A 70,871-nucleotide genomic window follows, 5' to 3' on the forward strand; every position below is an offset into this window, starting at 1 on the left:
CACAGAGCTCTTTCTTCTCACCCACTGACCCAGCCTGAAATGCCATTGTTCGGCAGAGGCCACAGGCGTATCACGAGCGTGTCTCTCTCACCATAGTGTGAATTTATGCATCAGATCAGGTGTGCTTGTCTAGCAGCTGCCTGGGATTGGGAAGCTGAAGGATGGACTCTCGCTGGGAAAGAAAAGCCTGGGTTTGGAGCTTGCGAGGCTGTGATGAAGGGAGCCCGGGTTTCTTCAGATCAGTGCGCAGGCCAGAGAGAGGTGTGAAACGAGAGGGAGTGGAAAGGGGAAGTCTCAGAAGACACAGTTCACATCAACTCGATTTGACCTACTTAACATTTCTGCTTGGGCGCCACCTAACTGGAAAAGAAAGGCTGATATTCCCTCAAATGATGAAGAGGTGAGGGCGACCAGAAGGCTCTGGAGGACAAAAGTGACCGACTTTTTTTTCTGCTAGAAATTCTGTGCACAGTCCATTCTGTAGAGTTCAAGGACCTCTGCTAACAAACAAGCGTTCTGTTCAGCATGCAAACTTGGACTTGCCGGGGGTGGGGGCCTCCCGTGCTCCCTCCCGAGGTCAAGATTTTTCTGTGCACTCGTCATTCCCAGCACACCCCTGGCACTTTCTCACCCCTGCGCCTTTGCTTTTGCTGTTCTTGTCCTAAGGACTGCCTTTCTCTGGCTTCTACCCATCCTTCGAGGCCTGCTCGATGGTGTCTTTTCTCTTTAGCTTTTCTTGAGACCATTCATTCATTCAGTCCTTCAGCAAATGTTTCCCGAGTGCGTACTATGCACAAGGCACTCTTGCAGCTGGTGAAGTCCAGCAGTAAACAAAACAGACTCAGCCCTTACCCTTATGGAGCTTGTATTCTGGTAGTCAGCACCCTTCTTCCCAAGACAAAAGTGATCACGCCACTCCCCAAGGTCACATGTCCGTGCTGCAGTGGTTATCCTATGGTCTTAGAAGGGGCTGGCAACTGGTCCTCCCAGTCTCCTCTGTGATGTACCCCATGCCAATTACCAGAAGCAGCCCTTGATTTCGTTATTTTTTTTAAAAGATTTTATTTATTTATTTGACAGAGAGAGAGATCACAAGTAAGCAGAGAGGCAGACAGAGGGGAAGGGGAAAGTAGGTCCCCTGCTGAGCAGAGAGCCAATGGGGCTGGATCCCAGGAATCATGACCTGAGCTGAAGGCAGAGGCTTAACCCACTGAGCCCCCCAGGCACCCCTTGATTTTGTTATACAAGGAATTAAGGAGAGCACATCTGGTAAGAAAGGGAGAGGTAAGGTTTTTTTTGTTTGTTTGTCTTTTATGATTTTATTTATTTATTTGTCAGAGAGAGAGAGAGAGAGACAGAGCAAAATCAGGGGGAGCAGCAGGCAGAAGCAGGCTTCCCACTGAGCAAGGAGCCCAGTGGGGGGCTCTATCCCAGGATCCCGGGATCATTATCTGAGCCAAAGACTTAACCCACGGAGCCACCCAGGCATCCCAGAGGCAAGGGGTCTTTTTTTTTTTTTTTTTAAGATTTTATTTTTTGACAGAGAGAGACACACAGAGAGAGAGAACACAAGTAGGGGGAGTGGGAGAGGGAGAAGCTGGCTTCCCACGGAGCAGAGAGACTTAGGCCGGGCTCGATCCCAGGACGTTGGGATCGTGACCTGAGCGGAAGGCAGATGCTTAATGACTGAACCACCCAGGCACCCAGAGATGAGAGATCTTACGTACAAACTCATATGCAAAACTTGTCCGCACAGCCTGTGTGCTATTTTTACTCAGCCTTAGTATTGTGTAAGGGATCCCTAAAGCAGTTTGGGGAATTTATCCTAAAGCTGTGTGTGTTGTCCCTGTAGACACAGGGTTATATCACTTGGGGTGTGTTTATTTGGGATGGCTTTGGGAGTGATGGATTTAGGAGAACTCAAGTTCCCATCAGGAGATTTCTTGGGAGCCACCCCAGTCGGGCCCATAGTAGCTGCCCAGGGCCTGGTGGGACTGTTGCTGAAAGGGCAGGAAAGTGTAATATGGACCCGGCCATCTGATCCCAGGGCTGGGCACCGTGTGGGTGTGAAGCACACTTGGGACTCCATCGAGCTGGCGTGAGCTCGGGTTACAGTTGGCAGAGGCTGTCTGAAGGAGCTGCTCCCCGGCTCCCTCCTCCTCCTCAGAGCCCTGGGGATGAAGCCAGGAGGGACGCAACTGCCCCTGGAGGAAGCAGGGCGACATCCTGTATACTTGAAAAGAAAACTGAAAGTGCCTTTCTTCACAAGAAATTATTGTGTTTTCCTCTTTTTTTTCATAACCCACAGGCATGACAGAGTTCCTCTGGTCCCGGGCTGTGGGTGAAATAGGGGCAGCGGCGGGGGGGGGGGGGGGGGGCAGAGAGGCATGAAGGGAATTTGGACTGTTCTGTGGTGCGTGTTCTTTGTCTAACTCAGGGAAGGTGTCAGCCGGCTGGAGCCCACCCCGAGGAGCCCCGTGCTATATGATACGGGTCCTGGTGATAGGAACCTCTCTTCTGGCTGTTAACGTGCATTCCTGTGTAGATGTGGAAAGAGAGAAAGCATGCTGGAGCCAGAGCTAGGATAGGAATGTGAGTATTTCCTTAATTGGACACGAGAGCCTTGAACTGGTTCCAGTTTGGGTGTTTTCTTTCAAGAGCCTGGACCCCAAAGATTCCATAGAGTTTTCTTTCTCTCAAAATCCCTTTGGTTCAAAGGCCCCTTGATAGAAATAAAGAAAAAGCCAGGGCTGAATCTCTTTGATATTTGGGAAGGCAAGAGTCTGTGGGCTGCCAGATCGCAGGCTTCTTTGGGGAGTGAGAAGGTTCTGGGTGGAAAGAAGGAGGCCCCTCCTAAGACAGCACAGGGCAAGAGTGCCCACGGGCTTTCTGCTGGGCCTCAGAACCTGGATGGGAGGATGCAAGGCACTTTCCCCTCGAGCATTGATAGAAGAAATTTCTCTTAGCCTTCTGAGTGTTCTGAGAACACTCAGATTCCTCTTACCTCCTTTATTGCTTTAGGAGTCTGCAGCACAGAGAAGCCACGCAACAGGCCTGAGAACTCACGGCAAAGTAAGTCAAAGGCTAGAGGATTTTTGTCTGTTAGGTTTGATGGTTTTATGTGAGGATTAGTCACCTGATGGCTGACGTGGGAAAGCAGCCCACAAATGGGCATTGGTCATGTGTCCAGAACCCAGGTGGACACTTGCTGTGAGGCACCAAAGACTTAGGGGGTGAGGGGTGATGTGGGGACACTGGGAGCACCCCCTGGGCAGAGCTCTGTTACTTGCCTCTCATGTCTGGCACTCCCCTCCCCCACCCAGCACTGGAAACTTCAGTCAAGGGACTCCAGGGGAAAATGGGGCGGTCCGTGTCTGAACTGAGTGAAAAACCAAAGCAGATACAATCAGCTCTGCTGAACCCCATCTTTTCCCCCAAAACACCTTAAAAACAAGCCCCGTGTCTGCTCAGTGCTTTCCAGCTTACCAAGTGTTTTCATAACACTCTCTCATTTCATCCTCACATCAACCCACACACATTCTTGCCTTTCAGATTTCTTATGTACTCAAATGAGTTTCCTTGAAAAAATTGGCTAGAAACTCCCCTTCTTCTACTCGTGTTTTTTTTTTTTTTTTTAAACCCCAAGACTTTTGACTGATATCTTTAAGAAACTCCCAGATTCCCAGGGTGGGAAATTTATTTCTTCTGCCAGCCCTACCCCACTGGGTGGACTCCAGTAGTTCTGGTCTTTGCTATTGGAACTAACATTTAAAACAAAACAAAACAAAATGCTTATTTATTTGAAAGAGAGAGAGTGAGCAGGGAGAGGGAGAGAAGCAGGCTCCCTGCTGAGCATGGACACTCCCCCCACGATGATGATGATGATGATGATAGTGATGATGGCGATGATGAGGGCGACAATGATGATGGCATGGGGGGGATGGGAAGGGACTCAATCTCACAACCCTGAGATCATGACCTGAGCCAAATCAAGAGTTGGATGCTTAACTGACAGAACCACCCAGGTGCCCCTGGAGCTAACATTTTATATTCAGCTTGTAGTTGATCTGTTAAAACAAATAAAGGCACAAGGGCTAGGATAAGCCTAGGACTGTGGGGAAAACAGAGACTTTAGAACAAAGACCCGGAGTCAAATTCTGGTTCAGCCATTTGAGAACTAAGTGGCCCTGGCCCAGTTACTCAACCTCTCAGAGCCTCTCTCTCTCCATCTGACAAATGGGACAATAGTGCCTATGTCTTAAAGTCATCATGGGGGTAAACATGCTAGCAGATGCCAGCACACCTTAGGCAACAGCTACTTTGTGAAGTCCCTTGGAGCTGAACACAGCACTGATGTCACCACTTCCAGGCAGGTTAAATTCCAGGCAGGTTAAAAGGAATGCTGTCTTTTTGCAAGGCAGGAGGGAGATAGAGCATGGAAATACACTGCAGAGGAATTTAGATGGAGACTTTTTTACTCAATGAATAATTAGCTACGTGGCCTGCATTCCTGCACAGGGATGCCACAGGTAACTGAGTGCCTTTATTCTTTTTTTAATTCTTATTTTAGATGCGAGAGAAAAGGAGCTGGGAAACTGGATTTAGGCGATGTTGGAAAGCAAGGCGGTTCTGATGACACTTGGATTTTTGTTGAAGCAGAATTGCAGTTCGACTCTTGAGTCCCTGAAGACAAAGGTGGCAGAGGGAGAGGGGCAGAGGGCTGTTTAGTTCACTGAGCAGCACACAGTAGGTGCTCAGGAAATCCCAGTGGTGGGCTGACAGGGTTCGGAGAGTCCAGATCTCGAGTTCGACTTTCGCTGCTGACTTCTTGGCAGAGGCGTAGCACTGTAGTGGAAAGAACATTTGACCAGCGGTCTGAAGGCCCGCGTTCAGGTTCCATCTACACCATTTAATAGCCTGGTGACCTTGGACGTGCCATTTAATCTCTTAGGTGTCTTCTCTCCTGTAAAATGAGGAGACTGGGCTCGGTGATTTGGAAAGTCTCTTTCAGCTCTAAGCTTCTGGGGCTCTATGTTCACTTCATTCAGTGGTGTTTCTGTTTCTTTATTTGAAAGCAATAGGGATAGAAACCTATCTCATAGGATATTTGGGAAGTCACGGTCAGTCTGCATGTTTGAATACCCTGTGTCCTTACAGGTGATCGGAGCCATGTAGCAGAGTAGCTGCATGATCTCCAGCAAGTGCCCTAATTTATTTCAGACTCTGTTTGCACACTCTGGGCCAGGGACCACATATTGTGCTATGGGACTCTTATTACATTCTTTTGAAAGCCGAGATCCTGAAAATGCTTTGAAAACGGCAAGGCACTACATCAAGTATTATGATTGAGAAATGGCATAGTTGTTATAGTGACATCAAAGTTTAGCCCCGTGCCTCCCCTATTTTCATATGAATGAATGTGTTGCCATGGTTTCAGGGGGGAAACAAAGTGTACATTTGAGGTTCTAACCCAAGGCTTGCTTTCCACTCCAACTTATTGACAAGAAGTAAATTTCAGTTAAAATGGGCATTAATATAAAGTTTCCTCAAGAGCAGGCATCGGGGGCACCTGGGTGGCTCAGTTGTTAAGCGTCTGCCTTCGGCTCAGGTCATGACCTCAGGGTCCATGGATGGAGTCCCGCATTGGGCTCCCTGCTCAGCGGACAGCCTGCTTCTCCCTCTCCCAGTCTCCCTGCTTGTATTCCCTCTCTTGCTGTCTCTGTCAAGTAAATATATAAAATCTTAAAAAAAAAAAAAAAAAAAAAAAGCAGGCATCAGGGAGTTACCCCAAGGTTCTCCAATGCAGGGGATTTTTCAGGAGCCCAGATATCTGCTGGTGGAGACCTTCTATCCCAACCTCTTCAAAATGAGGCCATTTTAAGGGGGTGTGTGTTGCAGGGTAGGGGATAGCTTTCTGAGTCTAGAAAGTTTCGCAAGCAGTAATCATCAATATGTAACTGTGGGGGGGGGGGGCTATTGGTATGTGAAAATGGTGAGTCAGTCTTTCATCCTAGGCCTTGCCAGGGATTGCTACTGGGGAGAAATGGCAGAGGACACGAGCCCTGCTCTCCCAGGGCCGACCTCAGCCCCTGGAAAGCCGCAGTGTGTAAACCAGCTCTCCGAGCACTGGCATCTCCTTTGACTCCCTAGATGACAACATGTCCCACTCAGCCTTTTGAGAACTTCTGCACCCTATGCAAAAGGCACAAACAGCCCTGTCAGCAGTAATCCTGTACTGGAACATCTCTCCTTAGCACGGGTCCACGGGAGCCTTGGTGCCCCCATCAGTTCGCCATCTCCCCGAGGAACACCATGGAGATGGCACTTGGAAGCACGAATCAATTTCTCATTTATGTTATGCGGTGGGGTGGGGGTGAGCAGAAGCTCCTGAATTTCTCTGGTTGGAAGAAACAACTTGGGGGGGGGGCAGGGAGTGAGGGGTTGTTTTAAAGCTGTGTTTTCATATGAAGTACACTGTTTATTACTCAGGCGGGACATATATGAATGACCAAAAATAGCAAGGTTTTTTTTATTTAATCCTCATCGTTATTTTTCTTTGGGTTAGCTTGGGAGGGCTCGTGAAAATTATGAGGGCCTCCTCATGGTCCTGCCCCTGTTCAACCAACGTCACCATGAATCCTATCACCCCTCACCCGAGTTCCGCTTATGTATTTCCACTTTTAAGCCTATATATGGATTCAAGACATTCACTACCTTTCAAAGAGCTGATTGACTTCAAAGCCCATTTAATTTTGCCAGGTTTTTGAAAGCTCCCCCTTCCTCTCCTGCACACACACACTTCCTCAATCCCCAGTACACACATAGATCAGGGTTATAAAGCCATTTTACAGGAGTTTTTGAAGCAGAGGTGTGAAGCAACACGCTCCCGCCACAGAGGGGCAGACTCCCAGCCTGGCTTTGGGGACTGCGAAGCCTGACCACCTGGACAGACCCTGGAGTTGTAATTCCTGGGCGGTGTGGGAGGGGTTTGGCGCAAGCTCTTTGTTTCTTCTCCTTGCAGCAGATCCTGAGTCAAGGCTGGTTGGGGTGCCCACCCGCACCCCCTGCCCCGTGCCGCCGTTGTGTAGGTGTCCAGTGGAAAAACCCTTCGACGATACTACATCCTTTCACACACAAATAAAACCCTCCACGGATCCGCGGGCTGCAGACCAGCCCCTTGCAAGCTAACGCGACCCCCACGGGTACTCGGTCTCCCCGGCTTCGCGCTCCCTCCCCTCTTTCCCACCGCCTCGTTTTTAGCGATGCTCCCATTCTCACGCAGCTTGCTGGAGATGGAAAACCTGGGGCCTGGTTTGGGGGATGAACTCTGAAGAGAGGTCCCGAGTTATGAGTCGGGGACCGCGAGAGGGTGCAAAGGAGGGCGCCGGCGTCTGGCATTCAGGGTCGAGGGATGGCGCCCTCCTACCGCGCAGCGCGGCCGCCGAGCTGTCACGTCCGGAGCGGGTCCAGTGCCCTCCTCAAGCCTATGATCCTCCGCCCCGGGTGCCCAGGGGGTGTGTGCAAGGAGGAGGCCACGGGCTCGGGAGGGTTTGTCGCCAGGAAGCGGCGTTGACATTGAACTGGTGCGTGCGTGTGTGTGCGCGCGCTCGCGTGTATCCACGCGCGTGTCTACGTGTGTGAGTCTTGGGGAGGGAGCCCGGTTGGAAGCAAACCACGGCCTTCGGGGAGCTGAGCCGAGCGCGCCCCCGAGCCGCCGCCCGCAGGAGCTGCGAGCGCTGAAGCCATTCATGATTTTGGTGACGTTATTCCAAGAGTGGGCGAGAGGGGGCGGGGCCTCCCGGGGCCGAGCCCCGCCCCCGCCCCTATAAATACAGCTTCCCGGGCTCTTTGTGGGGCCGCGAGCTCGGTGGAGAACCGAGAACTCCGTGTGCGCTGCAGACGCCCTGGCAGTGGGGTAGTCTCCGGAAGGCGGACCGGCGAACGCCTGGTGCCCGTACCCCGCCGCCTGCCGCGCCTGTCTGCGCCCCTGACATCCTTACTCGGGACGCGGTGACCGTTTTTAAATCACAAGGGCGTGGGTCAGCCTCCCCTAGGACTTCATGTCTGTATATTTTCCCATTCACTGGTGAGTACCCTGCGCCCTCGGCGGGCATCCGTCTCGCGGCCATGGCTGCGGGGCCCGGGCGCCCGCTCCTGCGGGCTCGGGTGCGAGGGCAGCAGGCGGCGCGGGCGCCGGCACTCACCCGCAGCCCAAGCCCGTGCGGGAGTCAACGTCAAGGTTGCAAAGGTGGGGGTGGGGGGAGGTGGTGCAGATAGCATGCAGACAAAGGGAGTGAACTCGAAGCCCTCACTTAAGTGACGGCTGGGAGGGTGTGTATGTGCTGGTGGTGAGGTGGGGAGGCGGGGGGAGAACCAGGGATCAAGCCTGAATCCCGCTAATAAAACCCCCAATGCGGAGGGCTGCAGGAGGCACGCGCCTCGGCTGGCGCAGGGGGCTCCAGCTCTCCCCCGGCCCCTCCCCTTTTTCTTTTTGTTTGCATGCAAGTCTCGGCGTCGAGGCCGGCGGCAGCGGGGCTGAGCTGGTGCAGCGGCGGCTTTTGCAGAGCGTCAAGGGGTGGGGAAAAACGCTCTCCCCACACGGAACCCGATTAAAGCCACAAGCAGCAGCAGAAGCACACGCCGCACCCTCTCGATTTCATTTCTCTTCAAAACCCTATGCGCCTTTGTGGGGGCCGGGTCTGGGGCCGGGGAACCGCCCTCGCCGGCCGGGGTGGAAGAATCCCGGCCCGGCCAGGAGCGGAGGAGGTTCGCGTGGACCCGGAATCCGGGCCGGGAGGGATGCGCCGCGGGCGCCGCGCTCGTTGCGGAGCGAGGCCCCGGGGCCACGCCTGCTGCCGCTTCCTTCCTGCGCCCGGGAAGAGGAGGTGCGGCCAGGGGGAGCACTGGCGGCGCCGGAGGGCGCCCTCAGGTGCTGGCGCGGCGGGCGGGACCCGCAGGTTCCAGCTCCGCGCTGTCCTGCTCAGCCCAGGAACCGGAAAGTTCATGCGTCTCGCTTCAACTTTTGGGGCCCGCGCCACAGCCCGGAGCGAGGAGCGAGCGCCCCTATACCAGGCGAAGAACCTGGCGAGAGCCCCTGGGCGCTCTTCTGGCCCGTTTCTTTGGGGGGTCGGCGGCAGCCTTTCCGTGACCCGGGATGAATCTGCCTTTGGAGTCCCCCTCCCACCGCCCCCCCTTCCTGACGCTAACCCTTGCCGGAAGCCCAGCATCTGTCTCTCCTCCCCCACCTTGGCTCTGTTTAGAGAAATGAACTCTCAGAACAAAGTAAAAATTCCCCGACCCGTGAGGCTTGCGCACCCCCTCCTTGGAGGCGCCCCTCCCCTCCCACCTCCCTGGCGTGTGAGCAGCCAGGTGCCATGTGGGGTAAGACTTGGAAGGCTACTGGAGGCTTTGTGCCTGTGGCCACCCCAGACTTGCCAAGGTGGGTGTTAGGGCCCATCAGAGTTACTATCCTTTGAGAAAGTAAGGGAAAGAAAATAATTGGGAATTATTATATAGTTGGTTAGCACTTAATAGCTTGCCATGGTTTTTCCACCCGCGATTAGCCATTTAGCATTAACTGATATATGCATTATTAGCGTTATGGTAAGCAACAGGGCACCTGTGGCTCAGAGAGGTTATATTACTTGTTCAAGATCACACAGCTCTTGAAAGGCAGAGCTTGCACCAGACCTAATGCTTCTGTTTCCAAATCCAGTGCTGTTTCTACTGTGTAGTAAGCATGAAATGAAGAATCCAAAGAAACCCCTGTTTCCTTAGATGCAGTCTGCCTAAAGCCTTGCCCACATTTTTCTTCTTTTTTTGTAACTATGTGTAAAGGCATGATGGTGAAAATATTGGGTGTAGTGTAGTGTAGGGAGTACACTGACTTTGGTATATACTATTTGGCATTATGCATTCGGGACCCTGTATGTGCCCGTGGTTTGTGTGAGGATAATGGAACATTTGTATCCTGCTTACAGAGTACAAAGCACTTTCACATGTCAGCCATTGGTGGGCCAGCTTGGCCCCTCTGGAAATTTCCTTTGCAATCAGAGTCTGGGCATCCTTAAGGCTTTTAATCCAGGGGATGTTTTTCAGGCTGCGAGCTTGCAGCTGCTGTGTCCAGCCTAGAGAAGGGGGTTGGATAGCAGATGTGAAGCTTGCAGAAAGCTGACCCCTTGGGGCTTTAAGTGGGACATTTTGCAAAAAAGGAACACCAGAGAGAGAGAGAAAGAGAGAGAGAGAGGAATTTGGGAAGGCGGCATTATTGGACTTGGTTTCCTTGAGACGGACTTGTTATCATTATGTAATAATAATATGCAGTTCCCCTAGAGACGGGTTGAATTGGTTTTAATATAGACAGATGGACTCAGCTACCTACTGTTTCGGTTTTTTCTAGTTCTGTCACTTAAAAGAAAATTCAGAGTCTCTCTGTGCCAGTGGGGACTTGCACAGGAGAGGAGGGAAGAGAGGTTTCCAAGCGGTTTCAGGGCTTTGTTGGGGGAGGCTGAGAGCCCTGATGCCCTGGCTTACAAGGCACTTCCTCAGGGTGTGAGCTTGTTTTTCTGTGAGTTCTGTTTTGAACACCTCTCATCCTGCCTCCAGACAGTCCCCTGATCTAACAGCAGAAAGCACCAAGGATAGGAATGTGAAAGCTCGTGTGTTTGTTGACTTTTGGTCTGGGTTTCTTGGCAGCCCCGACTATCTGAGATCTGCCGAGATGACTGAAGTGATGATGAACACCCCATCCATGGAGGAGATTGGCCTCAGCCCCCGAAAGGACGGCCTTTCCTATCAGGTGAGTTCATCCCGGGGTCCTTCTGGCCCTTCAGAGCCTGGTGACTTTTGCTGGGGCTGGAGCAGATGTGGTTCTGCATCCCAGTGCCATTTGGAACAGCTGTGCGACCTTGGGAAACTCCCCTCATGCCAGTGAGCCTCAGTTTCTTTGTCTGTAAAATGGGGCAACAATAGTCGTTACCTCAGAGGATGGTGGTAAAGATTAAACCTGAGGAGATGCTGTGTGGAAGGCATTCACGGTGCCTGGGACACAGTCAGGGTTCGGCAGGCGTGAGCCGATGTCACTCATTAGTCATCCTGGCTGCTGTGGCCTCTCACAGTGGCAGCAGCAAGGGGGGCAGATGTGATTTGAGCAGTCAGTCCAGACCAGCGCTTCCCTTCACAGCTGTGCCTTGGGCAGTAGAAACATCACCTCAAAGGGTAGCTTATGGGGAGAGGTGATTTGGTGGAGGGAAATGCTGGTTTCTTCCTCAGGTGATGGTTGACCCACTGAGGCCAACAGAGTTAATATTCAGAGTACGTAGAATTGAGGAGCCCTTTCCCCAGAGGCAAGCTGTGTCAGGGTTGTGATTTCTGGCGTCTAGGTTAGACGTCGTCCTACGTGATGGATCCAAAATACACAAGGACCTCAAAAAGTGCCCTCAGTGTGACCTTCAGACTCCTAACACAGTGCTCTTCCTCACCTGCGGTGTGCTTGCCTGCTGCCGCCAGCTAGCTACACGGCACCTTGCTGTCTCTGGGGACGTGAACTGCTCACATTTCCAAGGAGAGTCCCGAGGTGGTTACATGTGGGAGGGGAAGGAGTCTATTTTTAAGGGAAGACCTTGGAGCTAGGGAAATTGTGTGCAAACGGTACTTGGCTTGGGGAAGATGAATGGAGTGTCATGGGCCCATTCAGCAGATACTAACTGAATGTCTGCCGTGAGCCAGGCGCTTTACAGATGGTGCTCATTTACTCTCGACCAGAGCTCCGAGGTGGAAGTTCTTGCTCTGTTCAACAGACGAAGAAACAGGCTCAGACTGTTGTAGTCCCAAACTCCAAATCCTCGCTCTTCCGGTATGTCACGGGTCCGGACCTCGAGCTGGTTCTTGCTTAGAATCTAGACTGGCTCTGGCTAGTCGTTCTGTAGAACCATTGCAGGGCATTTATTTTGTAAAGGAAGAAACAAATAGAGAGCTGCGGGCCTGTGATGGGGGAGGGTTGATCAGAGAGCTGAGGTGAGAGCTGAGTGCGTGTGAGGTAACTTGGTAGGTGACAGCAGAGTCACCTCAGATGGGGAGGCTCAGGAAGGCCCCTCAGTTCAGTGTCCGGGTCTGGCCGAGCCCCTTTAGCTGGCTGGAAAGAAGTATTCGTGTGGCCTGAGGAGATGAGGGAAGTGGGGGGGGAATACCCTTTCCTGGTTGGTTTTCTACCCTCCGCCCCCAGAGTGGGTCTGAGAGAGACCATCGAAGGCCCCACAGCCTGTGGGAGGGGAGAAGTTTCCTGGCCCACCAGCGAGGGTGTTTTTGGATATCAGTTTCCAAGCCACTGAATCAGACCGAATCTCTTTGTGGTTACAGGTGAGGTTTTCTCTCAGTTCTGGGTTTTAGCGTTCCATCACAGAACGCTTCCAAACACAGTCGTCAGTATAGTTTGTGTGTGCTTTCTGTGTTCTCCTTTTGAACACTTCCCGGGATCAAGGTGCCACATCCGGCCGGGATGTTGTCTCCACCTTTGGGCCACCCTGCCCGAGTGAGGGCCAGGACAGGTGAAGGGGGCGGAACGGACTGCAGTTGGGGGAGGGGAGGCTGACTTGGTGTCACAGCAGCGACCATCAGATCGCCTCCGGGCTCCCAAGATGTCATGATGCCACCTGAGGAAAGGGCCCTAACTCTCTCCTAGTGGAGCTGGCCTAAGCGTCTGCATCCCATGGCCCCTCGGGAAATCCATTCCTGCTGTCCGGGTGAGGGCTACTGTCCACTTCCAAAATACCTTACCTGGAGCTTCAAAGCGCTCTTGTCACCAGATTTCAGGAAGGTCTTCTGGTTGCCTGCTGGAGAGAAAGGGGGGAGAGCATCATTTGTCCTGGGTACTTGCTGTCTGCACTGTGCTGCGGTGGGTGCTCGGCGGAGGGCCCAGGGCTCCCAGGGAGAGCAACATGGGCGTAATACCCAGAACACAGGCAGTCTGGGGCAGCAGCGCAAGCCCATGGTCAGTCCAGGTACGACGGCTGCGAGAAGGCTTGGCCGGTCAGACTGGGGCTGGGCCCTGAGAGAATATTAGGACCGGGAGAGAGCAACTCCATCTCTAATCTAATTTTCTTGCACACCCAGATACCCCTCTGGCTTGCCCCGGTTTATGCCAGCTGCCGGGCTCTGCAGCCAGCTGATCTGACAATTGTTATATGACCAATATCCGCTGGGCCCACTCAGAGCTAGTGTCGTGCAATTAAACACATTCCCGCCGGAGCTCTGGGGACTGGCCGGGACTGCGTGGGCCGAAGCCCATCCCCGGTGCATGCTCGGGCTGGGCTCAGATCTGGGGCGGGACATCTCAGAAGTCTGCTTTTGGCATCCTTCCCAAGAGTAATAATACTACATGGCTTTCACCAGGCCCTGCTTTTCCAAGGAACTGAAAGTGGGAAGGAGACATCAATCCCAACTTGGCAGATAAAAAAGAACTTCAGGCTTGTGATTTGACCTTGAGACAAGGTCGTAAAATAGATAGGCACGCTGGACATTGTCAGTCATTCCCCCACCTTCCAGATCTACCCAAGAAGGAAGCTTTCCTCATTTCTCTGCCCCAGATGTGACTTCTTTCTTCTTTTAACACCTGTGGCATTTGTGCTCTGAAATGATGTCACCCTGCCCTTTGCGGGTGCGGGTCCTGCCCAAGGCTCTGAGGGCAGGGGAGGCCTTCTTTCCTTCTTTGTGCCCATCAGCTTCCCCAGCCCAAGACGCCTGCTGGTTCCAGGCCTTTCCAGACAGGTACCAAGTGAACGGTGGTTGTTTTGGTGAGGTTGAGTCTGATGATCTGAAAGCTGGCCGTCTTCGCTTCTGGCTTTAGGGTTTTTAAAGGGTCTCCTCAGCTTAGGCTTACCAAGGCTTTATAAATATCTTTATCCTTTGGAAAATTCGGGTCAGCCCTACCTTTCATGCTTGGGAGTTAGTGTCATTTTGTGAGCATCTATAAAAGTCAACAGAGCCAGTACCTGGTTTCATCTTACATTTATTTGGAGAGTCAGCTCGGTATGGGAACCCACTGGGCATGAATTATGGCACCTTGCTGGGGGTGTGAGTAAACAGTTAGGTGAAAGTCTGAGTACATTCTGGGTGGGCTGTGGGGAGTTGCCGGGTCACTTGGACTGAGTGGGAGGGTCCCCATGAGGACATTTAGATCCCCGATGGTGGCAGCTCCTTCCCCGCACTACGTCCGTGGCCTCCCACGGTACCCTCACTCGTGGCACCAAAGCATCTCCTGCTGACACCTTCTTCCTCGGCCCCAACTCAAGGAAGCAGGTCAGCGGCTGCCTCGCGCGGCCCTCCATTGGCTCCAGAGGCTCTAAGAAGGTAGCATTTTGGAATGCTGCTCTGATGGGGTCTCCTTTCCTGCTGCAGCTGACCTGGCCTGGGTCCTGCGTGGGGAAGAGTCCTGAGCGTTTTTCTGTAGATGCCGGCACAGCCCGGACCCAAAGGCTCTCGGCAATCTGGCCTCGCTCCCTGACTTGCCCCTGGCACAGCACGCTGAGCCTTCTGCAGTCTTACCATTCTCACTAAGTTCTAGAGAGAGGTATGGCTCCTAGGTTTGCGTTTAAAATTGCCCCTTCTCTAGCACCTGGACCGAGATCTGATAGCTCTGTCCTTCTCTAGGCTCTTTAAATTCCTCTCTGATCAGCTGGCATGTCTCTGACTGGCTGTTCCTTGTATCCCCTCTGCTGTTCTTGGTCACGTACTCCTGCCCCCTGACATCCCTCCGGCAGTCTGACAGGCAGAGGGCTCTCCTCGGGGAAGGCAGGGAGGAGGCACCGGAGAAGGAGCTCACTCTTCTCACACCGCAGCCTTCCGTGTCCTGTGCTGTGCCTTTGATCCACAGAGCTCGGGACTTCCCTGCCTCCTCCCCTTCGCTTCCTAAGACCGGAGGGAGGGATAGGCTGGCTTTTGCACCAGAGGGAGGAGGGAGAGTGAGGGGGCCTGACCTCTTGCCACAGTTCTGTCCTTTGCTTCTTGCAGTCTGAGAGCCTGAGTCGGAGCTGGGTGTTCAGGATGGGGGTAGAGCACTAGGCCAGCTGAGAGGTGCCTCCTGGCCCCCGGAATGGGATCTCTCAGTCTCCTGTCTCCGCAAGGCCCGACAGCAGTGGGCTCCCCCGTCCCCCTCTGGCTGCCTCCCTTTATCAGAAGCGCAAGTCCTCTCTCAGTGAACAGGTTCGGGTTAATCTCTAAAATTAGGCCTCAGTTTAGAAACCCCCTCTGTGTAGAGCCTTCCTTTAGGAAGACCCCCGAGTCTGGCTCCCCCTGGGTGCTCCCACCTGTGCAAATGCACGTGTTGAAATACGTGACGGGTCGAGCTTCCTGCTGGGGTTCAGAGCTCAGAGAGGTTTGAGCTCCTCATCGTCCCTGCCTCCCTCCTGGACAAGCCCTGCTCAGGAGGCCATTCCCGGGGGAACCCATCCACCGCCTGGTGAGGTACCCCACATATTCTCAAATGCATGGCCTCACGGAAGTCCCACGGTCACTAGGAAATCTTCCACAACATCAGACTTGAAAAGCCTCCGTTGTCCCTGGAGGGAAATAAAGCTAAAATTGCCGAGCACTTGGCGGGACACGTCCAGCTGTGGCCACGACGTGCTACTGGAATCGCAGCAAGTTTTGTTTCTCCTCTCCCCACCCGCTCCGCGCCGCTCCCTCCCTGGTACAACTCATAACGAGGTGAGGCAAAACAGGCAGTTCGGGCCACCCAGGGCCAAAGACCAAGGAGCGCCTCGTTTCTGAGTGGGCATGTGTCTACACACACGGCCTCTAAGATCAGCTCTACTTTGTATGAGGGACCCGGTGCCTTCCTTCTTAGGCCCAAAGCCTTGACACGAACATCGTGTTCACTGTTTTGGAATGCCCCAGGGGGTGAGGGCCTGCAGGAGGCTGGAATCACCCTCCTTGGGGGGCCCCCCGGCCCCCCCAATAGCTCACACACTGTGGTCACAACAGTCTGTCGCACGGCCAGGGAGAGAACAAGCTTTCTTCACTTCCCCAGCCAACGTGTTGCACGCTAGAACCGACAGCCCAGCCTTCTCTCAAAGGGCCTGTGTTAGGCCTGACGCCTGTCCAGTGGTGGCGTGTTCCTCACTGCCCGGAGCCAGGGGCTGTGTCTGAGACTGCTCTGTCCCTGCGCCCGTGTCCTGAGCTCGCAGTGGTCCGGTGGACCCTTGCCCTGTCCGTTTCCCGCACTCAGAGCTATCCCTCTACTGCGGCCATCCCACAGCAGAGATTTTTAAAGCATCAGCATCTTCTTGACATCGGCCCAGACTTCGAAGTTGAATAGAAAGGAGGCTTGTACCACTGGGGAAAGGGATGAGTTTGGGTGGCGAATCTTGTGACCGGAGCCAAGAGCTATTCCTGGGTGTCTAGTGACTGTCCCGAAATGATCTTTCAGGTCCAAGTCCTGAAATAATCTTGGGAGGATATGAAGACAGGCCCTTGTTCACATGGGGCTCAGAGTTGTCAAGCCTTCACTTCTTTCCTGTTCAGAGACACTGGACCGCCTCTGCTGCCTGTGGCCTCCCGACACTTCCCTTGTTCCTGTGCCCACCCCAAGGGGATTCTTGATCAGCAAATCAGATCTCGTGTCTGCTGCTCCATTCCTTGGCTGGGGGAGGCCAGGCCCCTTACTGCACAGACCTGTCTTAGAAGAAAATTAATTTGCCAGAAGTTTCTCCAGACTATTGTTCAGCTAGTATTTTATATTTAAGGGAAGTTTGGGAGCTCCTTTGGCCCCCTGACTGCTAGAATTAGGTGCCTGCACTCTCAGAAGCTCCGTTTTTAGGCAAACTATAGAGAAGAGGCACACAAGCATTTAGCTGAAGCAGCACTGACTGCTTGCTTCTCAGCCACAAATATTATTGGAGCCAAGAGGAAGGAAGGCTCTGGATCTCTCACCCAAAGTGGAATTGGCCCGAGCGTGAAGGGCATTCACAAATCTGAGTTCAGAGGTGGTTGGCTTCTAGGTCTGCCCTTACCCTAACTTGAATCTGAAGGTGGTTCTCCGATGGAATTAATAATATACCTTGAACTTGGGTCCTGCCTTTACTTTGTAGAACACTGGTCCACCCTGGATTTCAGAAGCATCCTTGGCTTTCTAAATTCCCGAATGTTTTTTTCCAGACATAGCCCTATATACAAGCTCTGATATAGTAGGTCACTGTCAGCCCAAGCTGTGTGGGCAGCGCTGAGCTCAGCCACCGATGTCTGTGGACAGAGCCCCAGGTGCCTGCTGAAGACTCATACTCATACACACACACTTGTAGACACTCACACGAACACCCACACATGCACACACGTGCACACATGTACACACACACACTCACTTATGACCAAAGGGCCGCTGGTGGAATGTTAATAAGGGTTGTTTTATTTATTTATTTTATTTTTATTTTTTTTAATTTTTTTTTAATTTTTTAAAAATATTTTATTTATTTGACAGAGAGAAATCACAACTAGGCAGAGAGGCAGGCAGAGAGAGGAGGAAGCAGGCTCCCCGCGGACCAGAGAGCCTGATGCGGGGCTCGATCCCAGGACCCCGGGATCATGACCTGAGCCGAAGACAGAGGCTTTAACCCACTGAGCCACCCAGGCGCCAATAGGGGTTGTTTTAGATTGGAGTGCTGAGATGTTGGGAAAATTTTCTCTTCCTTTTCCCAGTAATTTCATATTTTCTCTGACAGAGTATGTATTTTATTGTTCTCCTGCTTACTTCTCAAACTATGAAGACACTGGCCATGTCTTCATAACCTCTGCCCTGGGTGGAATTTTAATTTTCTTTAACCTTTTTGTTTCCTCAATCACCGTGATCTCACTTTGCCCAGATCACAGCTGTTCACATTTTAGCATCTTTTCCCTTCTTTTCCAGCACCCTTATTTTCACATAGTCAAAATTGCAGAGCTGTGTTCTGCTTTTTTTTTTTTTACTTACCAGCGTGGAAGTCTTCAGCATCTCATGATTTCAACTTATCTTAAAAATGCTTCAAAGCCAGAATTTTTAATAAGTGTACAATATTAGATCCTCAAGTTAAAAAATGATTCTTTTCCCACTCTCCAGTTGTTGAAAATTTTTAGATTATCTCTATTTTTCCTCTTACAAATCATGTGATGATTTATATATAACTTTCTATATCAGTCTGTCCATAGCTGATACATTTTCCTCAGAGTAGAGTCTTAGGACAGTTTCTAAGTCAAAAGTTGTGTGTGTGAGTGGTGTGTGTTATAACTATAAAGATAATACTGATTTCTTTTAGAAATTTAGAAGAATTTAAAATACAAAAACCCACCCATATTTCTGTCACTGAAACATTTTGGTATGTTTACTCCTAGTACTTTTGGTGACATTTATGTTTATTTTTTTTTATTTTTATTTTTTTTTAGATTTTATTTATTTATTTGACAGAGAGAGATCACAAGCAGAAAGGAGGCAGGCAGAGAGAGAGAGAGAGGAGGAAGCAGGTTCCCCGCCGAGCAGAGAGCCCGATGCGGGACTCGATCCCAGGACCCTGAGATCATGACCCGAGCCGAAGGCAGCGGCTTAACCCACTGAGCCACCCAGGCGCCCCGGTGACATTTATGTTTAAAAAAATAAAATCGGGATAAATATGTGTATGCTCTAGGAAATTTTTTTTCAGTTACTATAATTTTGTGACTCTGTCCATTGGTTTTTCTTTGGAAAAAGGCATTTCATTTTGTTACATGCTACTTCTTACTGCCAACTCTTTTTAGGTTGTGGCATATTTTGTTCCTACAAGGAACACTGCTCTGAACATTATTTTACATGAATCTCTGCACAGACCTGATTTCTTTCCTTGGAATAAATTCTTGGAAGTACAATTACTAATTCGAAGAGATTCAACATCATTAAGCTTTTTGATTATATATTACTTTAAAGACAGAAAACAAATAGAAGGGTTTATCAGAAGAGAATCGTCTCGCCTGGAGAGCTCTAGCACCTAGAACTTCAAGGGTACAAAAGCTATAGAGATGAGATCATGAAAGCGCTCTGTGGTGAGAGTCAGAAAGGTGTTTGGTTTATTTCAGAGTGTTTAGGTGATGGTGTACATCTTCTTGTAGTTTGTTCCTTGTGTATTTTGAGCAGAGACGATAACAACTAATGATGTTTAGGCAGCACTTAGCCAGCCTTGCAAAATAGCTGGTGATCATGTTTTTGTCCCTTCCTGGGCATAATGACACACTCTGGATTACAGATGCATATGGGTGGGCGACTTCCCTCCTTGTCTCCTTTATTCTGTTAATGACATTGGAGCACCAAGTGACCTTGAGGAAGACCAGTGATATCATCTCTGCCTGGAGACCCATGAAGTTTGGACAGATGCAAATATGGTCCCCTAAGCCATCATACTCTCTTGGGGTGCCACGTGTGGCTCATGGAATGGTCATGGTTTAGAAATGGCTTCTCTGGAATCCAGGATGGACTGGGCTCTTAGAAGCAGATCTGAGCATTATAGAAGTTTTGGGCCCAGAACTCAGGCACCTTTTAGCTAATAACTGTGCAAACCTCAGGTTCTTTGCAACAAGTAAACAGCCCAAGCCACTGTTCCAGTAGGGTCTGCAGATTTCTGGTGGTTTACAAAGTGCGTTCCGGTGTTACCGCAAACTTTAGAAATGGCGGTATATTTTTATGGTTACTGCTTATGACAAGTAATACTAGTTTTCCATCTATGTAGTAATACAGAGTTTCATTTTTATATGTTTTAAACAAATGAGTAAGATAATTGAGCCATCCTGTGTATGTGGACATGTAGGCGTTAATTACCATGGTGTCCAACTTCAGGAGACTGGCATCACTATTGTTATTATGAAGGAATTTCTTTTCTTCGACTCTCATATCCTTTAGATGAAAGCATTCTTAAAGATCAGCTAACACTCAGTCATGATTCCTGTAATTCTTTGGTCATTTGCCCCTCGCATGTGGCAGTTGAAGCCTTAGGATCTTTCCTGGCTATTTTCCTTGGCAGTCTGAGATCAGAGGTTCTCAGGCCAAATTACTTGTTAATAATGCTCCATGTATATACTACTTGATGTTTTAACAAAGTGTTAAAACCAGAGGACAGCTGCCCCTGGGGTTCACGGAAATTTTCGAACGGATGTGACAGCAAAGAGCATTTTCGGGAAACCTAGTCCCACATCTTCAGCCTCCCTGTGTTGCTGTTCGAAAATCCCGTTTCCTGAAGCCGGGCTTCCCCAGGTTCTTTGCCTACTTTCTTGTCAAGCTTGCCCTCCCTCCCACCCCCCTTTATAAGAGAAGGACCTGCTTCTTGCCCTCCCGAGTCTTTTAAGGTGACTTTCCCAGGGTGTAGAAACCAGAAGGTCATCAGACAAATGGGCCATTCAGAATGCTACTGCCTGGGAAGTTCCATAAAATCCCACCTCTCTATCACATGAGGGAACCAACAAAAAAGATTACCTTTGTGTGGAACAATTACTTGTGGTATGTTTATTGATCAGTTACATAGCTGCCATGAGCCAATCTAGATTTGTTGTTGCTAACAGGCCTTAGGGTTATCTGACATAAAAATATTAACTGTCCGTTTATAGACGTGACTATCTATTGCAAAGAAGTATGAAAAAAGCGAATGACTAAAAACTTATATTAAAATTCCAATGAACAATAGGATGGAGATACAGTTTCAAGCAGAGGAAAGAATAAGATTTTAGAGCTTGTTTATGAGTTTATTTTTTATCGTTTTAAAGATTTTATTTATTTATTTATTTATTTATTTGAGAGAGAGTGCATGAGTTAGGGGGTATGGGGAGGGTAGGGCAGAGGCAGAGGGAAAAGCAGACTCCCTGTGGAGCAGGGAGACAGACATGGGGCTCCATCCCAGGACTCTGGGATCATGACCTGAAGTGATGGCAGATGCTTAAGCGACTGAGCCACCAGATGCCCTGTTCATGAGTTTTTTCATCGGTGATGGTTGATACCAAGTTACTTCAGAATTTATGAGACATTGGGTACATTTGAAAGAGTGATATAAAAATTCTATTTTAAAATGTTAATGTTTGTGGGCACCTGGGTGGCTCAGTGGGTTAAGCCTCTGCCTTCAGCTCGGGTCATGATCTCAGGGTCCTGGGATCAAGCCCTGCATCCGGCTCTCTGCTCAGCAGGAAGCCTGCTTCCTCCTCTCTCTCTGCCTGCCTCTCTGCCTACTTGTGATCTCTCTCTGTCAAATAAATAAATAAAATCTTTAAAAAATGAAAAAATAAAATAAAATGTCCATGTTTGTAATATATCAGGAGTTTTAGATGTCAATTTAAGAACATGTGGAAGGACACAGAATTCTTCCAAATTCTTTCAGAGAGTAGACAAGCAGGTGGACTTAAACTAGCACTAGAGCTGGTCAGATGTGGGAGTGCACGTGACAGCTCTGTGGTATTGGGTCACTTAGGTGTTCTTTGGACATAACCAGCGATGGCCTTTCAGAACATCTCAGCACAGGGGACGATGGGCTACAAATCTGGATAACTGGTCTCTAATCTTGGCCTTGCTCCTACAGAACTCTGTCACCTCAGGAAACTCACATCACTTCTTTTGGCCTTGATTTCCCCAACTCTATGGGAGAGTGGATTCTATCACTTTTGTTAGAATGTTGTGTAATGAGGTGAAATCCTCCGTCCTGATCCTAGCTCCACCCACTGGAGTTAAAAAAAAATCTGTTCTTTTCTTCATGTCAGCCTTCCAGCTGTTTGAAGGCAACTTTGTGTTCCCCTCCAATCTTCTCCAGTTTTAAAACATACCTTCCTTCAACCTTGACTTAATGTGGACATCCTCTAAGGGTGTTTTTTTCTCTAGGCCAGCAGTTCTCAAATGTTTTGATCTCAGCCCCTTTCACATTCTTAGAAATTATTTAGGACCTCCAGAGTTCTTTGTTTATGTGGGCTATGTCTTTTGATATTAAAACAGAATGTTTAAAATTTTCATGTTTTAATCCCTTTAAAATAGTAGTAAAACCATTACATGTTAATATAAATAACAGTATTTAATAAAGATAAATATGTTTTTAAAACCAAATCCAGACCAAAGTTTAGTGAGAAGAAAGGCATTGTTTCACATTTTTTTTTTTTTGCAAATCTGTTTAATATCTGGCTAAATAGAAAATGGCTAGATTCTCATACCTGCTTCTGCATTCAATTTGTTGCCATACGTGTTGGTTGAAGTAAATGAAGACAATCTGGGCCATGCAAGATCTGTTAGAAAAGTTAAGAAAAGGAAGAAATATCTTTATAGCCTTATTCAGGTATTTTTCTTTGCTGTTTCATGAAAATTCAACAAGTGGTGGTTTCTGAAAGGCTAGCAGCAACATGGAATCTGAAACCTTATCAGTGAGGTTTTTGTGCTCTTCCATTCAAATCCAGCAGTCTGTCTGACACTTCGAATGGGTCTTTCCCCCACTTTTGGTTTTGTAATGTGATGTGCTGATCATTTGGAAAATACATGTTCGATGAGTAAGACAGAGCTTCCAAATATGGACACACTGCATCCTAAAACATCAGAAAGTCACATTTATGCATGTCTTTACCAATCTCATCAGAAAACCTTCAGGTATTAGGGAGCAAACATGTTTACAGTAGCTGATACGATTTATGCTTGAAAGCTTGATTTTTTTTATCATTGGGAACAAATATTGTTAGTCATTTTCCACAAAGTGACGTGCTTGTTTTGCTCACTTTTGAGGACATGTCCCCTGAACACCCAAGTCAAAACAACCATGGTTTATTGGGCAGTCACGTTTTCAAGTGGACATGGTGTTCCATGGGGAAAAGTGGCTAGTTGAGCTGGTAACTGCATCACATGAGTGCTTTTTCTTGAGATGACCGTTGTACTTTGAGATGCAGCAGAGTGCTATCTGCTGGCTTTCCATTTCATCACATAAAATACTAAAACAACATGTACTTAAGAGGCATTTTTTTTTTAAGATTTATTTATTTGACAGAGAGAAATCACAAGAGAGGCAGGCAGAGAGAGAGGAAGGGAAGCAGGCTCTCCGCTGAGCAGAGAGCCCGATGTGGGACTCGATCCCAGGACCCCGAGATCATGACCTGAGCTGAAGGCAGCGGCTTAACCCACTGAGCCACCCAGGCGCCCCAAGAGGCATTATTTAATAAAAATTCATTTTGACTGCTTTATCAAGGATATTAGGCCTTTTTTTCTTTTCTTTTTTTTTCTTTCTTTTTTTTTTTATTGTGAGCGTGAGGTGGTAAAGAATATAATGACCACAGGTGCAGTTTGCTGCTGCTGCATTCATTAATTCTTGCCGAGGTATCAGCAATTTCACCCTCCCCCCCCACCCCCCAGTGCCACTAAGTGCCAGTGTCAACACAGGGAGAAAGGCAAATGACATCTTCATACTATTAAGAAAGTATTTTAACTCTGTGGACACTCCTTCCAGGAAAGGAGCTTGGGATCTGAGCTTTGAAAACCACTGCTCTAGCCCGAACAAAAAGAATAGGCCTGATCAGAAGACAACAGGGCCATTGCCTCCCTGCTAGTGTAGACAGCTTCTAGGAGTACAGCCTTGTTTGTTTCAGTGTTGTAGCATCAGTACTGCAGTTCTGACCAAGTAAAATCTCCAGACCTCTCTTATAGCGCCTACTACCAAGCAACTTCCTGTTTGGGAAGAAAAAAAGTTTTTAACTTAAAGGAAGATGGGTCTATTAGCTGATGACTCCACTTTGGGACAAGGTGAGTTGGAGATGATGGATGTCTTCTTCTTCTTCTTCTTCTTTTTTTTTTTTTTTGATGGATGTCTTCTAAGTGGAGATATTTCATGGAAGGTGGGAGGGGGGAAGTGCAGCTGTAGATTGGGAAATCCTCTGCCTGTGATGGACAGGTGAAGCCAGGAAGCAGAGTCTGAAGAGAGCCTAGGATGACACCTAGTCTAGGGAGGGCACAGGGAAGATGAAGGTAGATGAGCCAGGGCAGGGGCATAAGAATCAGGAGAGATCGTGAAGCCTGAAGCAGGCCAAATGGCTTGATGGGGTGCTGCAGAGGTGGTGGTGAGTGAAAGCCGAGCAAAGGCCATGGGGCAGGACTGTAAGGAAGTCCGCAGAGACTTGAAGGGATTGTTTCCATGCAGAGATGTGTTTGGAAGCCACAAGGTTAGGGGTCAGGAAGGGGACTCCAGACAATGATGGGAGGTCTGTGGGACTGGGCCAAACACTAAAGATTTTTGTCTCCAAAACCAAGAATGCGGGAATGGTTGGAAATTGTAGCTGTGCCATTTTGGGCTTTCTGAATGAGAGGAGGTTTGGCTTTGGGACATTTGGCCAGTATTAATGGAGGAGGATGGAGAAAGGGATCTGTCATCCCCAGGGGCCCAGAGGTGATTGGGAGGCATGTCTTCTTTCTAAAGGGCAATGATAATATAGTCAATAAGATGTGGGTATTTGAAATCATCTATGCCGGATAATGGCACTCTTTCTCTTGCTGCTCTGGGGAGCTTTGAGAAACGTTCTTTAACCTTCCAAAAGCCCCATCAGCTCACTGGGCCCGGAGTTATCAGTAGCAATTAGTGCTAATTAATTGGAATTTGGAACTCTTGACCTGCAGGATGGGTGTGTGTTTGAGAGATGTTTATGAAGGATGGTGTTTATCTAGAGGATTTCCTTTTCTTTTAAGTTTCAGGGCTGGAGGCTTAAGCATCTCTAATCCAAAGGAAGGAGATCCAACAGTTGTTACAAAGCCTTAAATCTCTCCTCAAGTCTCCTCATAGGATTAGAGACACCAGAGACACCCTACCAGAGAAGGGTAGGAGAGGGTACGGTGGATGTTCCAAAGCCCCAGGCCAGGGAGATTTGAGCAGAGTGAGAGCGTCAGGGATGGAAAAATGAGGTGACTTGCACCTGACTGGAGATGAGACTGTTCTTCCTCCCTGAACCTAGGAGCTCCTCTGCTGTTGCTCTGGTTCTTTCTGTTCTCACTAACCACATCACACTTTGAGAAGTCAGTAAAATGCAAATAGTGATGATGACGGTGATGATGGTAAAATAGCAGGAGGCAAGTATTTCGAAGAACATACCAATTCCTTGCCTTCACGTGTTGTTAGGGGACAAACAGCAGGGGGACTTTCGTTTGGATTCACTGCTCCCTTGGCAGAGCCAGATGCTGGTGGAGATCTGCCCATTGTTAGAAACCAGCCACTCCTAGGAAGGAATAAACACACACGGCCGATCCATTGTTGTTCTGCAGGAAAAATAAGAAACCCAGACTTTGGGAAGCTGAGGGGCAGGAGGGGTCTGATGGCCCGGGCAGCAGACTGCTGGAGTGGGCTGGAGGGTGGGAGGGGGAGGGTGTGGAGGTGCATAAGGGAAAGATTGCTAGCTGCAGGGGCTTCTACGGAAGACCAGGATCTGGACAAGACAGTGGTTTTTGTTCCGCTTGGCCTAACCCATGCCCTGGAAAAACAGAGACACCGGGAGAGAAGTGATGAAGTCAAACCCATTTCTCCAAAGAACCTGGTCTAGAATTGTTGACCGTAAGCCCAGGAGTGCTGCTTACTTGCTCCTGGCCCAAGCCATTGGGCCTATTGACTTTTTAGTCTCTCACTCTAACTCTCCTTGGGGACCCCAGTTTTACTTGATGAGAGCCATCAGTAGGAATTTAAAGTTTACAGAACATGTTCACACATACTTTTGTTGGCTCCTCTGCAAAGCCCTATGAGATGGGAATTAACATTAATCCCAATCTGTAGATGAAGACAGGAGGGAAATGGGTCACCGCAGCCTCGATCCTTTGGGTCCTATGCTCGGACTCAACATGCAGGAGCGTATAATCAATCCTATAAAGTAGAAATCCCTTCCTTGTTTCACTCGGGAGGCAACTGAAGCTCAGAGAAGTTAAAATGACTGGATTAAGGTCACAGAGATAGTAAGATAAGGGGACAAAGTAAAAGCCCAATCTTTCAGACTCCTGGTCTACCACCAGTGGGCGTGGCAAGTTTCCATCACAGGTTTGAGGTTGATTATTCCCCCTCTGGGATCAGAGAGGGGAGAAGCTCACTGCATGGTTTTGTGTGCAGAGGCAGGTCCCTCTCAGTGCCTTGGGGACTGCCTGGTTATTCACTTCAGGCCATCTGCCCTGTCTCCCCCTCTCTACCCCACCCCAGGACCCCTCATCCCTCTGTTGGAGCCCGGCAAAGAGGAGCGAGCTGCCCACGCTCCAGAGGTCTCAGCTTGCAGAGCTGGTAATGAGCCCTTTGTGTGTCCAGTTTGCCACCTTTCATCTCCTGCTCCCGCTGGTGTCCGCTTTCCCTATTAGCATCTCTCAGCTCTTTGCTGAGCCCTCCACCCAGTTTGTGGCCAGCTCGAGTTGTTTGTCAGGGATGATGGCTGAGGGATATGTGCACTCAGGGGAGGGCCGCTTCAACCAGAATTGCTCACATTTTCCATCCCAGGTGCCAGACATCTCTCTTCTCTCCCCACCGCAGAAGCAGTGAGGGTTAGGTCACCTGGCTTAGAGGCAGACAGTTGATAGCTAGGCCCCCAAATTTCAGGCCTTTGAAGATCTGCTATTACCTTTCAATTCCCCCTCCACGGGTGAAATGGGAGCTGACTGACCAGCAGCTCTTACACTTAAGCAAAAAGGTTTCTGACTAATTCCTCACCCCCACCCCCACCAGCTCGACTTATTTCTGCCATGAGGCTGCCCATGGGGGCCCATCGACCAAACCTCCTGACGGTTTTTCTGGACAACCCTCTTTTCATGGTCCTCATATTTAACAGTTTGTGTTTGCACTGCCCAATGCAGTGGCCACTAGTCACACGCAACTATTTACACTGAAATTTATTTTGTATTTACGTATATCAGAAAAATTTATATTAATAAAAGTTAGAGAAAAAAAATTAACAGTTTCCCTTGTTGTTTCCAGTGCTCCGTAGCCATCTGTGGCCACTGGCTACTGCTTGTGCAGCTAGAGAACATTTCCACTGTCATAGAAAGTTCTAGTGGACAGCTCTAATCCACACAGCCAGAAATGCCAGTATATTGGCAACCACAGTTCCATCTCACAGACCATCTCTCTCTCATGGAAGGTCCTAAAGCTCCCTTGACCTTTCAAGTGAACCCATGTGAGTTCCCAAAATGTCAGGGCCTGTTGGGGTTAGAGGCCCCCTGGCCAAGGATGCCTCCGAAGACGTGTCCTCTGTAAGCTTCACGAGCGCCATATTTGCATGCCTGCCATCCCCACACAGTGGGTCACACAGGATCCAGCCAGAACGGTGTGTGGGATCTTCGAGACTTCACTCCATTTGTAAAGGAAGGAACTGGGCGTCCGTGAGTTTCATCCAAGCCCTCAGCCCTGGCAGCCGCATGGGACAGCTGGGTGGCTGGATGTGGAATCCAGTGTTGGCAGAAGGAGGGCAGGGTAGGCCTGAGAAAACCACAGCTGGGGATGGATGCTTCTAGACCTGCCCTGCCCTCGGTGGGGGTTAGGGTGGAAAATTCTTCTCAGAGCCTCTCCACTTCCTTTCTGGACCTCTTGGAGGGGAGTCTTGGCTGCAGAGGGAAGAGAAAAGGATTCTTTTTTCTTTCTTCTTCTTCTTTTTTTGTTTTTGTTTTTGTTTTTGTTTTGTTTGCCCTTCCCCACTCCAGAGAGAAGGGGCACATTGGAGTAAGAGATTTAACCAGAAGCAGTTTCTCTTTGGACTGGGGGCAGTTCGTTACTCCCTGCCAGCTCCTTCAGGCAGAAAGCACGCCAGGCTGGCCTGCCGCCCCAGCCCTACCTGTCATGTGCTTGGCAAGTCCGACTTGAGTCCTTTTTTCCACTGCCTTCCCTACCCCGTCACACTGCAGTTGCAACCTCTCATTTTTCTGCTGCCTAGATGATTAAAAAGCATGACTTAGTGGAAAAATCTCAACCTCCTTAGGGTCAGCCTCTTAAGCAGCTGTTGGAGATAAGATTGTACCGGCAGAATACTCAGCCACACTTTGCAAGGCTTTCTGTCTGCACGGGAGGAAATGAGAAGCTGATCGGTTCCGGGTGCGTGTTATTTGTCTTGGGAGAGAGCTCCAGTTTTCAGAGGCATCAATTGGTATTATTGGATACAAAATTAAAATCCTTGATGGAAAGGTGAGAATATTAGAGTGCTTTTTTTAAAATTCAGGGAGCAGACTTTGTCAGGGAAAAAGGGTTTTTGTTTTGTTTTGTTTTTTATCGGCACCTGCTTTGAGCAATTCAGGGAGCAAAGTTCTCTGGCAACTGAGCAGTATCAGAAGTTCAATGCTCAGCCTTCCCCCCAAGGACTTAAGAGACTTAATTGTGCAGCTCCTGGTAGGAAAGGCATTGTTTGGAGTTATTTTAATTACCATGTGAGAATGGCCACCTCTTGCTTACGGAATGCATACTTACTGTCATCTTGTTGATACAGCTCCAAAGAGGACATTCCAATTTTAATTCAGCATATGTCCTCAAAGCATTTTCTCATCTTTGTGTCTGCCAAGAATTTGTACCCATCTGGTGAGACTCGAAGGGCACTTTGCTTTTCAAAAGGAGAAACTGAGTCACGGGCAGTTGAGAGGACTTGCCTGGGATTATGGAAGTGATGTCAAGGACACAGTGAGGACCTGGGGTCTGTGGCTCTACGCAGTGTGTTTTCCAGGGAGCACCTCATTTGAAGTCCTGCAGGTCTGAGTGCAGGTCCCCATTCAGCCACTTCCTAGCTGTGTGGCCTTGAATAAGTTGCTGGCTTTCTCTGTGCTTCAGTTTTCCCTTCTGTAGAATAGGGCTCATACCACTAAATACTTAATAGGATTATTGTGAAGGTTGAGCTTCTGCCCAACAAATGTGCCTGGCTTCTCTTCTATCACCACCATCATCTTTTTAACATCCTAACTGCCTAATTTTAGCTAAAGACCTATTCCTAGCCTGAAACAAAATTAGACGCTCTCCACTCCCACCATGCTTCTCCTCTTCCTACAGCTGGCCTCCCCGTGTCTTGTCCCTTTCGCTCTTCCTTGGCTCGGGCGATCATAATTAGAATCCGGTTGCTGGGACGTCACAGGTGGCTCAGAGGGTAGAGGCAGGGGGCAAGGTCTGTGCTGAGCCAGGTGTCCAACTCCTTTTGACATTTCATAGCTCTGTCGCAGGTCCGGAAGATTTAGAACAACTCTCTAGACCAGGAATCTTACCTTCTAGACCAGGAAGCTCATCTTCTAGGCTGAGCTGCCCAGAGGTCATCCTGGCACCTGAGCTGGATGGCAGTTGACGCCAAGTCTTGCCCACCCTCCCTGGTCAGTTTTCAATCTGTAAAATGGGCATCCATTCACTTTCCAAAAGGCTGAGGCCCTGAAAACAGCAGGTCTAGGTTTGAATCCTGGCCCTTCCATGTGTCCCTCAGAGCCCAGGATCTCACTGCTCCTCAGGCATGGTCAGGCCTATGTGAGGTGAGGTCTGAAAGAGCTTTGCAAACTGTAGTGTGCTTTCTTTCCCCTTGCTGGGTTTCCCCTTGCTCACTCCCAAAGCTCGTGCGTGGAGGGCACCTGTGTTTCTCCCCCCATGGAGGGGCTCCAGGTCCAGTGAGGAGCAGTGAGGACGGGCCCAATAGACGACCCGACCCTCTCCCTGCTCAGCACATCAGATATGTGTGCCCAGCATAGATCCAGGGCAGGACCACGAGGCCGGCTGCATCAGGAAGAGAAAGGCTGGAGTGGGGGTCTGCTCTCCCCATGCCTCCTTTCGCCCCAACTCATCTAGCCCCTTCTCCGCTTCATTTTCCTCCCGGCTGCCATTACCAACTTTTTATGAGCCTCTTAAGTCTTTAATGATGCCGGGCTGTGCAGCTGGCTTAAGGCTTAATCCCAGCAATAGGGCTTTATTGGATAAATGGTTAATAATCACTTGTCTACAGGGATTGGGGAGGGTTTGTTGAGGCCCGTGACTCCTGAAAGCCCCATGTGGCCTGTGACGTGGCCTGTGACGTGGTCTGTGGCTGAGCCAGCACTCCTCGGGGCTGGGGTGCAGGGAGATTGGGCACCACAGGAGCTGGGAAGGCCTGAGTTTGTAGGAAAGCATTTCTTCTCCCTCCTGAGAATACAGGACACTTGCCCATTGCTGGGGGCCTGTCTTGATCGGTGCCTGGTTCAGGCAATGCCCAGGCTCACTTGCAAATGTCTGTCTCCCTCCGCTCCCGATTTTGCTTTCCTTTCTCTTGCCATTAACAGGCTGTGTGACCTTGAGCAAGCTGCTTGTCCTCTCTGGCCATTGGCTTCCTCATCTACCAAATGGAGAGATTCGAAGAGATGGCCTTGAAGGCTCCACGTGGCTCTCACTGTGTGTCCTGTGAGCCTCAGTGTCCCAGACAGAGGCTTCTCTCTCCCGCTCTTGGGTCTGTCACCAAGGGCTGTGGATGGCAAGGGACCAGCAGCCCATCGGATTAAGTATTTAAGCTGCTGGGCCAAGAATTGGGTCAGCTGTAGTCACAGGGCAGTGTGTACACAGGGAATCCGCAGAGCCCCTCGTGGCCCTTGATTTTATGGCGTGGTGCAGGGTTTCCCCCAACGTGGGGCAGGACACACAGTAGGTGTTAAAAAAAAAAAAACAAACAGCCTCACTGACGGGACTGAAAAGACTTCCAGGGATAGAACCACCAAGGAGCCAAGAGCTGTTCACAGCTGAAAAATTCTGCTCATGGCTTCCCTTGTGACAGTGGCCACGCGAGCACATGTCCCCGATCAACCCTGATTTGGCCTTGACTTATGAGTCGCAGCGAGATCAGGACCCATCGATGTGAGGGGTGGGGTGTTACCGGGGCATGCGGACGGGCTCCAATGGACCTGGGTTTGGATCCCATTCCTCTACCACTCATTTCCAGGCTGTATGGTTTGGGCCACCTCCTTCTTCAAACCCGAGCGTCTTTAAGAGAGTATTAGCAACAGGTGTTTTCAGCACGACTATACTGGTTCAGAACGGTGTATGTAAAGCGCCTGGAAACTGGCTCCTCCTAGGCACTGATGGTCACCCCGGGGGGGGGGGGTAGTGGGGGGCAGCAGTGCTAAGGTACTTGCGGCCATGCTTTGGGCTGCCGGGGTCACGTGCTGACTGCAGGCAGGTGCGGCGTACTATGGATGACATGATTTTAAGTTCTTTTATCTGCAAGTAAAAGACAAGAGAAGCTACGAACAGAGCCACCCCACAGATTTGGGGGCACTGCCCTGGAAACTTGCAGCTTCAGGATTAAAGTCTGCTGGGGGCTGGTTTCCTGGGCCCCAGAATGTGTGTGTTCCCTAGCTCCTGCTCAGTCCACCCCGTGTGTGTGCAACAGAGGAACGGGATTTCTTTTTTCGGGGACGGTGGGTGACCAGGGCCTCGCTCTGCTTTTCTTTCAGATCTTCCCCGATCCGTCGGACTTTGACCGCTGCTGCAAGCTCAAGGACCGCCTGCCGTCCATCGTGGTGGAGCCCACGGAGGGCGAGGTGGAGAGCGGGGAGCTCCGGTGGCCTCCCGAGGAGTTCTTGGTCCAGGAGGATGAGCCGGACAACTGTGAAGAGACAGAGAAAGACAACAAGGAGCAATAGAGTCCCTGTCGACTCCCTCGGGGGCCACACCAGACGGCATCTGTCCCTGAACTGTGTTCTTTCCCATTGTGATGGAAGAAGGGAGTGAGCCACAGTTGTTCTGAAAATGTCAAATGATGGCTTCCGTTTTGCACCTGCAAATCACCGAGTTGGTTTTCTTTTCTTTTCTTTTCTTTTTTTGAAACGTGCTGGGCAGTGGAGCCCTCTGCGACCATTTGCAAGGCCTTCTGAGCCTTCTGAGAAAGGAAGCTGCTTAGAGCAGGGGTGGGGGGTGCGGGGAGGTGGTGCGTCTTCGAGATGGGTGAGATGGGGGTATCTGAACCGGCGCTGGCTAGAGGCAGTGGCGGGATTCCGGGGGGGCCCTGGGGGGCTGGGGAGGGGGGTAGGGAGTTGTGCATCGCATTGCGAGTAAGAAGCATTCAGGTTAAGAGAACCAACGGGAGATGGGAGACGGTAGAGAAAATATCCGTTTGAAAGGAAGCCTCGAGCGGAGGAGGGCCGCTGGGAAGTTGCCGCCAGTGGCTGCTGGGGCATCCAAAACAACGCGTTCCTCTCTCTCTCCAGCTCTGCCCACTACCAGCCCTTGCTTTTATGTCAGCTATGTTGGTCTGTTCACGGGAGGCTGGGAAAGAAGAGCAGCAGAAACCGGCGCCTGCAAAGCCGGCTGGAGGCAAGCGTGGGAAAGGAGGATTCCCTGCTCCTCCTCCAGCCTCTGCTCCAGCTGCAGCAGGTTCTGGAGGTTTCTTAAGAGGCAGCATTCTTGAGCTTCTCTCTCCCGATTGATCCTTTTGCCCTCCCCCAGCCCTTTAGGAGGAGCGGGAGCACTTCCCACTCTGGTGGGGGCACCGAGGTGGCCGCATGGACATGAAGACCCCTCCCCCCTGCTCCCCCAGGCTTGTTCTGTCCTGAGCAGAGGCACAGAGCTCTGGCTCTACCAGGCCAGCCCTCCTCCTCCTTAGCACCATCTCTGCAGCCCCTGGACCGAGCAGTCGGGCAGAGGTGACTCCCAGCCTGAACTGCAGTTGTACCCACTCCCACGTGGGCTCCCGGTCCCTTTTTCTGGTGGGAGCTGAGTGAAGAGAAAAGGAGACTCTTTCTGTTTCTTTTTGGGAAGGTGAGTTTTAAGGGAGGTCCTAGATCTGGGAATTATCTGATGGGGCTCTCATGCAGCAGCCTGGTGACCAAGTGTGAAACTGAAGGGGTCATGAGATCCCCCTGGCTTCTCCTTGTGCTCTGGACGTAGGTAGATGGACGGCATGGTGAGGGAGCACTGAGCATTGGTCCTCATCCCTCTCTGCCCCTCACTTGTCCCCTGCAAGGGCACAGTTGGCACGAGAAAGCTAGCCTTGGACTTAGAGCTTCTTATAGTTAAGAACCATCTGGAGCAGCTGGTTGCAGGACACACTCTTGGAACCTTCTCTAGCTTTCAGCACCAGTGTGCAGCCGAGAGCTGAGCTCCAGAGCCTTCCGGAGGCTGAACTGGGCCCACAGAGGCACGCTGGCAGCTCTCCCGTGGGTCTGGGTTGACCCCAGTTTGGGACTTGTGTATAGACCTGTATTTAATACCTCAAGGTTAGTGTGGTTCGGGGGATCTGGGGCAGGATGAGGGTGTGTGGTTGACATCTCGGCAGGATTTGGTTCCGGGAAGCTGACGCTTGCCCCTCCGCCCCCCCCCGCCGTGTTGTCTGCTTGTGTTACACACACCGATGGCAATAACTTCTTCCAGCTCCTTGGGGGTGGGAGAGGCCTGCAGCCTGCTCCGCCAGGGCGTCTCTCCCGTGCTCCCGCTGGTCCTGTTCTGGCTGCACAGACTCCTCCCTCCTTCCTCATGCCCTCGCAGCCGCATTTCTCCTCCTGCACCTGCCTCCCTTCGTGGATGGACTCTTGCCTTTTAAAATCCTGTGTTTCTGTGTCCCTCTCATCTGTCCTGGTCTTGCCGTGTGATGGGAACGTGCTTGTAAACCGCATAACAAATCTACTTCGTGTATATGTGTGTTTATGGGGGTGACTTGTTCTTTTGTCGGTCGCTAGACACCTTTGTATGACCCTTTGGAGTCCGAGCAGGCCGGGGGCTGACAGCTCGAGTCGGGACCTGCAGCAGTGAGCCTGTGGGAGGGACCCAGCCACTCCTGGACAAGTGGCTGAGCTCCTGTCTGGCCTCTTTTTTTTTTTTTTTTTAAGTAACTTGTGTGTATTTCTAACTGATCATATTAAAAAAAATTAGTATTTCAGTAAAAATGCCTGTTGTAAGATGAACCTCCTGTAACTTCTATCTGTTCTTTTTTGAGGCTCAGGGAGAAACTAGCATTTTTTTTTTTTTTTCCAAACTACTTTTTGTCACTGTGACAGTTGTAAATAAAGTTTGAAAATGCTTTCCACTCTGGTCTGGTTCCATTCTTTCTTCCACCTCTGCTGGACCTGGCAGAGCACAGCCCTGAGAGGCCACGTTCATGGGAGGCTGAGTCAGGAGGAGATCCAAGTGAGGTTCTGGATGTATCTTGCGTGTTGGCCCTTCTGGGGTGAGTCCTTCCACGGGTTTTAGTCACTTCGCTGAATGAAAGCAGCCTTCCCTTCTGTGCCAGCACTTCTCAACCCTAGATGTACATCGGAATCACCAGGAAAGCTTTTTAAAAGTACAGCTATCTGGATTCTACCCCTAGAGACTTGGATTTTAATGGGCTAGGATGCAGGCTGAGCACTAATTCTTTTTTTTTTTTTTTTCGAATCATGGGGAGCTTTCAACACCCAGCCACAGTTTTAAGCCAATTTTCTTAGGGAAGACAAACACCCATGATATCTTAAAAGGTCATTCACAAAGACTGTGGGGGAGGAGTGGATGGGCTTGTATAAGCTAACAAGAGCTCTCGTAGCCACTCAGAACATTTACTGAGTGCCTATGATTTGTCAGACATGGTTCACAGATTGAGATAAACACCATCAACCATGGTCCCAGCCCTCACTGCATTGCTTTAGTGTAAATTAAATGACAAGGATGGTAAGGGCCACACAGGAAAAAATAGAATGCCCTGAGAGTATCTGTTGGAAGGGCCAAGATGGACCTCCAAAGAAGGGGATGAGGTGCACAGAGAGAGCACTTAAAGCAGAGGGAAGGCTGGGAATGAGCTTAACTAGTAGGGATGGGGAAGGAGTGCCAGGAGGGCTGCTAATGTCTGGGTGAAGAGTTAGGATTTTATTCTATGTGCAGGGCATAGAATGGCATCATTTAAAATTTTTATGCCATCTGACTCTGGAGATGGGATTGGAGGGGACAAGATGGAAGGCCCAGAGTTCAAGAAGGAGGCCTCATGGAGGTGGGAGTGAAAGGTGGTGCTTTGTGGAAAGGGTTTTCTGACATTTTCCAACCTAAGGCTGGATATTTTTACCTTCACTTAGCCCATATCTGGGTTCAGAACTAGTGAATATAGATAATCAAGTGATCTGTGCTGAGGATGTCTCCCAGGATTAATAGAATATGAGTCCATTTTAACATTAGCCTAAATAAAGCCATCAGATTTATGGATCTGCTGCCCTGAGAATAACTTGCAGCCTTGTGTCATTCTCATCCTGGATTGTCCCTCTATTTCCTTCCAACAGCCTGAGGATGGAGTTTATTAGAACATAGTCTTTTTAGAGATAGCCCCTCATAAAATGGTCTTTATTCACAGATAACATCATCTATATAGGAAAATAAATGCACCAAAAAAACCCCACCAAAAATCCACCAAAATACCCTCCCCAAAACAAAAAAACAAAAAACCTACCAGAACTGACAAAACGAGTTCAGCATGGTTGCAGGATCTAAGATCAATATACAAAACTCAACTATATTCTATATACTAGCAATGGACAATTAGAAATTGAAATTTGAAATACCACTTACGTGAGCATAAAAAATATGAGGTATAGGGATAAATCTGACAAAAGATGTGCAAAATCTGTTCAATGAAAACTACAAAACACTGTTGAGAAAAATTAAACTTACATAAACAGGTATACCATGTTCATGGATCTGAAGATAAGCTGTTGTTAAGATGGCAGTTATCTCCAAATTGATCGCTAAATTCAACAGTCTAGCTTTTTTTTTTTTTTTTGCAGAAATTGAGAATCTGATTCCAAAATTCATATGGAAACACAAAAGACCTAGAATAGCCAAAACAACAACTTTGGAAAAGAACAAAGTTAGAGGACCCACATCTCATCGTCAAACCTATTACAAAGCTACAATAATCAAAACAGTTTGGTATTTGCATCAAGACAGACAAATTGATCCGTGGAACAGACCAGACAGTCCAGAAATAGACACAAATAGAGTCCACTGATTTTGACAAAAAGTGCCAAGGCAACTCAGTGGAGAAAGAAGTTTTTTCTACATGTGGTGCTAAAACAGTTGTGTATCATATGCAAATATCTCCTGGGGGTAGAAACAAAGTCTTCACTTCTGTTTCTCATTGTCTCTATGTGAGTTTCTAAATAGAATACTTACTCAGAGAAAAAAAAATTTCCTCCCCTATGGCCAATTGCCTCAATACTGTCCCTGCTTTATCCCAGTTCACCTCCTCTCTCCGTAAAGAGCAACCTTGCTGTGTTATTCAGGCTGACTTGGATTCAAGGCCTACTCAGTCCCTCCACATGTAATTTGGACCAATTTCTTAATGTCTAACAACCACAGCATTCTTTTCCTAGTACTAGGAAATTTTGAGCACTCAGTAGGTGCTCCATAAGTCAAGATTTTTTCTCTCTTCCCTTTAAAGATCTGGCAGTTAAGAAACTAGTCCCTGCCTTCTGTCCCCTGCTATTTGCTCAGGATCATCTGTACAGACACAGTCAAGGGAAACCTCAAGGTGAAGACCCCTCCTTTTCTGCAAATGCAACTCCATGTTCATCACCACGAGGGAGAGAAAGCATGAAAAAGAAGAGAATGTTAAAGTCTTGTCTTCTTTCCACCAAAATATTGGAGAGGGAAGAAGGAGACACCTCCCACCAAGATGGGTCTGTTGCCTGGTTCCTTTTTAAAGAGGTGAGTCTTGATCAGAGACCTATTTGAAGTGATGGTTGAGTTTTGTGTATACTGGGGAGAGATTCCAGGTGGGGGTGATAGTGAGTGCAAAGGTCCTGTGGTAGAAATTGACTTGATTTTTTGAGGGATGTCTGTGAAGCTAGCATGGCTAGAGTAGAGGGAAAGAGAAGTAGCTGAGGCCAGATACCACAGAGCAGAGTTGAGAATCACTATTGCCGATTGTGAGAAGCCCACTGGGGAAGGAAGCAGACTTACAGGACATCCTAGCTCCTGGAAATCCACTGGTCAACCCATCCAATGTTGTCGGATCAGTAGCAAATTACAGTCATTATTAATTGACCTGAGGCACTGTCATATCCTGTAGGGGTTTCTAGATCATCAAGTGAGGATTAAGCTAAGTAGAATTTTATTTGTACATCTATCCTTTGGTTACTAAAATGTGATTATGGCTTCAGAGAAAGGGCTTGGAGATTGGATTCCTGAATCAGTAGCTCAGCCCTGCCTCTTACTAGCTGTGTGACCTTGGGCAATTTGCTTTTCCTCTCTGGGCCTCACTTTCCCCCTCTATGAAATCGATTCCTATTTCACAGAGCTGTGGTGAAATTTAAACACATCTTTATAAGTAACATGTTTAGAACTATACCAGGTACATAGGAAGCACTCAAAATGTTAACCATTGTGGTAGGCAGAATAAAGATGCCCACATCCTAATCTCAGGAACCTGCGAATGTGCTGTTTCACAGTAAAAGTGGCAATTAAGGTTGCAGGTGGAATTAAGGCTGCTAATCAGCTGACTGGCTTGGGAGACCCTGGATTATCCAGGTGAGCCCAATCGAATCGCAACGGTCCTTATCACAAAACGGGGAAGCAGAAGCATGAGTGCCCGAGCCAGAGAGAGGTTCCTCCGTGAAATGCTGCTGGCTTTGAGGATGGAGGAAGGTCAACTAACCACGAAATGTGGGTGCCCCTGGAAAATGGGAAAGACCAGGAAAAGATTCTCCCTGAAGCTTCCAGAAAGCACACAGCCCTGCCAACACCTTGATTTTAGCCGAGCAACACCCATTCCGGACTTCTGACTTCTGATGATTCTGATGAGGATACAGACTCCTGTGTGGCCTCAGAGAGCAGGGTGGCCACGAACGGGAAAAGATTCCAGTCAGACTGTACTCCGGGGGTCACCAGGTGGAGGAATCCGTCAGACGGGGAGGGAGGCAACCACTGCACTGGACTGGATAAATTTGAAGCTGTAAAGCCCTTTTCCTAGAATTTTGAAAATTAGTGATTAATGTAATATATTTGTCGGTATAGTCTAGGAATCAGAATATTTATCAAAATACTCCCTTCTCTTCTCTGTCTGCATGGACAGTCCTGCTTTGAAACGCAATCCATTTGCATTACTTTCTTTGCTATTTCCAATTAGAAACACACGAATTCCCTCTTTCGTTCACACCACTCATAGCTGGGCTATAGGTTGCCCTTCTTCTAATTCTCAACAGTTTTGCAAAGTGGTTTTTGTTTTTTGTATTTGTTTTTTTGTTTTTTTTTTTCCTCCCTGTACAAACTCCATTTAGCAGTGATGGAAATAACACAAGATAGTGGAGTTTGGGACCTCATTTCAAATCCCATCACAGAGGCAAATAATTATTTGCATTTTTGTTTCCTTCCAGTCATTGTCCCTCTTACCAGACTGTCCTCAGTGAATAGAATTTTTCCCATGAAGTGGGCATTTTTTAATGTTATTTACAGATGAGGAAGCTGAGGTCAGAAGGCTCCAAGATATACTGACTGTGGAACCAGAAAGAGCAGGGTGTGAAGCACCAGTGCACCAGTAAGCGTGTTAAGGGCTGGCTTTCCAAGGGCGGGGGCGGGGGGGCCCTGACTTGCAGCATGTGCCGTCTTCCATGCTGTAAATGTCCCCCCGGGGGCTGACTCACGGTCAAGCCACTCAGGCTTGGGGAGCCTCAGCTTCCTTTTCTGCAAAATGAGTAACTCCAAACCAGGGCAGTGCCTGGTTCAGAGGACCTCCAGAACCCCCAGCGCCCTTCATTCAGAAAAGAGAACCAGCTCCAGAAAGAGGTATCTGGTACCATATTTTTCAAACTGAATCACGAATCCTTTACTGGGTTGTGAAATTGATTTAGTTGGGTTGCAACCAGAATCTTCAAACAGGAAAAACTAGAATAGAACGGCGGGGGGGGGGGGGGGGGGGGGGGGGCGGGGATCAGAGTTGTTGTTGTTGTTTTTTTTTTCCCAGACATGGGAAGATCGTTCTTCCTTGAAACCTTTCATTCCTACCGAGGTATGATGTGTGTCCCAGGTTAGGATAAACAAAGACCTTTTTCTGGCTGCCAGTCACAGTCTAAACAGTGGGAGAGTCACTGGCTTGGTGTAGCTGGCTTGCTAGAAAGCAGTGCTTTTATCTCCTAGAGCCTTGGGGTGTGAGAGAGGCACCTAGAAGCTCTGCCCCCACTCTCTGCACAGGGAGAGGGGCTGGGGTACTCTCCTGGTAGGGAGGAGAGGGGACAAGCCAGGGAAGGCCCGTGGCTGCCTCCAAGGCCAGGGCCAGGCTCCAGGAGACCTTGGGGGTGGCCTGCCTGTGAGCCCTGGTGGAGGGAGGGAACCTGACGAGAGGAAGCGGCGCAGGAAACCGTCCCTGCGAGCTCACGGCTGCTGGAACCCACCGCAGCAGCTACTCAACGACCAACAATAGCACCATCAGATAAAAATAACCCGTGGGGTCTGCAGCCCTGCTGTGCAGTGCAGGGCAGGGCATGCTGTCTAGAGGGTGGAGATGTCACCAGGCTACGGCTGGGGTCACGCTGCTTGGCGCCATGCGAGGCCTTGATTTCCTGATTGCTAATTAGAAGGCAGTTTTCCAGCTGGAGGTCACTTGGGCTGGGCCAGCAAACCCCTCTTCCCCCAAGGTCTCTGGTCCCCTGAACTCGTGCACAGGGTGAGATATATAAAAAATAATCACTCCTGCTAAGACCTGGAGGGAGTCTCTCTTAGGAGGGCTTCCCTGAAGCTGGTTTCCATGGGGGCTCTTCAGGGAGGCCTCAGGGACAAGGCTGCCCAGCAGCCCTCAAAGCCTCTCCCTTGGCCAGGAGGTGGGCTGACCCCAAGGCACCTCCCCCTGGTCCCCAAAGAACTCTCTCCAGGCTGCAGAGCCCCGGTTCCCTGGCTGCCCTCTGGCCGCACTTTGCCGGCCGTCTGTCCTCCCACACACGGCAATGGAGGGAGGAGGCCAGGGTCATGCCAAATGTTATTTTTATTACCATGAAGCCTATTATGGAGAACCGGCAACCAGCTCTGAGATACAGAGACTGGGCTCCCCTGTTTGCTTCTGGCCTCAAGGTTTGCCGGCTAATAATCCGTTTTGAGCCTGCTTCTCAGCCTCCCGTGCCCATCCCAGAAGCACCCACGTCCCTCAAGGGCTCACAGCACTCCCGGGGCCCTGCACTCTACAGTTTGCATCTGCCTTTCCTTCACTCACACAGTGCTCTTTCACCTCAAGTGCATGGGTAGAATTCAGGGATATGGGTGACCTTGGATGGGCCAGAAATTACCCCTATATTTTCATGAACTACTAAGTGGAACTTAGCATTCCCTGCTGGTGGGAGTGGGGGCTGCCCGCCACAGCAAGCTCGGCGGCACCTGGGACGGCCACCAGCGGACATCGCAGGCAGCCCCTTTCCCGCTGTGCGGTCGCTGTGGGGATCACAAACGGCCATTTGTCGTCCTGAGCACTCTGGCACCCCACACGCTGCTGGGTTCCAGTAGGTAAAGCATTTGTGGAGAAGGACGTTTGCGACTCGATCGCAAATGCGCGAACAAAAATCTTTTGCCATCCTTCTCTCCGCATAATAGATGTTCTGTGTGACCCTCCCCATCTGATCCTGTGCATGGAAAGCATTCTTCTGAGGCGTCTTCAGGCTGCCGGGAGGCTCTGTGGCACAAAAAGATCAAGAAGCCCCTCCCCCCCACCTCACCCCCTCCACCCCCGGCTCTGGTGCAGGGGCGCTGAGCAGAGCTAGAATAGTGTGCAAAGGCAAGGAAGCCTCGCCCATACCCCCCAGGGGCTCAGAGCCAAGAAAATACCAATAAGCAAATCAACAACTGTGCACTAACCTGAGGGGCGCTGTGAAGGTGGAGACTGGACAGAAGGCGGTTGGAGAAACGGGAGGGTCTCCAAGGTGGTGGCTATTACCTCCTGGGTCCACTCCACTCCATTCCCCCCCGCCCAGTGCCAGGCCTTGGGAGCAGAGAGCTGAGCTGTCCCCACTGCCTTCGCCCAAGACATTTCCCAGAATACAGAACCTTCGGTGCCCAAAGCAAGAGTCCTGGGCAAACTGGTTGCCCTACTTGGAAGCTGAACCCCACCCTTTCCTCCTAGGACTAATTCAACTGCCTGGAATTCGGGTCGACTTCTTCCCGTCAACACCTTCTCTGTCCACCTTGATCTGCGTGTGTCTGTCTGGGTCTCTGGCTCTCCTTCTCTCCCCCTCCAACCCATTTCTCCTTTAGCACCCTCCGTGGTCCCCCAGCTCCTGCTGGTCAATGATTTGAACGTCTCATTCCCCCTGGGGCCTGCTTCGAGGCCACTGGTTCTTTGTTTTTAATTGGGGTATAATTTACATAAAGTGCTCAATTCCCAGGTGAATAGCTCAGTGAGGTATACACCCGTAAAACCAGCCGCCAGGTCTAGATCTAGAGTGCTAGGACGCCCCGGAAGGCTTCTGAGTGTCCCTTTGCTGCGCCTTACTCCAAAGGGTAACCGTTGTTCTGACCCCTGCCACCTTCACATCAAGGGAATCTTGCACTCTGTACACGTTAGGGACACACCTGCCCTATTGAAACTACTCAGGGGACCAGTGCTAGGAGAGCCCCCCTCCAGAAGGACCACGAAGCAGGGGGTGGGGCGGTAGAGAGCATGTAGGGAAAATACCAGGCCTTATGGCTAGAGGGAATAAGTAACCTTGTTTTCCAGTAGGGACACAGGAATGGGAGAGGGATGGTTCACTTAGCCCTTCACTTGACGGGCAGGGACTGGGTTCAGGAGCACAGCCCGTGGAGGGAAGGCAGAACTAGGGTAAGAACCCAGGATCTGAGGGCAACTTCCTTCCTGTAAGCCCGGTGGCTGCCTTTGGGAAAAAGCCAGGACTGGCTCCCCCTGGCTGAGCTTGCCTCCTCTGTTTCTTCTGTTTCTCCCCCTGCCCAGACACCCGTCCCACCTGACTGCCTCCGTGCTCGCTGCATGTTAGGATCTCCAGGGGAGCTTAAAACAAAACAAAACAAAACAAACACCCTCTGGATGCCCAGGCTTCACCCCAGACCCATGAACCCAGTGTCGCTGGGAATGCACACCCAGGTGCCAGTATTTTTAGAAATTCCTCAGGCAATGCTAATAGTCTCAGGCAGATTTATGAGGAAGAAGCTCTTCTCAGACTTTTCAGTGTGTATGAATTTTCTGGAGCTCTTGTTAAAATGCAGATTTTAATTTAAGAGGGCTGGGTGCCCTAAGCCTCTGCATTTCTTTCTTTTTTTTTTTTTTTAAGATTTTATTTATTATTTATTTGACAGACAGAGATCACAAGTAGGCAGAGAGGCAGCCAGAGAGAGAGGAAGGGAAGCAGGCTCACTGCCGAGCAGAGAGCTGATGCGGGGCTCAATCCCAGGACCCTGAGACCATGACCCGAGCCGAAGGCAGAGGCTTTAACCCACTGAGCCACCCAGGCGCCCCAGCCTGTGTATCTAACAAGCTGCTGAGTAGGACCAGGGCTACCAGTCCAGAAAAAAGGCCTTGAGTAGCAAAGACAAAGAGGGCCATTCTGCATCCCAGTTCTTCTGAGTATAAATCTATTTTGTAGCAATGCATTTTTCAGTTCGTCTTTTAAATAGAAGACTTACTCCCCTATCCCCCAGCAGGGTAACTATGTTTACCTACCTTTACCAGAAAAGGGTGCAATGATTTCTCATGTGCCAAACATCATCCTTAAGAACTTTGGGGATACACAGGTGAAAAATATGAAAACACCCAGTAGAGACAGAGCAGAGATGAATATCTGGTACGCATTCAGTTGGGGCTTCGGAAGCAGATGGGGAAAAAATGAGAGGGGTACAATAGTCAACAAAGAAATGGATGAGAATTTGTCATTAGAGATTAGCTACAACATCCCATGGATTTGAGAAGGTCACGGAAATGCCCCCCTCAAAAGATGGAGATACACAGCTAAATGCAACAAATTAACATCTAGAACAACTGAGACAAGAAGGAAATCCTAAAAGCAGCCAGAAAGAAAAAGATGATTAACTTCAGGGGATTTAATATTAAAGGGGCTCCAAACTCCCTCCCCGTACTCAAAACAAAATCAGCTCCGAAGAGAGATAGCCCCCACCTTAAGGAAAGAGTAGCTCCAAGTCCCATAGTCTTAGTGGCTGTTTTAATTCCGAGACACCAAGGCTCTTTGGGGTAAGGCATCCATCCCTCTCTCACCATTTCCTTTAAAAATTGTGACTACCAAGCTTTTGGGTCTGAAGAAAACTGATCTTGGGGGTTGCAAACCTCACCCAGTGTCTAGTACAAACTGAACTAGAGAAAGTTCCATTTTGAAAATCTCACTTCCTATCTCTTATTCACATCCGAGTCCTTGGATTCTGCCCTGCCCCGTCAGACCTTCACCAGAACTTCCTTCCCAAACACGCCTTCCCTCTCTCACCTCTGTCACTACCCCACCCTGGCCCAGCCCCACCGCCATGGCCCCGCACTATGGGGGGGGCTTTTCCCTAAACATGAGAGGTGCAGCCTGGCTAGAATGTCCTTAAGCAGCCCGCAAAAGAACCACTCATTCCTGCTGTGTTTCTCTGTCCTTTACCCAAAGCCACTAGCTAGGTTTAGGCTCCAGGGTCCTGGGCAGTGGGTTGGGGGGAGGTCCCCCAACAGTCCTGCCACGAAAGAGAGTCTCCCCACAGAGGTGAGTGCTATGCCATAGTGCAATGCCGATTGAAGGGTCTGTCCTCCTGTCCCCTTGCCTGGAGGAAGGCAGATTTTACAGCGGACAGCAATGACACCCAGCAGGACCCCCGGCCCAGCTCTCCTGGTCCACTGTCCTTCCCTGGTGTGTCTGTTAGTGAGGAACGAGCTGATGCACAGAGCAGTTCTCTTTGGGTGCTTGTATCTCTATGGCTGGCGAGCCTGTGAAATCCGTGGAAAGCTCAACTCCGTGGCCCCAGTGGGGGCCTGCACGGACAGCTCTCCGATGGGAGGCAGCCTTGTGTGGCGGTGACAGATGGAATTTCAAAGTGACACCGGGTTCAATACCCCTATCCTCCCACCACTCTGTAGCTGACCATGGGACTGAAATAGAACTTCGGTTTTCTCCTCGGTGAACTGGAAGGAGACCATAATGAACCAGAATGATTGCCCTAACGATGGGGTACGTGTCATCGCTGACACTGAGTACGCATTCAGGCTCAAACAGTCCTTACTGTTATGAGGGCGACATGAAATGTTACCCATGGAAAGAAGGGTGCAGTTAGCTCAGCTCCTGGCCCGGAGACGGTGCTCACCCCATGTTATGGATCTTTCCCGTTCTCGATGAGCATCTCTCTGATGTACAATGAGCCGTTTCTCTGCTCTTCCTTCATGCCAGGGAATGGAGGAGTTGGGGGAGGGATGGGCCGTGGTCGGCCTGAGCTCATGGGCTTCCCACCCCTCCATGGGACCCCCTTCCTGGACAACCTCCTGGGACCATTTGCACCTGTTCCTTTGCTTCGATTCCTGGGACCGAGAAACCTCTGCCCTTGGCCTTGGGGTGGTTATCTCAGGTGTTGGGGTGGGAGAGAGAAAAACGTTGGCATCTGGAGTTGTTCCCGATGGCCCTCGCTTGCAAGCTGACACAGACAATCACCATTTATCAACTCTTTGGAAAAAATGACTACAATTACATTTCACACATCAACAAAAAGGAAAAAGAAAAGCCCCATTGGAATGTCTGAGTCACTCCTCAGAGCCTTTAAATTACCCATGCGTTATGACCCTTCTCCTTACTGTCCTCCGTGCAGGGAAGCACGGGGCCAGGCCAGCTGGCCCAAAGTCCCTGCAGATTGTCTAGGGCTCTGTTCGGGGCTTAAAACAGACTGGGATCAGTCAGGCTTGTGGGGGTCATTCTTCTACCGGCTCGGCGCTCTGGGCTCACTCGTGACTTGGGCAGGTCATTGAAGCCGGGAGGGAGGGGGAGGGGCCACAGTCCACAGGCTGATGTGCTGTCACCTGGTGCCAGCCTTCGTGTCCAGATGTAAAGCTTGCATGTTTAGAAAACCAACTGCTTCACTTGAGAAGGTAGGAGGATTGTACCGTGTCCCTTCCCAAAGCATCGTCTCTCTCCGGCCAGATGCGTGCAGCCCAACACACAGGTGGAAGCCATCTGCATGCTTGCTGGAAACTGGGTGTAGGTCAAATTCTGGTCCCTAAATTCACAGGAACCGTGGTTTTAAAAGCATTTTGGGGGCTCATGCACTTCTTTGGAAATCTGATGGGACCTATAAGCCTTTTCCCCACAAACATCAGCATACTGCTTGCCAATTCCAGGGAATTCACAGGCTTCCCTAAGAGGCAGGGTGTCCTGGGAACCAAAATTGTACAGGATAGGATAGACTTAGGTTTTTGTGGGGGTTTTTTTGGGTTTTAAGATTTATTTATTTATGTGGGAGGGAGAGAGAGAACACAAGCAGGGGGAATAGGAGAGGGAGTGGGAGAAAACGGCTTCCCACTGAGCAGGGAGCCCCATGCAGGTCCTGATCCCAGGACCCCGGGATCGTGACCTGAGCTGAAGGAAGGCAGATGCTTAACCAACTGAACCACGCAGCTGCCCCTGGATAGACTTGTTATCTGAAGAAACTGTGTGGGGAATCTCTGTGCAAAGTGTCCTCCTGTCCTCGAACTCCCTCATCCCACCTCAAACTCTTTTGTGTGTTTTGGAAGATTCATCTTGGCAAATAGGGTTTGCTCATGGAAGGAGAAGTAGCTCCCACACTGAGGCCCATGGGCACCCTCCCCCCCCCGCCCCCGCAGGTTCTGGAGAAGTTCTGGAATGCCCCCAGAGCTCTCCTTTCATCTCAGATACCAAGACCTTCTTTCCAAATGAGGAGACAGGGTCAGGCCAAGCTCAGCACAAAGTGCCCACCATCCGGGCCCTGTGGGTAACCTGACCTCCCGTGGGGTCACTCCTCACACCACCAACACCAAGACTGTCTTCGAACTCTTAGCCAAGCCCATGTCCCCCGACCCCCCAAGGGAAATGTTATTGGAAGGCAGGGAATGGTGAGTCTCAAGAGTGAAAGTGTACACTCTGCTATACCCAAGGCTTCTAGAATGTTGGCTACCATCCATGCATTCTTCGACTTGGGCATTAAATCTGTGGCTACAGTGGGCGGTAAGCAACAGGTCTGGGCTGGAGAAGGTTGTGTTTACAAAGCAGTTTTATGTCTGCCTGTCTGTCTGTGAACTTTGGAACACTCCTCTACTACGGTGCTGTAGTAATTATCAATAACAATAATATAATGATGTCTTACTTTTGTGTGACATTTTTTACCCTGTGTGAAGCACTTGGGTATATATTCTTTTAGTGTGGTAAAATAGACATAAAATGTGCCATCTTAATCATTTTTAAATGTCTCAGTCGGTGGCTCTAAGAACTTCTGTTGTATCGTGCAACCATCCATCTATTTCCAGAACTACTTCATCGTCACAAACAGAAATTCCGTACCATTTTCGTTCTCTATAGATCTGCCTGTTCTAGATAATTTCACATGAGTGGGATCCTCCAGCATTTGTCCTTTTGTGTCTGGTTTATTTCGCTCAGCCTGATGTTTTCAGATTCATCCCTGCAGCCAGCGTCCGCATTTCCCTCCATTTTCTGGATGAATAATATTCCACGGTGTGTGCGCATCGAATTTTATGTCTCCCTATGTTTCCCCCAGGGACACTGTGAACATGGGTGAAGGAGTATCTGGGTGGCTGCTTTCAGTTCTTGTGGGTGTTACATAGGAGCTGAATTGCTGGGTCATATGGTGATTTTAGTAGATTCTCCTCTTTATATTGCAATGAACATCCCTTACTTGATTATAACTGTTTGAGACATGAGGGTACTGAAGCTCAGAGAAGGCAAGGAGATAAAATCACTTGAAAGAGGTTTTAACTTTCGGATGGTGTCTGGGGGCTGTGACTGGGGGGAGGCAAACAAGGCATCTAAGGTGCAGAATTCAGAAGAACTCAGTCCCAAGCAACACAACCCTTTGCCATGGAGTTGTCACTAAGCACAGTGCCTAGGGCCCAGGACAATTTTAAGGGCCATTATAATGTTTTATTTTAAAATCAAAAGAGGGCCCTTGGGTGGCTTAGTCGTAAGCATCTGCCTTGGACTCAGGTCATGATCCCAGAGTCCTGGGATTGACTCCCGCATCGGGCTCCCCACTCTTTGGGGAATCTGCTTCTCCCTCTGCCCCTCCTCCCACTCATTCTCTCAAACCCTCTCTTCCTCTCAAATAAATAAATGAAAATCTTTAAAATCAGAAGAAAAATGTGAATAGAATCCAGCTTGGATTATATTAGTCTTTTTGTTAGCACAGTTTGAAAATATAAGTTTTGATACATATTTTTTAGGAAGGAAGGGATCCACAAAGGCAAAAGTGCATAGGACCCTGAAAGTCTTCATGGTTCCCATTCTGAGAGCTAGGATCCCATGAAGGACACAGCATTTAAGGAGGCTCTTAGCTTTAGTATCATGCAAGGACCAAACATATCCGTCACTAACCTCAGAGCGTGTGCCTCCTTAAATTTTGCACCTTAAGCACCTGACTTGCCTCATCAGAAGGCTTGCCCCACCTGGGTCTTGACCAAGCTGGATGGTTCCTCCTGGCACTCTGGGCAACAACATCTCTGGCCAAGGGTTCCTCACTTGGTAGCATACTTTGTGTTACTTAGGGCAGGAAAAGGCCAGCGGAAGCCAGCCTTAGTCATGTAAAGTCTAGGTGTCCGGACATGGGGAACCCCACACCTGGCGCCCTTCACTAACGTTTACAACACTCGCTCCATTTCATAGGGTTTGTAACATCTGTAGTCATCTTACCTAGAGAGTCGGTATTTGTGTTCATTCCCAAACCATTAGTTCATTCTGCCAACCCGTAAGCACTAGAGAAGGAAAGATCTCTTTTGTAAGGGTCTACCTCTGGGTTCGTAATCTTGTTTTCTCATCCATTCGAGGGAGCCCACTCACCCCCACTTCACAAGACCATTGCTTCACATTCACTGTTGTGGGCAGAGGACATTTGGCAAATCTTCACTGAGAACCCACTCTGTGCTTCAGCCCTGGGGACAGGAAAGTGAACAAGACAGTAAAAACTCCTGGTCTCTGTGGTGCTTACATTGCAGGAGGAAGATAGAGGCAACAAAAAATAAATGACAAACCTATAGTGAGCCTGATGGTGATGTATAATGGAGAGAAAGGAAGCCGGGAGTAAGGAATATGGGGAGGGAAGGGCAGCGTGGTTGTAGATCATGTGGTCAGGAGAGGTCTCTTGGGCAACTTCCATGTTAGCAAAAACTAGGGCAATATGAGGGACCCAGCCATATGGATATCTAGGAAATGCATTCCGGGGAGCAAAAACTGGAGGTACACAGACCCTGAGGTTGGAGGATGCCTGGCTGAGGGCAGTCACTATCATGGCCCCAGGGGTTGTTTCTTTGGTACAGCATCAAACAAGGGTCCCTCCTGAGGACCCCCATGCTCAGGTCCCAGCTCACAGGGACCCACTTTTCTAAGAGTCACCAGGTTGGCCATATTGGATCTTGTGTTCCAGGAGGTTCTGTTAGTGGTCTGGTTGTAGAGCTGTGCCAAGGCCTCAAGAGCCATGGGGTGAGCCCATTTGTACCCTCCTCCCTCAGCATCGCATGTGTGCACAGAAGCAGAGAAAACTGTCGGTGATGAGATGGTAAAGCATGCACGGGTAGGAGGAAAGAGGAAGACCCAGAGACGGGGGTGCACATGGACAGAGGGAGAGACCAGAGAGATGGACACAAAGTCCAGAAGTGAGAAGCTGGAGACTGGGAGAGAGGGAAACAGACCGTCTTTAGGGTTCCTAACAGCTGTGAGTTCCTGACTCCCATACTTCCTGGAGAGGCCCCCCAGATTCTACCAAGGGAATTTACCTGTATCTCTGTCATTACTCCCACCTCTTCCTCCCTTTCTCCTAAGTGAGGCCCAGAGCCCCAACTCTGGGATTCTTTGTGCAGCTCTATTGTCCTGCCTTTTGCCATCTGCACCCCTGGAGGAGTGGCAATTTCTGTGCAGGGTGGGGGGGGGTGGTTAGGGGAGTACTGATTATTTCAGGTAGTGCTGTGAGGCAGAGAGTTCTGGGTGCGAACTCCAGGGCTCAGGTTTATTCTCCAGCTCAGCCAAGTACTAGCCACATGACCTTGAACAAATCATTCGAGGGCCCCAAGACTCTCTCTCTCTCCACCTCTCCTGTGGACACTATCCACCCTGCCCTTTTCGCCTCTCCACACTCTTGTGAAAGTACAGTGGAGCCCACGTGGAAGGGTCCTGTGGGCTGTCAAATGCCGTGGAAGGGCATGTGGTTAGGACCTGCTGTGTTGTCGCGGAGCCACATGGCTGGCTTTCCTGGCCGGGTGCCATGCCTCAGCTCGGTGGCTGAGTCCCCACCTCGGTCCACCCAGCCAGGTTCCACCCAGCAGCGCTCCTTCCTGTTTCCTCCTTCTCTTACCCCATGTGTTTTCCTATTGAGTTGGTGACTCTGAATCAGCCCATCCTCCACTAGCTTCTTAAAAATCTGCATTTTTCCTAAAGCTCCTTTGCTCTCTGAAAGTCCCCACCTTCCCTGAATGATGTGGCTCATCTACAGCCCTTGGAGGCTACCCCAACCCTGGGCCTGTTGGTGTCACCAAGATGAAAACAGCTACTGCTTCATGCTGGAAGTTTCCACATTGTCCTTCGTCCCAACATTTAAAGAACCCCTTGACTCCTCATTGGGGTGACAACCAGTGGGCTGGCTGAGAACCATGTAATATTGCTCAGCTATCCCTGGAATCCATTTTTTCTTCCCCATAACCACTCTCAGGCTCCAACTGAAGTTCCCATCCTCTCAGGAGATGATTGCCATGGACTCCTGGCTCTTCCTGAATCTCTTCTGATATCTCCTTGTCCTCAGAGTAACCCTCTTCTGCCTCAGATTTGCTCCAGATTCCCAGTAGTCTATGGCTATGAAACTCTAATCTCTAACTCTGGCATCCATGGCCCTACACAACTTGACCAAATCCTGGCCTCTCCCATTCCGCCTGCTCCGTGCGATGTGGCAGGCAGCCCCCAGTCAATCCAATCTCCTGACTTGTGTGTAATCCCCTTCTCTTGAGAGTTGCAGGCCCTGTGGTTTGCTTTTACCGTCAGAGTCAGGCAGAAACAATAGGGTATCAGTTCTGAGATAAAGTCCCAAGAGACAATGACTTCTCTCTTGCACAACCTCCCTCATTTGCCCTGAGGGAGGCAAACTGCCCTGTTGTGAGCTGGTCTCCAGAGAAGCCCACGAGGTAAAGAACTGAAGGAAGCTATAGGTCAAGTGCCACTGAGAAGCTGAAGCCCTCAGCCCAATAGCCTGTGAGAAACTGGAATCTCACCAACAGCGTGACGCTGATCTTTCCCAAGTGGAGTCTTCTAAGGAGACCCCAGCCCCGGGCTGCTCTCTGACTGGAGCTGTGTGAGAAGCTTTGAAACAGGTCACCCAGCTAAGCTGTACTCAAATTCCTAACCCAAAACTGAGATAGTAAACAAAACTTTAACAAGTTTTGAGATAACTTGATATTGATGATTGATAAATAATCAACATAATACAGTCTCACTAGGCTTTAGAAAGCCATTCTAGAACTTCATACCACTATAAATTCTTTTTTTTTTTTTTTTAATTTATTTACTTGACAGAGATCACAAGTAGAGAGGCAGGCAGAGAGAGAGAGGAGGAAGCAGGCTCCCTGCTGAGCAGAGAGCCCGATGCGGGGCTCTGTCTCAGGACCCTGAAATCATGACCTGAGCCAAAGGCAGAGGCTTTAACCCACTGAGCCACCCAGGCGCCCATACAACTATAAATTCTTAACCGGCATTTTCCACAGATCTGTCCTACAGCCCCACATTCTAATGTTTCTCTGGTCACCTCAACCTTCATCTCTCCACAATAAATACCAACTCTCTTCAGATTTCTAGATTTCTAACACTCACCTCTGAAGAGTCCTTCCCAATATACACACCTCTTGCTCCCAGTAGACAGCTTTATGGAGAGTATGAAAGCTATCAGATGGGGTGTCTCTTCCTTTTCCACCCTAAAGGGACAAAGCTGTTCACTTCAGTGCCCAACCATTCATTCCTCAGTCTTCTTACAATAGAGGGTGACTCCGTATCACTGATCCCAATTCCTCTGCCTGGGCTCTGGGTCCCATCCCACCCCTCTACATTTGCAATTATCTCATCTTTTTCTGGTATCTGGACTCCCTCCCTCTCCTTCCCAATAACATTTCAGATCATTCAGTTCCCTCCCATTTTAGCAAATATTTCCTTGAACCCACAACACTCTCCAGCAACCACCACCCTCTCCCTCTTCCTTCTGCAACCAAACTCTTGTGGTGTCTTCTACATTTCCTTCCTTCTCATTCTCTCTAGTCTGGCTTTTGCGCTAATTGCTCTACCAAAACATCTGTCTCCAAAGTCATCCGTGACCTGGAGGTTGCCAGATCCAATCAAAGTTTTTTGACCTTCGGGAACCCTGAAATGTTGACGTCGGGCTTCAACTCTCTCCGGCCTCTTATTTATAGATTTTGTTGTCACTCCTCAACCTCCAGCTTAGGAGTCCCTCAACCTTCATCCCGGGTCCTCTTCTCTCCTCCCACCCCCACCTTTTCCTTTTACTAGGCCATCCCAGCCGCATCTCAAATACCACCTCTACATCCATGACACTCAAATTTGCACCCCAGCCCGGGCTTCTCTGAGCTCCAGGTCTACGGAACCAACCGCCTGCCATCCACTCGGATGGCTGCAGCTCTTACATCCAACACATCCAGACTTGAATTTATGTCATGACCCCACAATTGGGGTCAGTTTTTCAGTTCAGTGAATTGCCCAAACCCAAACTCTGGAAGGTAGTACTTCTTGGTTACTTCTCTCTTCTGCCTCCTAAAAGTACCCATCGTTGGCCTTCCGTCATCATTATGCCGAGCTACCATCTTCTGTCACCTGCAGTGGAGTGATGGCACCCTGCTCCTCCTCCTCCTCTTCAAAGAGATATCCTCAGACTCCCAGCTTGTCACCCTAGATATTCATGCAGGGCTTTAAAAGTCCACTAATGCCAAAACTTCATCCCAGACCAATTAAAAAAAAAACACAAACTCTCCGGTAGTGGGAGATTACCTTCCTTATTACAATTTTCCAGTGAACTCTAACCTATAGTTATGACTGAGGTTCACTGGTTTAACTGGTTTCCCCACATCCATTACTTCTCCACTCCATTTTCTGTGGGGGTGGTCAGGGGCAGACAAATCTCATTATGTCACCCCTCTTGCTCTTAGGATAAAGAATGAAGCCTCTGGTTCTGTGTCATCTCACTCTGCCTTCATCCCATAAGCCAGGGTGCTCTAATGTCCAGTCTTCCATTCAGTACTACTTTCAGGTATTCTTGAACCTATGCTTTTTCTACTCCAGAACTGTCGTGCATCCTGTTCCCTTTTCCTGGAATGTTTTGTCTGACTGATCAGCTCAACTTGTCTTCCGCAGGGAAGCATTTCCTGGTTCCCAGATCAAGTGGGCCCCTCTCACCCCATTCATGTTCCCATAGCTCCTCTTCCCCTTCACAAACTTGGCACAACTGTATACTTACCTGTGTGAATTGTGTTTGTTTAATTTCTATTTTTCCACTAGAAAGAGAGAAGGATCATTTCTGCCTTATTTCTGCTCTCCTGACACTGAACCCAGTTACCTGGAACCTAGTAAGTTTTAGGTAAAAATTCACAGAATGATAATAAATACATGTTTCTTCATATCCCCCTAGTTTAGTACAGTTTTCTGACTCTGTGGAATGCACCAGTCCTGTCCAGAGCCTCCTCACTTTTCCTCCTGGAAGACCCCTATGCTTTCTTCCTGACCTGGTTTAAAAAATCCTTCTCAGCAATTCCTTCCTGGTTCCTTAAGGCAAAGTTAGTTTCTCCTTCTCTGTAAGCGAATAGCCTTTTCCTTCCCTCTGTCATAATTTCATTATGAAATTCATTATGAAGTTTATTGCTTGTGAACCTTCTTCCAGCTGCGGCTGGACTTCATGATCATGTCCCTCGTTCTCATGCTAATAACTCATTTGCTGGATGAATGAACAAATAAGCCAATGAGATCACATCACTTAATTGTAACTCTAGACTGAGGAACATACATATGACTTGCCCCCCACCATATGTGCTGAACTCTCGGGTCACGTGTCAAGCTCTGGTGCTGCATCCCTCTGGCAGAGCTTTCCTGATGTTCCTCTTGGGTCTCTCCAGCTGGGTCCAGAGGACTTCTTTGATCCAAGCTACTGGGTGAGTTCCTATAATGGGGAGGGACTTGGGATTCTGCTTCCGGAGGGTGAGGAGGAGAGATACAGTCCCAGCTCTGGCCCCTCTCCCCCCTTACTGGTGAGCTGTTTTCCTGGGGGAGCCTGACTCTGCTTTTTGGTGCCGCATGGAACCACTGAATTGCTCAAAGCCAATAGGCCTTAGTTCCAGACTAAGAGCGATAAGGAGAGACCATGACCAGGACAGAGTGAGGATAAGGTCTGCATCAGGATGAAGGAATGAGGAAGAAATGCTTCACGGCCCAGCCTCTCACCACCTTCAAATGGGAGTTCCTGGTATTTTCCAGCAGCTTCTCCCTCCTTCCCAAGGTGCCTAGCCTAGAAAAGAGCCCTTGCCCCTGCAGAACTGCCCCAGTACATCCCTGGGTCCGGGCCCTGGGCAGCTGGGTAGGAGGTCTGCTGTGTTGGTTCATGTCTGCTGACCAAGTGGAGAGAAGCAGAAGCAGCGCTGGGCAGAAGTCATCTGGGGAGATGCAGCTGAGGGACCCCTCCCAGCACAGCCCCACCCTGTCTGCCCTCAGGCCTACTTTCTCTTCTCTTGCGCAGCTTGGCCAGCTGCCGGAATGAGCTGTGCCATGTCGGGAAATGGCCTTTGGGAAAGACCCCCCCCTTGCCATGTGTTAGCAACACTGCCAGTGGGGTGGGCAAGAAACACCTTTTCTGGGTCAGAGAAATGGAGCAGGGCTGATATCATGGACATGATAGTAATAATAATGGCTCATGTTTACTGAGCATTTCCAAAGCACCAGGCCAAGTCAACACTTGACACAGATTGTTAGAGTTGTTTTACTGAAGCACCTCTCCTCTTCAAATGTTCTTCGAGAACCCTCTGCATGTGGCAGATACAAGACTCATGTGTCTGCGAGACACCCTTCTAAAGCACCTTGACCCTCGGCCTCACCATTTCTGGGTCCCCGGCTACTGCTGGTACTTCAGCTGCTTCTGAGCCTCAGCTCCAGCCAAAGTCTAGGGGGCACCGTCTCGCCAGCCCCTCAGCTCATCTGTGCATCGTACACCTCTTCTTCCTACCTCTGGGCTTCTGTGTTGCCTCTGAGGTAGGAGGCGCCACTTACAGGTCTCATACACACAACGCCAAAGCATGATGTTGGGCAGATCTTTGGCCAACAGAGACAGTGCACACATTCTTTCTGCTTCCTCCCCTTTGGCTGGGCCGTCCTGAGACTCAGAGCTTCATACAGCTTCTTGGAAGATGGCGCCATGATACCAAACAATCAGCTGATTTCACGTAAGTGAGAGCCAGCTCAGTAGTACAGGGTATGTTGGCTCCCCTGGCTTCCTGCCTCGCCCCCTTTTCATTTGTTCTTGTTTCTTGTTTCTCAAGAACTGCACACCCTAATAAGGCAGTAACGTATCTTCTTGTGCCTTGAGCTCTGCCTTCTGGGGTACCCAGGCTAAGGCGAGCTTCTGGGAAAACAGACATGAATGCACATCATTTATGCTAAGGACAGAAGAGAGGTTGTGGAGAGTTCCAGGCTGGAGGATGTGGATTTTGTTCTGTGATAAGAGGGAGCTGTGATTTGCAGGAAGATAACTTTTGCAGCCGGGTGGGGGGTGGGGGGAAGGTGAAAAAATGCAGGCTCAGACCTAGTCTGGGTGGTGGCTGACACACAGGTCTGGGAGGTGCTGGGCTGAACTCAGGCAACTCTTACTTGTGCACTTACTTGTCTGGTGGCCTGTGGGTGACTACACTTTCTTTGGAAGAAACAGTGGGTGAGGGAAAGAGATGAGCCCCTGCTGTGGAGCCTCACTTATCTCCTGAGAAAGTGTCTCTGAGCCCCTTGAGTGCCATTATCAGTCACCTCCATGGAGAGTTCCATGCTTTGTCAAGGGCAGGGTGTTAGAGACGGGTGTCTCTGATGTGCGACTCTGAAATCCAATTCTGGGAAAACATTGCCTAAAATGGCTAAATGCTTCATAAGTTCTGCTCTGAGACCGGAGCTCTTTGCCCCCAGAAGGGAACAGTCTTGGCCCTTTGTTCCTCCCCATAGAAAGGACTTTCCCAAGCGGCTACCTAATAGTCTGAGCCTGGTAGAGCTTCCTTGGTTCAGCCCGGTACCATTGACCTTGACCTCATCCCTTAGGTATTTAGCGGTCCTGCTTCCCTACATGTCTGACTCTACTCAGGTACTCATCAACAAGACCATGGATGCTCCCTCACAATCATGGTGGTTTCCACTGATGCAAAGGTAATCGCCAGCAGCTATGGCAGGAAGTTCCAGGGAGTAGATTTTGATTTTGCGTGGATAGCCAAATCATGTTGGAGGAAGGGTTAACTCAGTTTGAATGAAGTAGGCAGAATTGCACTCCACTGGGGCTAAGCTCACACCAGGACCTGAGGATGCCCCAGCACTCCCAACTTGGCTAGCATCCTTCACCCAACAGCATAAAAAAAAGTTCAATAAATAAAAAAAAAAATAATGCCAACACCTTTGTCACTTAAGGGGGCCCTACCCTGCACTCAGCTCTCATGTCTGCCCCTGGCTTGGAAGCCATGATGACTTGGCACCTTTTCTGGTCACTCCACCCACACCTCTTTCTGTGGGCACTTTTCTAGCAGCAGGTCCTGCCCGGACATGAAGACAAAACCAGTCTCTCACCCAGATTCCTTCTCTCCTCCCCTTTCCCCATTGTCTGCGCACAATGACCACTGGAGACTACTGATGCCCATTTGACAGCAATTCATAGAAGAGGATATTCAGTTTTCCCAGTAAGGGAAGGTGTGGGAGGAACACTGCTGATGCCTTTTTCTGCACATCCCTTCCCAACCCTCAGGCTTCTTATCTCCATGGTTAGAGGAGAGATTTTCTGATTGATGTGACCATGACATCTCTTTTTCCATCCTTTTTTTAAAAAAATATTTATTTGACAGAGATCACAAGTAGGCAGAGGGGCAGGCAGAGAGAGAGAGTGGGAAGCAGGTTCCCCACCAAGCAGAAAGCCCAATGCCCAATGCAGAGCTCAATCCCAGGACCGCAAGATCACAACCTGAGCTGAAGGCAGACAATTAACCAATTGAGCCACCCAGGGGCCCCTCATCCTTTTTTTTTTTTTTTTTTAACCTATGTGTGTCTTCATATTTCAATTTGGTTACTGATAGACAAAATGTGATTAGAACTGACCTTTTAAAAAATCTAGTCTGGCAATTTCTGCCTTTTAAATGGAACTATATATACAATTTATATTTAATGTCATTATTGCTATAATTAGTTCTAAATTTATATGGTCTTTCCCTTTATTTCCCATTTGTCCCATCTGTTTTTTCCCTACCTTCTTTGTTTTCATTTTTAAATTTTATATATTTTATTTTTTTAATATTTTTTTATAATTCTATTTTATTTCTCATATTGACTTGTTACTGATACCTTTTTGGTTTGGTTTGGATTGTTTCCTTAGTGCTTATAATATACATTCATCTTTAATTTGTCACAGTTTACCTTCAAGTAATATTATGCCAACTCACATATAACACAAGAACTTTATGGTATGGGTGGCTCAGTAGGTTAAAGCCTCTGCCTTTGGCTCAGTTCATGATCTCAGGGTCCTGGGATCGAGCCCCGCATGGGACTCTCTGCTCAGCAGGGAGCCTGCTTCCTCCTCTCTCTCTGCCTGTTTCTCTGCCTACTTGTGATCTCTGTCTGTCAAATAAATAAATAAAATCTTAAAAAAAAGAAAAAGAACTTTATAGTATACTTCCATCTTCATCCCTCTCCCCAAACTTTTGTGTTACTCTTGTCAAATATTTTGTTTGTACATATAATATAAATCCCATAATAAATTGTTATTATTTTTACTTTAAACAATCAATTACCTTTTAAAGATATCTTAAATATCTTAAAGTCAAAATCTTAAATATCTGAAATTCAAAAGTTTTTTTTTTTTTTTTTAATATTTACCCACATATTTAGCACTTACCATCTCTTCATTCCTCTTTGTGGAATCAGATTCCTATTTGATTTCATTTTCCTTCAGCACAAAGGTCCTCCTTTAACTTTCTCAAAAGTCTTGTGATCAGTTCTTTTGGCTGGTGGATGTCTGAAACAAATATTTCATTTCAGTTTTGCAAGAGTTTTTTGCTATGTATAACACTCTATACATTTTCATACAACTTAAAAGAAGCTGCTCAACTGTCCTCTGGATGGCATTGCCTCCAACCATGGGTCTGCTGTCATTCTTCTCTTTGTTTTTCCTGGCTGTTCTCTGGCTGCCTTTAAGATTTTTCTCTTTATCACTTAAAAAAAATATATTTTATTTATTTATTTGAAAGAGACAGAGATAGCCTGAGAGAGCACGAGTAGGGAGGAGAGGGAGAAGCAGGTTTTCTACTGAACAGGGAGCCTGACATTGGCCTTGATCCCAGAACCCGGGGAACATGACACAAGTGGAAGGCAGACACTAAACTGACTGAGCCACCCAGGTGCCCCTTTCTTTATCACTTCTTGAGCAATTTGACTATATTGCTTATATTGGTGTCATTTTCTTCATGTTTCTTGTGTTTGGGAGTCAGTTGAGTTTCTTGGTTCCTTTTATCAAAATAGGGAAAATTTTCAGCTCTTCCCTTTTTTTATCTCTCTATTCTCCTTTTGGAGATGCAATTATTCCTCTATTATGTGCTTGAAGTTGTCCTATAGCTCATTGTCCTATATGCTCTGTTTTTATCCTTGTCAGTGTTTAATCTATGGTTAGTCCCATCCGGTATGTTTTCCATCTTAGACATTTAGTTTTCTTATCCCTAGAAATTTGATTTGGGTCTTTTTGAAAAAATATATATATCTTTTATATTTCTCCTAACATGTCCATGCTTTCCTCTATCTTCTTGAGCATGTGGAATATATTTATAATAACTTTTAAAAAAATGTTCTTGTCTGCTGTTTCTATCACTGGTGTCATTTCTCTATCAAATAATTTTTTTTCCCTTATGGATTTTATTTTCCTGGTTCTTTGATGCTTGATAATTTTTTAAAAATATTTTTAAAATTTTTTACTAGAGAGAGATAGAGCACAAACAGTGGGAATGGCAGGCGGAGGAGAGGGGGATGTAGGGTCCCCATTGAGCAGGAAGCCTGATGGAGGGCTTGATCTCAGGACCCTGAGATCATGACCTGAGCCGGAAGGCAGATGCTTAACCAACTGAACCACCCAGGTACCCCCGATACTTGATAATTTTTAATTGAATGACAGGTAATATGAATTTTACATTGTTAAATGTGGGATTTTTTTTAACATTTTATTTATTTATTTGACAGACAGAGATCACAAGTAGGCAGAGAGGCAGGCGGAGAGAGAGGAGGAAGCAGGCTCCCTGCTGAGCAGAGAGCCTGATGCGGGGCTCAATCCCAGGATCCTGGGATCATGACCTGAGCCGAAGGCAGAGGCTTTAACCCACTGAGCCACCCAGGCGCCCCTAAATGTGAGATATTTTTTAATTTAAATACTTTTGAGCTTTATTCTGAGACTCAGTTAAGTTACCTGGAAGCAATTTGATCTTTTGAGACTTGCTTTCAAGTTTCTTAGATAGGACCCACATAACCTGTAGTTAAGGACCCAATTTTCCCATTACTGGGGCAGGCAGTGATTTGTAAGTAAGAAAGGGTCATGATAGGATTTGCAATTAAGGAAACCACTCTGGCAGAACGAAGAAGATAGAAAGGAAAGGATGGGGCAGCAGCAAGACCCCAAGCAGAGCCTACTGCTTATCCAGACAAGGGAATGGAGAAGACTGTTGTTCAGGCAGTAGCCAGTGCAGGGGTTGGAAATAGGGTTGGAGTCAGTGGTGCTTTGTGTGGGCCGAGCAAGAGGGAGAAGGCTGAGTCTGAAATGATCCAAGGTTTCTCATTTGGGCTTCTGGTGGATTCAGAGGAAATGAGATCCATGTGAAGCCATCAGTGGGGTTTCCAGAGGCCAAGAATTTCCAATCACCCCGTGTTGAATTTCTTTGTCTACAAGCAGAAATCCAATTCCAAGGAGGCAGAGTTAGGACCCAAACAACCTAGCTCTGGGTATCTTATGCTACTCTGGGTATCTGATGGGCCTTTTCCTCTGGAGGCTCCAAAGAATACCAGTATCCAAATTAAGATCCTAAGCATCCACGACTTCTCTGCCTATAACCTCACAGACTTTCTCCTGTTTAAAGAGAAGATTTTTCTGTGTAAGTGTACCATCTGGTGCCAGTGGAGCTTGGCAAGTTAGAGGCTTTTATAGTACTGCATTTTTATAATGTGATATTAAAATTACATTAATATCTCTGGTGCGACAATTATATTAGCCTAGGATTAAGTCTGCCACTCTCTAATGAAAAATGTTAATGAAGAATTTCATTCATAAAATGTTGAAATGGCCTCCCCTGTTCTCACTGAACTATTCAGAGAAATTTCCTCAAGGCCCACAGAGTCTATGTTTAGTCCCAATCTGTGATCCATCCTCTATGCCTATTTTCAGAAAATGCTCCTCCATAAGCTACGTACCACATGTATAATTTCCCCCTTCCTTTGATGCAGCAACATGTTTTCTGGCAAGACATCTGAGAGCATTAATCAAGTGTACGCTTGGAACCATGACTTTGGGGATTAAAATGTACTTTGTCTACACCAGGGTAAGGGAAGAGTTAAGGTTAAAAAAAAAAAGTTAAGAAGTGAGACCCATTCACTTCCTCTCTCTCCTTCCTCCCTGGCTGTAAATTTGACCAAGAGTAAATGAAGTGTCTCTAATTAGCTTGTCCAAGGAACAAAGTACCCCCCACCCTGTTAGGGGCCCAGAAAAGCCATGAACTTGCGCTGCCTGCAAAGGCTCTTGTTTCCCCCAGGATAATCATTGTTTGGGGCCCCAACCTGACAGCTGTAGAAAACGGAAATTATAAACGTAAGTATCGTAGTTCATACACTTTGCAAATTGTTGGGGCAGTCTCTCATTTCCTCCCTCTCCTGTGTTTCACACATATGTGCACACCCAAATAAGCCAGCTAAATATATTGGCAAAGTCGCATTCAGGGTTTGTTGTAGTTTTTAATTAAAGCCATTAAAAAACAAGCAAACAAACAAAAAAACCCCAACTGTTAACTGAAGCCATTAAGGAAACGAAAACATTAACCAAAGGTAACAGAAATCGCCCTCAGTATTATACCCCTCTTCTATTGCAAAGGGAAAAAATAATCTGGAATGAAGGGTTAAATTATTTGCATAGTTAATGTCATACGAATTGTCTGAAAAGACACAGGTCCCAGCTCTGTCTTCCGAAGCTAGGAAAAGGCTAACTATGGTGTCTGTCTCCTGGCACCAAACAGGCAGCTCTTAAATGATCCCAAATACCAAAACATGCCCAGGCTGTGTTTCTAAAGCACTGAAGTTGAAATTTCCCACATAACAAACCCCCAAAACATTTGGTTTCCAGCAGTGCCTGGATATGTTCAAGCCTGATTCTGTACAAGTCCAGGGTAAAAGAATAGAAGACTCTAGAAGGAGGAATGCACGGGGTGGGGTAAGGAGGAGGTGAGCGGATAATTGGTGAGGATAGGAGAGCCCTGAAGTGAAACCGAATTCAAATAATGGGCTAAAAATAGAAACAGTCTCCTAAAAGGTAAGGAAGAAACAACGTGTTATTAAAAGATAATTTCCACAAAAAGGTAAAATCCTGACTGGCACACAGATTTTAAAATGTGCATGTTCAGGTATTTAATTTTCCCCATGAAATGAGGGAACCAGGCAGATGTTCAAAGGGAAAGTCAGAAACATCCAAGTGGATATTGAGTAAATAATGTTGAGATGAATTGGAGAAAAATGGAGATAAAACTGGGTTGAGGAAGTCAATTAAATCTCTATCAGGACAGAATTTACATATCTATCAGTTATGATTTACATATCTAATCAGTTATAATTTCCAGGGCCTTGCAAAATAGCTCAAAGACAGTACAACAGGAGAATCTGATAACCAGGGAGGGTGTGTTCTAGACATGCATAGTTTTCCACTGAAACAAAAAATTGTTTCTACAATATTCATAAAAGTCTGCTAAGGGGAAGTTGGGTTCTTGGTGGGGGGAACACCCCTTCCCAGAGAGGACAGTGTCACAGAGTGGTTAAACCCATACAGAGGCAGGGTGGGGTGTCAGTAGGAACTCCTCCAACAAGGGTTGAGTCAGAAAACAAGAGACACAGACCAGTAATTTTATTATTTATTCCATTTGGTCATCTGCGTGCATGAGCACACATCTACACACACACACGCGCATGCACACTAGCTCTAGAAGGCCAGAAGAGGCCTTCTTCATCTTGTGGTCTAGGCTCTGCTTTCACAAATGAGATGCCTGAGACCCTGGGCTGGGATTTGGTTGAGGTCACTGAACTTCTCAGTGGCCAAGAGTTTGGTTCTTTAAAGTTCGTGAGCCTAGTGGGATCCTACCTAGATGACCGTGGACAATCCACAGTCTGTGACAAGTTACCCCACCCCCACCAGGCATGCAAAGTTTACATGCGTAATCAAAGTGTATTTTTCTGGGGATGAGTTCAGAATGTTCATCTCTGGCTTTACATTATACCCAGCAATACACCAAGTATATGTCTGAATCTAGTTGTAATAAATGTAACTGAAATGTGGCTACCTTCATGGAACTTTCAAAAGGCTTTTTATTTTTGGAGGAAATATTTTAATAGCCCACATCTTAAATTAAAAAAAAAAAAAGGCTAAGAAATCTGAACAATGCGTTCCTTTTCCCTGTAATAAGTGGAAACATTCCAAATCATTCCGTTGTTCCTTCTGAAGTTAACTGTTTCAGCATCTGAGAGTCTCAAGGCTGACCCAAGTCTTCAGCTGTGGGAATATGAAGAATAGAGGATGGTTTAACTCCCGAGTTCCTGGTGTGCTTTGTCCTTCTTCCCACCCCCCCATCCCCAGTACTGGAGACCTCTGGGGTAGGAGGGAGGAGAGGGGGAGGGATGTGAGAAGAAAGGCCCCCTTCCCTTTAGCCCTCTAGTAGGGGACTTCAAGATCAAATGAACAGCTGACTGAAGGCTGCTGTTTAGGATTCCAGCTATCCCCTGTCCTTGCTCCCTCCCCACTTTTTGTTCCCTCCCCAAATCCAGGGCCAGTGATGGAGATCCTGCTGTTGGAAACTAAGTGAGTAGAAGAAATCAACAAGGAGCAAATTGAGAATGAATTGCAGGCAGACAGTGGTCAAGAAACAAGACTTGCAGTATAACCTACTGTAACTGATCTGCATCTCAGATCATCCCCAAATGTGTGTGAGGTGATTCCTCTAGCTTGGCATTTAAGATAAGGGTTAACCTACACACCATACAGAGTTCCCCTCCAGAAGAAGCAAGTCAGGGCCCAGGCAACTGGGAACCAGCCAGAAGGGAGTGGACATTCCTAGGGCAAGCATGGCAAGGCAGCTGCCAAAGATGTCCTGAGTGCCCTTCGCAGAGTGTCCCCCACTTTAGGGCCACTGGCAGCTTTCAGAGTGAATTTTGCATTAGGATGTACACTTCAGGTCCTCTCTGAGCCTCTGGCTTAGGTGCTCCTTGGCTGTTATCACCCATCGAGATAGTGAAGACAAGAGAAAGAGCAAACTTATGGGGGAAGAGGATATTGAGAGGAGTTTTGGACATGGTGAATATGGGAGACTCCCAGGTAGATATGTCTCCTAAACCAGCAGATGGAAGAGCCTGAAATTCAGGGGGAGATGTCAGGCTTCCCAATTTGAAATGGGACTTATCCATTTATAAAGCCATCGAGTGCCAGGCAGGGGTCAGAGTTTCCTTTGCAGCGGAAGAGTGGTTGGGCTGACCCTAAACCATGCCACCACTGATTTCATAAACATTTAATGCAGGGAAATCACTGCAAATAGGACTGGGGGATACCAAGACCTCCCTGCCCACCACAGAAGGGCTTGTTGCTGTTGATCCTTACTTCTCGTGGAACATTGTGTTCAGTGTGGGTGAGTGGGATGCTCTGATTCATCCTGGGAAGGGTTGCAGTGTGTGCTGATGCTGTAGTCCAGTAGCTGGATTTTCTATCCATATTAGGCTGGGAGTACGGGTGTCCTCTGGTGCTTTGTAAACCATCAGTGGGTGATCCGTTTGCACCTGTCACATCATTCGCTTATGACTTCAATCAGTTACAGCAGCCAAGAGAAAAGAGGGAATGTGTGGGCAAGATACTGAGTCACCCTGTGTTATCTGCCTCTGAAGACACAAAATGCCCACTCCAGGCATCCCGAGTGACTCCATGCCAGGTTCTCAGACAAACATCCTCCTGAAGCCTCCTGTTCCCTCTTCCTTTCTCACTTACTCAGCCTCACCCACTCTCAGCTAATTAGGTGTGCACTCAGCCTTAAGGGTCCAATCATCCATGGTTCAGGGCTTGGAGTTTAAAGAAAGGGGACCAGACTCCCCTTTCTCCAGGAAGCAGTGAGACCTAATTTGTTATGAGCCCTAACGACGAGCCAGAAAACCTGGGTTTAGATCCTTGCTTGGGTCGTGATGAGTTGCATGGCGTCCCTCATCTTTCTGACCATGTGTTTGCCCAACTATAAAATGAAAATGTTGGAAATGATGCTATTAACTTCTAAAGATCTTTTGAAACTAAATGAGAGGATATATTTAAAAAGAGTCCATGTACTGAGAGCTGACATTTTTGAGTGTTTACATTTTATCAGCAGTTTTCTAAAGACTTTATTTACTAACTCATTCATCTTTGTAGCACCCTACAACAATCCTATGAAGGGGCCTGGTTAGCCAGAGGGAGCCGTTTGGTTGTAAACTTAGATTGACCCCGCCCCTCCCAGAGGAACTTACTTGCAAACCCTGGATATAGGGGTGGGCCAGGCCAGATGGAGACATCCAATCAGTGGGGCACGCATATATTTACTATGGTAGATTGAAATTCAATTGGTCACCCATATTGCCGACCGAGCATGACTGTGCAGTTTTCCCTGTGTGTTGCAATCTCATTGGCCACCTATGTGTGGGCCGGGCTCAACCACCTCTATAAAGGTTAGTCTGTGAGGCTGGGAAGCAGTAGTTGTAGGGAGCATCATGGTCCTCGTGAGCATTGTGTCGTGAGCATGGTGTTTGAGCATCGTGTCGGGAAGCGGCCCCGCTGGGGAGCAGCCCACCAGGGAGCGGGGGAATGGCATCGCGGGGGAGCAGCAGCGTCGTTGGGGAGTGGTGTTGTCGGGTAGGGGAGTTGTCAGGGTCGGTGTCCTTGTCGTTGTCGCCTCTTTGTAAGAGACGGCCCTGACCGGGTCTGTTTGATTTTTTTTTTTTTAAAGATTTTATTTATTTATTTGACAGAGAGAGATCACAAGTAGGCAGAGAGGCAAGCAGAGAGAGTGAGAGGGAAGCAGGCTCCCTGCCGAGCAGAGAGCCCGATGCGGGACTCGATCCCAGGACCCTGAGATCATGACCTGAGCCGAAGGCAGTGGCCTAAACCACTGAGCCACCCAGGCGCCCCTCTGTTTGAATTTTGATGCTTGGCGTGAAATAAAGCTTAGCTTGACCTTCACTTTACATCAGTCTCATTCCTTTGATCACGGACCCTAACACAAGGTACAATTCTCCTTATTTTCTATGTGAAGAACTGAGATGTGTTACCTGTTTAAAATCCAGAGCTAGAAAGTGGTGAAACCAGAATTTCCCCCCTGCTGGAAAGTGTGGCTCAAGAGCACACAAGCTCAGTGTTCATATCAATGATTCTCAAAGTGTGATCTCCGGGACAACCACCCCAGCAACATCTGGGAACTTGTTGGAAATGCAAATTATCAGAACCCACCCCAGAGCTAGCTACAGACTCAGAAATTCCAGGGGTGGGAAGCAGCAAACTGATTGGACAAGCCCCCACCACATGATTCTCTGACACTCAGTCAAGTCTGAGAATCATTAGTCTACCCTATTTATTCTGCCAAGGTTAGTGGAATCCCAAAGAGAAGTTAGAAGGCTTGTCCAGTTGTTTCCTAGTCGTGGGACTCAGGCAAGTCACGTAATCTCCCCAGGGCTCATTTATGTCACCTCTGTATAGGGGAGAAGTATCTGCTTTATAAGATTGTTGAGGACTCAGGGGTGCCTGGGTGGCTCAGTGGGTTAAGCCTCTGCCTTCGGCTCAGGTTATGATTTTAGGGTCCTGAGATGGAGCCCCACATTGGGCTCTCTGTTCATCTGGAAGCCTGCTTCCCCCTCTCTCTGCCTGCCTCTCTGCCTACTTGTGATCTCGCTCGCTCTCTGTCAAATAAATAAATAAATTATATATATATATATATATATATATATATATATATATATATACGGTTGAGGACTCAAAGAATGGCATGTGAACAGTGGACTAGAGTGTCGCTGGGCATGACTTACTGTTGCTCTTGCTCATTTACCTACTCTCTCTTGCTCTCACATTGCTCCCCCTCAACCTTCCCTACCCATATTGGGTTGATTTTAATCATCAGAGAAAAGGAGGAATTCACAGCAGAACTGGCATGAACCCGAGAAGGTGGGCCATGCCAAGTGGGGGTGGGGGGTGGGTCTCTTTTCTATGTTGGAAAAGTTGGGCCAAATGCAGCCCCTGCAGTGGGTGGCCTGGGCCATCTGTGTCCCAGATGCCTGGAAATGCTGCTTTTGCCAACGTTCCTCCTGCCTGGTGCAGACTCCCAGGGCCCTGGGGTTGCCTTACAAAGACCATAGCACTTGCCCTAGGAGAGGTGACTTTCCCCAAGGAAACCAGAATTGAGATGGCAGTTTACTCCATCACAGGCAAGGCACTCTTCACAATTGTCTACTGGAATGGTGGTATTTGACTTGACTCTCTGAGGTCAAGACTTTGCCTTGCACCTGTCCCTAGAACAGTTCCCATAGCAATGGCCCCTAAATATTTCTTAAAGAATCTATTCCTTCTTCAAAAGTGCTCATGGACCCACTACTGGGTTGTTAAAAGACTCAGATGAGTTAATGATACAAAAGTGCCATGTCACTTCTGCTTTTTGTATTTTTAAATTTACAGTAGAAGCATCTTTGTATCTTAAATTTACATACAGTAGCCTGGGTTTTAACATAGGCAAGTTCTTGTAACTGTCACCACAGACAAGATAAAGAACAATTCCAACACTATAAAGAACTCCCTCATCTACCCCTTTACTCAGACTCTTCCCCCACACCAAACCCCCGGCAACCTCTGATCTATTCTCTGTCCCCACAGTTTTGCCTTTTGCAGAACATCATATAATGAAATTATACAGTATATAATGAAACATACGCCACCCCAAAATATGCCTCTTTGGCATGAAAGTAGTTTTGAGCTGAGTATTTTAAGAAACAGCAGGCACAAGTTCTAAAAACAGAGTAGAAGTTACCCTTTTGTAAGGGATATTTACATTCAAAAAGGAAGTCTTCAATTGCAAAGATGTCTCCTTCTTTGTACCAGGAAGAAAAGGGAGACTCTAAACCTCCAGAAAGAGTTACCCAGAGAGAAGGCACAGTCTTTAATCTGCATAACAAAACCTTACCCTGTTTGCCGTGCACTTCCTGGTAATTTCCCTTAGCCAGCTTCCCCCCAGCCATGCCCCAAACTTCTTTCTTAAGTCTTTAGTTGAAGATGGTATTTAAGGTGGTGGCTTGGACCACCTCAGAGAGTTACTCAGTTTTTCTGGGTATCTCTCATACATATATGAGGTATATATTAATACACTTCTGTTCATTTTTTTTCTTGTTAATCTTTTATGATAGGGGGTCTCAGCCAAGAACTCAGAAGGGTGAAGGGAAAATTATTTTTCCTCCCGTACAGTAACCCTTGAGACTGGCTTCTCCCAGCAAGCAGCATGCGTGCGAGATTCAACCAAGTTGTATGCGTTGATGTTTGTTGTTCTTTATTACCCAGTAGTATCATATCCTGTTTTGTGGTTGTACCACTGTCTGTTTATCCATTCGCCCAATGAGAGATATTTGAGTTGTTTCTAGATTTTGGCAACTGTAGATAATGCTGTTATACACATTCAAGTACAGGTTTTTGTATGAACATAGGTTTTCATTTCTCTAGTATAAATACCTAGAAGTGGGATTGCCAGGTCATATGGTAAATATATGTTTAGCTTCAGAAGAAATAGCCAAATTGTTTTCCACAGTGGCTGCTCCATTTTGCATTCCCATTAGCAATGTATGATGACAGTTCCAGTTGCTTCATTTGGTATTGTCAATATTTTTAGTTATTCTTATAGGGATGTGATGAAATTTCACTCTGGTTTTAATTTGCATTTCCTCAATGACTAATGATGCTGGAGATCTTTTCATGTATTTATTTGTCACCTGTCTGTCTTATTTGGTAAGGCACCTTCTCAAATCTTTGCCCACCCACTCAAAAAATTTGAGTCTTCCTGAATTTCAGGAGCTTTTGGTAAATTCTGGGTATAAATCTGCTGTCTGATCTCTGATTTACAAATATTTTTCTCCCAATCTGTCAGGTTTATACTCATTCTCTTTAAAGTGCCTCTCAGAAGAGTAAATGTGTTTAATTTTGATCAAATCTAATTATTTTTTCCTCTATAGATCATGCATTTGTTATTGTACCTAAGAACTCTGCCTAATTCACAAAGAATTTCTATGTTTTCTTCTATGAGTTTTATTTTATTTATTTATTTTTAAGATTTTATTTATTTGACAGAGAGAGAGACAGCCAGAGAGGGAACACAAGCAGGGGGAGTGGGAGAGAGAGAAACAGGTTTCCCACTGAGCAGTGAGCCTGACACAGGGCTCAATTCCAGGACCCTGGGATCCTGACCTCAGCTGAAGGCATATGCTTAATGACTGAGCCACCCAGGTACCCCTTCTAAGAGTTTTATAGTTATACATTTTTCCGTTTAGGTCTATGACCTATTTTTATCTTGTCTTTGTGTGAGGTATGAGGAATAGGTCAGTGTTTATTGTTTTTGTGGGGTTGTCTACTTGTTTGGGCACCATTTGTTGAAAGAACTCTCCTCTCCATTGAATTGCCTTTTCCAACTTTTCCAGAAATCAAGCGCCCATACCTGTGGGGGCCTATTTCTGGATTCATCCTCTCACCAAAACCACACTGTCTTGACTGTCACTTTACAGTATGTCTTAATGCCAGGTAGTGTGAGTCTCCAAATTTGTTCTTTTTTTTCCAAAATGGCTTTGGCTTACCTTCCCATATAAATTTTAGAGTCCTCTTGTCCATACCTCCAAAGACTTTTGCTGTGATTTTGATTGGGAAGGTATTAAATCTATAGGTCAATATATAGAGAATTAATATATTAACCGTGGTGAGTATTCCAATCCATTGACATGCTCCAGTGAGGAGGCTGGAGAATGCTAAGGTTATAAGAGCATCCTGGCTCTGGACCCAAATCTGCCAAGATGGGTGATCTTGGGAAAGTCACTGCCCCTCTCTGGCTCTAGAGTCCCTCAGCCATGAAATGGAAAGGTTAGATTTGATCAACTGAAAGTCCCCTTTTCAGTTCAGACATTCTGTGAATCCCAGTGTAACCTTGAACTTGCCTTCCAGAACATAAGCAATGTGTTATCAGGTCTCCCCTCAGGGCCTGTCTGATGAGATGATCCAACGGCCACTGTACCCAAAAGGCCAGCTCCAAAGCAAATAATTTAATGTGGGAGACCTGCTGATTCAAGATCCCAGAGTTGAAGACACCTTCTCATTCCTAGAACACCAGAGGCCAGGTAAGAAGTCCCCCAGTGACAGCCCGAGACCCCGGCCTGTCTGGGACAGAGCAGCAAATGTGGGCTTCTGTTACCCCCAATCTAGGAAAGTAGTATGAAGAGTAGGCCTTTCTAGGAATGCACAAGAGAAGAGCTTCCCACCCCTATCCCACCCTATTCTCATGTCCAGGTGATGGGGAGAAAAGCCCGGTGACCGAGCCTTTCTAAGAATGCACAAGAGAAGAGCTTCCTACCCCCATCCCACCCTATTCTCATGTCTAGGCGATAGGGAGAAAAGCCCGGTGACCAAGCAGCACTATTTATAGTGCTCAAACATTGGAGGCAACCCAACTGCCCAGCCATCAGGGAACGCTTAAACAAAGTATGGGACATCAGGACCCTGGAATCTGGTGTAGCTATTAACAATGACAAGTATGTGGATTATGCATTGAAGTGTGCAATAGATAAAATAATGTCAAATAAAAAATGTTGGGAATCAAATAGCACTTGCATACCATTACAGTAATGCTAACAAGTTTAGAAATTACATTGACAGGATTTGGAAAGAAATTACTGGTAATGCAAACAGTCTGTGATTGATAATATGAGTATAATTGAGCAGCTGTTCAGCTGAGGCACTGTGGTAAGTGCTCTGGGAGATTCAGAGAGGCTTGCAGCCTGAGGCTTGCCCCAGGAGGACCTCATAGCCGAGCTGGGAATCCATCACCAAACACAAGACTGTGAGTGAATTCTGACTGCAGGCTCCTTCCTCAGTTATTCCACCTCAAGCTTCCAAGTCAGAGCATCAGGAGTCTGGTATGAGAGGGGCTTCTACAGAACAGCTCTCCCAGGCATCCCATGGATGCTGGAGTCACATGATAAAGTGTGGGTTAGCTGGAAGCCCAAGAGCTCAGGCCCCAGCCCCAGTTCAATGGCTTTGGGCCTCCAAGGCTCCTGGGGCCATGTGAAAGTTCAGGCACTTCAGGTGTGCCTTGTGGAGTTCCCCCAGACTCCTGCTGGGGACTCTGACTTCTGGAGCTCCTGACCTACCATCTTCGGAAGCTGGGGTAGAGGGGGTAGAGACTCCCACCCCTCTGGTGGGTCAGCTGCCCTGAGAGCTGCTCTTCAGAGAGCTGCCCTCGGCCAGGCTGGCTGGGTGCAGGGCCCCAGATTTGGACCCAAGTGCCACTTGCCCGCTAGTGGTCCCAGGCAAGAGACTTAAAAGCCCTGGCCTCAGTTTGTCCATCCATACAAGGAGGGATGGCGTAGTGCACTTCTGCGTTCTCCAACAAGAAGCTTTTGTTATGTCTGTTGACTGATGAGGGATAGAAGCTCAGGGAGACTCGGTGACAATGCCTGGGCCACAGCAGTGGGCACTTCCTAAGGGCACACAGTGGCTGGTAGCTACTCGGTTTGTCGAGAGTCCTGTGTTCACCATCAGAGCAGCTCCAGTCCCAGCTTGGGCTCTGGAAGCCAGGAAGGGAGTGGCCTTGAACACTGGCTGAGTGACCAACGCTGGGGCCTGAGGACACCCTGTTTAACTCAGGCCAGCACCTTTTGATCCTTGAGGGCACAGGGGGCTCTCTGGGTGAGACGCCACAGAGCCAGGCTCTCTGTGTCATAACTGTGTCACCCCTTGTTGATAGTTAATTAGTTAATTATGGTGGAGAGGCAGAACCAGAGCAGAAATGCCACCTCTAGGTCGGAAATGGCACTTAAACCATGAGTGACTCTCATTAACTCTGATGACAGGCCTACTCTGCTGGGAACTGCGCGGGAGGGAGCTGGTCTTCCAGGAGACCTTTGGTTCAGGGCAACTGAGCACTGGCTGGTTTCTAGGGTGAGGAGGCAGGAGAATAGGCCCGAGTGTCCCCCTGCAGAATCAGTCCCCACCCCACACCAGCTGGGAACTGCAGGTTTGGGTGGTGCCTAATTAGGGTAGGTGGTTTTAGACACCTTTCCTTCCCCAACCAGAGCTGAA

At 48.4% G+C, this 70,871-nt stretch overlaps 1 protein-coding gene across 2 annotated transcripts; it reads left to right on the plus strand.

Annotated features, from left to right (window-relative positions):
• The first annotated feature begins 2,442 nt into the window (after positions 1 to 2,442).
• On the plus strand, positions 2,443 to 33,939 carry LBH (LBH regulator of WNT signaling pathway). Of its 2 annotated transcripts, XM_045979913.1 has the most exons (4): positions 2,443 to 2,592; positions 3,022 to 3,072; positions 10,696 to 10,798; positions 31,373 to 33,939. In XM_045979913.1, exons 3-4 carry the CDS (start codon positions 10,721 to 10,723, stop codon positions 31,559 to 31,561), a joined length of 267 nt encoding a protein of 88 aa, XP_045835869.1. In that variant the 5' UTR covers positions 2,443 to 2,592; positions 3,022 to 3,072; positions 10,696 to 10,720; the 3' UTR covers positions 31,562 to 33,939. The 2 variants fall into 2 exon arrangements, with proteins under 2 accessions (XP_045835869.1, XP_045835868.1); XM_045979912.1 differs by lacking the exons at positions 2,443 to 2,592; positions 3,022 to 3,072 and adding an exon at positions 7,859 to 8,086.
• The last annotated feature ends 36,932 nt before the right edge of the window (positions 33,940 to 70,871 follow it).

The sequence above is a fragment of the Meles meles genome, chromosome 15 (assembly GCF_922984935.1).
Source record: "Meles meles chromosome 15, mMelMel3.1 paternal haplotype, whole genome shotgun sequence".
Taxonomy (NCBI): domain Eukaryota; kingdom Metazoa; phylum Chordata; class Mammalia; order Carnivora; family Mustelidae; genus Meles; species Meles meles.

What these genes read in the sequence shown, in the direction of transcription:
- LBH (XM_045979912.1), top strand. Translation starts at nt 8,061, where the DNA reads ATGTCTGTATATTTTCCCATTCACTG. An exon ending in GTATATTTTCCCATTCACTG is followed by an intron (nt 8,087 to 10,695) that starts GTGAGTACCCTG and finishes GTTTCTTGGCAG; the next exon opens with CCCCGACTATCTGAGATCTG. An exon ending in AGGACGGCCTTTCCTATCAG is followed by an intron (nt 10,799 to 31,372) that starts GTGAGTTCATCC and finishes CTTTTCTTTCAG; the next exon opens with ATCTTCCCCGATCCGTCGGA.